This window comes from Gossypium arboreum, chromosome 10 (genome assembly GCF_025698485.1).
Source record: "Gossypium arboreum isolate Shixiya-1 chromosome 10, ASM2569848v2, whole genome shotgun sequence".
In the NCBI taxonomy this organism is placed as follows: domain Eukaryota; kingdom Viridiplantae; phylum Streptophyta; class Magnoliopsida; order Malvales; family Malvaceae; genus Gossypium; species Gossypium arboreum.
The window spans coordinates 123,521,931-123,593,844 of NC_069079.1; the positions used below are offsets into that span (position 1 = coordinate 123,521,931).

Genomic DNA, 71,914 nt, shown 5'->3' on the forward strand with positions numbered 1-71,914 from the left:
TATAACACAAGCAGTGTTGGCAATAAATGTATATACATGTACAACATCATGTCTTTTGTCTTACAATTCTGTATACTTTGAGAAACTGATAAAAACTATTGGACTGACATTCTACAAGATCCAACTTACATAAATGAAACAAGGTCAGAATAAAATTCTTTTTTTTTCAAAGGAAAGTTATTTTCAATTTCTATTCATTCCAACATTATATACATACATACCACATAACTAGACATAAAATGATTAAAAAAAACTATCAAATCAAAGTTGGATTGTATAAACTCAAAAGCGATCCAATCAATAGGTATGAAGTACAAAAAAGAAGAAAAAAAAACAGTTTGAGCATTTTGAATGCTTAGTTAGTCACTTACCTCACTTTACACTTAGACCTAAATATAGTAATACAATTTCATAAGGTTGGTTCAATTTTTTATCTATACAATTCATTTTAATTTATCGATTCCAAATACTTTGTAACATCATGTTATAAGCATATGACAGTTTAATTTCAATTTTTGAATGTTCCTGAAATTTTCCATTTTATTAAATTTAATTCCTAAAATCGAAATTACCATATTTTCCAAATTTGAGCTTTGATTTCTCTCAATTACATCCTTCAAAGACCCTCTACTATTTATAATTACAAAAATTCTTACAAATTTCAAAATATTTTTCAAAATTAACACTTTAGTCCTTATGTTCAAAACTAATAATCTTCATTTTATAAATTAGTCTTTTTTTTTCATATGTAAGCTTAGAATCTAACCATTAAACATCAAAACTTCAAAAATCATCAATGACAACTTTAAAAACTTAAACAATTTTGAAAAATAATAATCGGATTAGCAAAATCAAGCTTCTGTTATCTTAAAATATATAAAATTTACAAAAGACAGTCTTTTAATTCACTTACATACAAGGACCGAATAGCTTAAGACTTCTACAATGGTTTTCTAGGTTTTCCTTAGCTCATAAGGTGGAAGAAAATTAAAAGAATTAAAAGACGACAACTTAAGTTGCTTTTTATATCTTAATTAGTTTTTAATTAATCAAAATTAAGTTAATTAACCTATAAGCTTAATTAACATGTGATAGTGGATTACAATCCACATCCACACCGTTTAACTTAAATATAATGGTCCAACTTTCCAATTTGTCCTCCAATTAATTAAAATCCTTAAAATTAATTTTATTATTTTTCTAATTTAATTTTTATACCTTAATTAATTATCCGATTAATAATTTTAATAAACTAAAATTTAATTAGTTATAGATTTTTTTATTAAGTTTAAACTAAGGTTTTTGTATAGAATTATATTTAATTGCATTTTCATTCTTCATAAAACTAAATATATAAATTTTACTATTAACTTTTTAATTCCATCATTGACTCACGGGGATTATTCCAGCTAGGAAAAGTTAGAATTCCACATTTAATAGGAAGAAAAAAGAATTAAACATTTAATTTAATTTTAATGAAAAATATCTCTCTATATAAGAATATATAATTGTATAATAACATGTTATTGATAAAACCCCAAGATAAAGTAAAATTCTTTTCTTCTTTTGTTTTATTTACTTAACTCAGAAAATGTGTACTGATTGATTGATTAGCTTGAAACCATCCCTTAGTTCGTGGAAACTTAAAAACAAATAAAGTTATAGTTATACGTTGCAGTTTTAAAATCCATAAACAGTAGTTCAAAATCCCAAGTTAAAATCAAAAAGTTCAATTTCAGAAATTACATAAAAGTCCTCAAACATATCAGTTAAAATGATAAATTCAATTAAACCTTAAAACCAGAGTATATATAGCGGTGGTCACTGTCGAGCCCTCCACTGCACTGATCCATCTATTGCTGGGGATTACCTGACAAATAAAACAATAAAGGGGTGAGTTTTCGCAAACTTAGTGTGTACGCCCCTACAGTAAAGCATTCATGCAAACAGATAACAATCAAGCAGTCATAATCGAGCCTGAACTCCTAACATAATTAGTGTAGGCTTTAGCCCACTTAGAACAGTATTAGATACATTCGGGCCTTAGCCTATACAGATATACATGCATATCAAGCAGTACAGTGCATGCCCACCAACCCTGCACACCATCTCTGTCCACCCCTACACACCACGTGGGGATAAACTCAACCCACCCAGCCCTACACACCAAGTATGGGGATAAATCAACCCTACACACCATAAGGTACTGTGTAACGGCACATATCAATAATTACAGTGAAGCTGCCAGATAAACGGCTAAAGAGCCTTTCAGTCTTCCTTCTCTTCAATATCAAACCCCACCCAATGCAACATAAATAATGTCATGGCATGCTTTCAAATAGTAAACAGATTGTACGTACTATATTCAGATCAGATCAATATTTATACACATGCTAAGGATAACATGCTAGCATACATCTCAATATCATGTCACAGAATAGGGCCTAAGTAACGCTTACCGACCCCTTTAACAGGTCACAGTTGACTAGGGCGACCCGTGCAACCTTCCAAAACAAATCAAATTATTGGGCTCACACGCCCATGTGGCCTATCCGTGTGAGCCCACACGCCCGTGTGGCTCACACAGCCCAAATTGGCCTTGCCCGTATGGTTCACCAGTGTGGGCCCACACGCCCGTGTCTGTCGTGCTCGTGTGGCACGCGCACGACAGGCTTGTCGATCACACGGCCGTGTATCGCCACACGGCCTCCACATGGGCAGTCCACACTCCCGTGTGGTGTCGACAGTTTCTATTTTGGCTTTCGTCGAAACCTATTTTCTGTGCAATCGAAATACACACCTAGTTTCGATTGAAGCCTAACGCAATCCCGAACACTCCAGAACCTATTATTGTCAATCATAAGCCAAATTTTCAGTCTTTTGATTCGAACAGTTCAGAATAGACAAATCCCGAAACAAGAGATCTACTTACCTTCAACGAATAACGTCAATTACTCATTGTTTAAAACCCCGATTAGTGATTCACAGAACCTTGATTGTCCCCTAAATAGCAAATTAAATCCCTCTTAAACGATCTTCAAAAGAAACCATACAATTTAACAAAACCATACTTATCGAGCCGATGGAACCACTAGCAGTACGCCAAAACTAATCGAAAGAAAGAAAAACGGAGGAGAGGGGTAAAAGAAATAAAATTTCAATAGCAAGGGGTTTGGGAAAAGAAGAAAACGGTAGAAAGAGCCAAAAAGAAAAAGGAAAACAGGTTAGGCAAACATCTGATAAACCCTACCCTCCCTTTAGTGTTTTAGTCCAACTCAAACATCCGCGCAACTTATCAGTAAAATGATGCCACACTTACGACTCAAGCTTAAGATCTTAGGCATCATCTCTTGCCACTTAACCGCTAGACCAGCAGCCCCATTCTATTAAGCTCCTACCAATAAATTATTATAAGCTCAATAACCAAAAGTCAGGTTTTATTCAAATAAGAACCAAAACTTAGCCCAAGTTAAGGCTCGAACTTGGGACCTCCCAAACACACTCCAGAGCACATAACCTCTTAAACCACATATATATTATGCCAAAATGATTCAAAACAAAAGTCCTGATATTTTCATGCTCAACAATCACAAAAGCTGAAATTATAGAAATTTAGGGCGTTACAACTCGAGCCCGGCCCGACCCATTTTAAGTTTATAATACTTTATATTATATTATTTTTATATATTATGTAATTTAGAACATATTAAAAAAAGAAACTTATACTAAATATATAATTCTACTCCAATATAAATGTTAAAATAATGTTCAGATGACTATATAAAATTTTCAATAAATAAAAGCGTATAAAATTATTAATATTTATATTATTTTATTTTAATATTTAATGACTATTTCATGTCAACCCTTCAAACATACCCTTTGAAGCATTTTACACAACCTGCACAAAAACAATCCAAAAATATGCCATAACATAACATTTAATCAGCACCAATCAACCAAGTCAATATGCCTAATTTGACACCAAAGCTCTCCAATTCAACCTATTCAACTCAAGTTAACTTACCATGCCTATAACCAATTTATTAATCTCATTTCCTCTCTATTATTTCATACTCAACATGTCATCTTATAAGTTACATGAGACAAGGGTTAAACCAAACTATCATTCCCAAATTTCCATTCATTCCAACATTTAAAGCAACTAAAACACACAACACCTATGTACATGCCACATAACCAAACATAAAATGATTAAAAAAAAAGTATTGAATCAAATTTGGATTGTGTGAGCTTTGAGGCGATCTGATCAATAGGTTTCATAAGCGTATGAACTATAGAAAAAGAAAACAAAAACAGAGTAAGCATTTTGAATGCTTAGTAGGTCATGGACATAAAACATTAACTTACCTCACTTTACACTTATACACAATAAATTACTCAACTTGACAATTAGACCTAAACATAGTAATACAATTCCACAAGATTGGTTTAATTCTTAATCTATACAATAATTCATTTTAATTTATCTGTAACAGGCCCATTTTGCCTGGGGCCCAATAAGACACAAAATGCATCAAAAAATTACAAAGAAAAAACAAAAACAGTCCATTTATTGTCCAATTACAAGGCCCAAATGGCCCAAACCCGAATGGCCAAAAACCTAAAAAACCCTAGCCCAAAATCCCAAAAATTTTCAGAAAACAAAAAGAAAAACCCTAGATGCGCCGCACCTAAGTCTGACCGCCTCCACCTGTCTCCACCAGCTCTACCACTACCACCACCTGCTCCACCACCCAAGTTACACCTGCAAAGGACCAAAAAAGCAGAAGTGACAACATATGAAATAATAGATTAAAGTTTTGTAAATGGCTATATAAGCCATGTGAAACCAACGTTCAAAATGGAGGATTACTCTCTTAAATGCAACCAAAATAGATTCAAATATACAGTCAATAAAAAAGGCAGATTGAAAAAACAACAAAGTTCAAAAAAACGTGCTAAGGTTATTTTTCTTTTTATCTTCTTTATTTTTCTCCTTTTCAAAACTCTTTATATACATATATATAAAAAAAAGGTATAAAAAAGAAAACTTACCTTTTTTTTTCAATCGCCGAAAAAGGGAAATTTTTTATTTTTTGGGGCGCCATCGACAATGACCGGCGGTGGCGCGACTGCCGATGATCGAAGCGATGGCCGGACCAAAGGGCCTTGAGAGAAAGGGAAGAGAGTTTTTTCAATTTTTTTTTTTTTTGCTTTTGGAGGTTAAAATGAAATTTTTGTGAAAATTTTTAACCTTTATAAGCGCATAAAACGGCACCGTTTTGGTGCTAGTGCGTGTAGGCCAAAACGGCGTCGTTTTGAACCTTAACCTAAGACCCGACCCGCTCCAGTCTTAGGATCCACGTGTTTTTTTATGGAAGGGCTAATTGCACCTTTAGTCCTTCCGCTTTTTAATCATTTCGCAATTAGGTTTTTCTTTATTTTTAATTTTTACCCTATACTTTATTTCGATCACATTTTAGTCCTCATGGGAACGACGTTGTTTTGGAGAAGATTTTTAGTCCCTCCATGTTATTCGTGTAGCACCCCAAACCCGGCCCAGACGTTGTGACCGGATCCGGCATGCCACATCAAAAACGTAAAAAAAAAAAATTTCCATTCTAAGTCCAGAAAATCGTACTTGATGTTCAAAAGATTAATTCATTAAGGGTTAAAGTGAATGGAAGTTGTGCACCAGGTAGGAAACCGGAAAAGAGGTGGTGAGTCCATCGGACTGCTTAAGTACCAAGCTCCCTTCGGATCCAATCCTAGACATGCATACCGCCATTGCCACACCTTAACGTTATGGATATTTCTAGGAAACCGATTCGATTAAGTCATTTTTAGGAAAAGTGATTAATTTTGGAAAATACTTTCATTGCGGAAGCTTTGCTTGTTGTCGGGTTATTTTGAAATCAACTGTTGTTTTTGAAACGCGCCCTAAAGCTATCCAATTTCAATAGTTAAAATAAGTATTACCTATCTTAGTAATACATATTAAAAACCATCAAAAATAAATAAGCGGCCTTATTACATTTAAAAGCCCAAAACCTCAAACGTAATTAAAAGGATGTCTAGTTCACCAGAAGAAAGTCAAACTTTTAGAACGGGTGGCCACTCCGAATTCCTTCACAGCTCCAAGCCCACTATGGTTGGGGATTTCCTGCGTGGATAAAAATAAAAGGGATGAGTTTGGGGAAACTCAGTGTGTAAGGAAAACCCATTCAAAGCCCAAGTCAGCTCAAGCCTATTGGGCCTAAGCCCATTCAGTAATAGTGGTACTGGGCGAGCCCTTTTCAGATTACAATAAACCGGGCCTTAGCCCTTATTCAGATAATGAAGATGGCCTATAGGCCCATTTCAAAATACATGCAACATCAAGAAACATATGCAAGCCCATTTGGGTAATAGTGGTACTGGGCGAGCCCTTTTCAGATTATAATAAACCGGGCCTTAGCCCTTATTCAGATAACAAGATGGCCCATAGGCCCATTTCAAAATACATGCAACATCAATAACATATGCAAGCCCATTTGGGAGACTACTCAACCCACCAACCACTACACTCCACCCGTACCAGCCATACACTCCATGTGGGGAATAACTCAACCCACCCAAATTTCAACACTCCACAGATTGCACCTTGCTTTCGATTAACGATAAATTGAGGCAAAGCCTCCAAGACGTGGACAAGCCACTTTCAAGACTTCCTCCGTCAATATCCCAGTCCATGCATCGATAATAACAACATGGCATGCAAGAAATAACAACATCAAACATGCATTTAGGTCAATTTAACCCTAAGGGTATTTCGGTAATTTATCTCCTAGGGGTAAAATTGTAAATTTTCCACTTTTAAAGGTATTTCAGTAATTTATCTATTTTAGGGTTTTTCATGCATATTCCTACCTTTCACGTACTAACAGAATCACTACCGAGGGTTCTTACCGAATTGAGCCTGTTGGCCCATCATTCCAATTTTGGCCCATTAAGCCCAAAAATATTGAGGGCACAGAAATCATGCACTTTGCAGTCCAAACATTGCAACTTACCTAAAACATTAATCGATTTACCTCACGAGCATTCGCACACTCGCAAATCTACAAAATACGGTTTTCGCATTTCACTTTTCGACTTTTGCCGATCTAGACTAAGAAAGAGGGTGTTAGTTACACACTGCTTGCGACGATATCTTGTGAGATCCACACACGAACCGCCTACAATTGGATTATTAACACGTTAATCTAACTATTCAAATACAAACTACGTATTAACCCCTTACAATATTCGGCCAACCACACCTACAGATCATAGTAAGCTTATAAGAAATCAATAAGCAACTCATTAACAAATTTTTGTCAATGTTTACCACATAATCATAATTTCACTGCAAGCTGTCTTCCTGAGCAACAGTCACTAAATCATTTATAACTGGAGCTACGAAACTCCAAATCAAGTGCCGTTAATTTTTCCTGAAAATAGACTCATATATCTTCTATCCATAAAATTTTCAGAATTTTTGGTTTAGCCAATAAATACCAGATTTTTCTCAAAGTTTCCCATGTTTCACTGTTTGACTAATCTGACCACTCTTCATTACGAATCAAATTTCTCATTGTACAGAATTCAAAATATGTTCTTGTTTATTTCATTAGAAACTAGACTCAATAAGATTTAATTACATAATTTATTCAGCTTCTAATTCTTCTCCCACAATTTATGGTGATTTTCCAAAGTCACGTTACTGCTGCTGTCCCAAGCAGATTTATTACCAAATCACTCTTTCACACATACCTTGCATGCATGTTATTTAAACATGTATATCACCAATCAATCATCACATATCTATGATTTTACTTAAGTATAATCTCTATTTCATCATTTTAAAGCACAACATGTTAGCCGATTTTTCCTTTAGCATCTAAGGCACATGCATGCTCATTTGTTTGGCTCAACTTCACCTATCTTCCATTTTTCATCAAAAGAACATGAAACAACAACCATTTCCTTCATTTTAATTCATGACTAAATGCTCACAACACAACTAAAAATCAAAATATACTTCAAGAGTTAAGGTAGAATCAAGAAGAACTCATGAACCTCAAAATAGAAGCAAGGTACCAAGAACTTACCTTCAATTTTCCTCCTCCTAATGACCGAATACTCAAGAGCTTTCTCCTCTCCTTTCTCTTCTCTAACTTTCAGCTATGATGAACAAAGATGGACAAAACTTTGTTCTTTTCATCCCTTTTTATTTTAATAAAACTTCATATTTCATCCATTTAATTCTTTAATACAAAAGACATGAAATTCTTATCATGAAACATTTACCTAACCCATTATCATGAAACATTTACCTAACCCATTATCATGGAACATTTACCTAACCTATTATCATGAAACATTTACCTAACCTATTATCAATTTGTATCAATTTGTACCATAAATTATGGATATCAAGTGTACATTTTGTCTACAACAACATGATGGCTGGCCACTTCATGTAAAATGGGAGGTTTGTCATGCAAATCCTCCTATTTTGCACTCCTATTTATTTGGCCACTTCAATTTAGCCTATAGCATTTTCAAACATTTTCATATAGGTCCTATTTCATAATTTCACCCCCTTTTTCTTATGGAACAAAAATTAACTAAAATTGCCGGGTTCTATCTTAAGCTTGGGCTTTCTAGAGGCCCACTAACATAATTAAACCTATGCCAACATTCACAAGATTCCCGAAAATTGGGGCGTTACAATTCGCATGTTCGGATAAGTCCTCCCCTTTCTTTTTATTTTAGATTTGCCCCAAATTTCCTTTATATTTATTTATCTAAAAAATTTATATACATTGATTTTATTTTATCATTTATTTATTCATATCCTTTTATATAAATTTAAAACTTTAGTTTATTTATTTATTTATTTATTTATTTTATTATTATCTTATTATTATTAAAATCATCATCATTATTATTAATATTATTACTCTTAAATTGTTTGACACCATATTTATTTATGTAATATTAGGTCTTTAGTTTCAAATTTTTAGTTTGTTATTCTTATTATTTGATTATTTTATTTCTAGCTTGTTTATTTTATTTTATTTCCATTCCTCATATTCTCATTTACATTAACATACTTATTATCCTGTTTTGCACGCAAACACCGCACCAATTTTACATTTCATCGCAAAACCGCGTTACATTTTACGCGATGCATTTAAAGTTTCGTTTTTAAAATAAGCAATGCTCCATGTTTTTAAAATTCAAAAGATTGTTCCCTAACTTATGGGGTTTCGATTTTCTTAATAAATTCGAACAAACGAACGTTTTTTTTAAATAATCTGGGGAATTACGAAAAGATCGTATTCTAACTTACGGAATATAATTTCTTTCTAAAACCGAGATAAATAAATATCTTTTAAAATAAATTCTTCGACGTTTATTCGCGTATCGGGAATTTAAGACATTGTGTCCTAACTTACGGGACGTAATTCTTTTTCTCGATTAACGTGAAATATACCATTTTCTCAAAAACAAATTCAATTAAATAATATTTTAACAAAGGATCGTATTTTTAAAATCTTTTCAAATTCTCAATTCTCGACACTAAGACATTAATTAATCAATTAGGTGCCAATTTTGGGCGTTATGAGGGTGCTAATCCTTCCTCATACGTAATCGACTCCCGAACTCGTTTTTCTGAATTTCGTAGACCAAAATCATCATTTTAATAAGAACTTCTTATTAAAATGATCAAATTACGAGGTGATCCGATCACACCTCATAAAAAAAGGATTGGTGGTGACTCCCATGTTTGTTTTCGTTTTAAAAATCACAGTCAACCCCTTTTTCAAAAAAAAATGTTTCGACATTATCAATTCCAAATACTTTATAACATCCTATTATAAGAATATGACATATTAATTTTAAAATATTTCCTAATTTTTTTTATTTTATTCAATTTAGTCCCTAAAACCAAAATTACCATATTTTCCAAATTTGAGCCTCAATTTGAAAATCGACCTCAATTACATCCTTCAAAGACCCTCTATTGTCTATAATTACAGAAAATTCATACCAATTTCAAAATATTTTTCAAAACTAACACTTTAATCCTTATGTTCAAAACTAATAATTTTCACTTTACAAATTAGTCATGTTTCATATCTAAGTTTAGAATCTAACCATTAAACACCAAAAACTTCAAAAACTCATCAATGACAACTTTAAAAAACTTAAACAATTTTGAAAAATGCTACTAGAGTTAACTAAATCAAACATATACTATCTGAAAAATATAAAATTTATGAAAAATGGAATTTTAATTCATGCAAGGACCGGATAGCTTAAGACTTCATTAATGGTTTTCTAGGTTTTCCTTAGCTTAAAAGGTGGAAGAAAAAAAATGACAACTTTAAGTTGTTATTTATATCTTAATTAGTTTTTTAATTAATCAAAATTAAGTTAATTAACCTATAAGCTTAATTAACATGTGATAGTGGATTACAATCGACATCCACACCCAAATTTTCAATTGGTCCTCCAATTAATTAAAAATCCATAACAATTAATTTTTATCATTTTATAATTTAGTCATTATACCTTAATTAACTATCGATTAAAAAAATTAATAGACCAAATTTTAATTAGACTTTATACTAACCTCATTCATATTATAATAATATTTACGAACTCGCAAATCGAAAATAGAATTTCGGAACCACCGTTTTTGACACTACTAACTTTCGAGTTGTTGCACAACGTCTATGATTTCATTCTTCAAAGTTAAGGTTTATAACACCATAATAGTCTTACAATTTTCTATTTCTTTTTTTAATAATATTATTTTAATCTAAAAGATTATTCGAGCTAGGAAAAGTTAGAATTCTACATTTAATAGGAACAAATTTAAATTAATTTAATGAAAAAATCACTCATATATTCCCTTCTGTTATTTACTCACAAGATAAGAATTTATAAGAAATAATTGTATAATAACATGTTATTGATTAAACCATAAGATAAAGTAAAATTCCTTTCTTCTCTTGTTATATTTATTTGTTTGTTTACTCTTTAAAATTAATAATAAGACTTGATTTACTTTTATTCCTTTACTCCCACAATAACCTAGGGAAAAGTTAAAGCATTGAAAATTAAAATATATAATCTCATGTATACTTTATTTTTATTAAAATTTTCCACTATATTATCATTCCTTTCAATATTCATTTTCCTATGAAGGAGAATACGCTATTAATCTAAATGGTTTAATCATCTAATAAGTAATTCTTTTCTAATTTTTCGAGACTAATAATTAAATGAACAATCATTTATCCTTTTCTTAGAATTAAGGAAAACAGGCTTACTATTATTTGCCATTCTCACAAGCATTTTATGATTCTCATGAATTCCAACAATATAAATATTTGATTTATAAGCTTAGCTTCCATCAACCCATTTTGTTGTTATTTAATACACAAACAAGCAAGCAAAAACACAAAGATGAGCCTTCAACACTTTAGCCATCAACATCCACTGGTGTCTAATGAAAGCCATGGCCACGAAATTGAAAAGGTGAAATGCTCAAGATGTGGGGAGTCAGTGTCAGGTTCCAGCTTTGGTTGTGCGGAGTGTGGGTTTTATCTACACAAGCAGTGTGCTGAGGCTCCTACAGAGATGAATCACCCTTTCCATCGCGACCACAACCTTAATCTTCTTGCAAGGAATCCATACAACGCCGGTACAGGTACCTGCGATTTCTGTGAAAAACCCTGTGAGAATTTTGTTTATCATTGTTCTTGCAATTTAAACTTTCACATCAAATGTGCATTATTTTCTCATAGCATTGCTGAGAAAGAAAATACAGAGTTTCAAGACATTTCCCGTATAGATCCATCGATCAATACAGGAAATGTTACTGAAGAACTCAAAAAAGCTCAATGTTTTGCTTGTTGGAAGCCATTATTAGATTATGTATACTTTTCTCCTAATTGTGGCTTTTACTTGCATTCAAAATGTGTTGATCTACCAACAGAAATCAATCACCTCTTTCACCAAGAACGTCCTCTCTTTTTACAATTTAACAGTCAAAGACTCTCTTGCAAGATTTGTCAAAAACCCCAACGTCGGGGATTTGTTTATTGTTGTCCACCTTCCAAATTTGCCCTTCATATCCAATGTGCCACAATGCCTACCAAAATCAATCAACCTTTCCATCGCGAACACCCTCTTATTTTTCAATCTGTCGACGAATATCTTCCTTGTCAAATATGCCAAGAAACCACCAACCTTAATGATGTCGTGTATTTTTGTTCAATTTGCAAGTTTGTCCTTCATAGTAGGTGTGTGTCATCACCACCAACTATAGAAGATAAACTTCATCATGAACATCCATTTACCCTATTTCCAAGACAAGTCTCAGTTTGTGATGCTTGTGGCACTCTAGGGAATTATATTCCTTATATTTGTTCTACATGCGGTATTTTTGTCCATAAAAATTGCATTTCAGTGCCACGCGTCATCAAATTCTATCGGCATCAGCACCGCATTTCCCACACATATTTCCTGGACCAAAATGAATTTGAATCGTGGGAATGTAGATTTTGCTTGAAGGAGGTGAACGCAAAGCATGGGAGTTACTTTTGTTCTAAATGCAATTACATAGTCCATGTAAAGTGTGCAACAAATCACAGTCGTTTGTATTACGAGGTTGACTCTATAGAAACAGAAGAAGAGACGGACTCAAATGAACCTGTCGATTTGAGAGAAATTCATCCACATAACTCAATACTGAGTGGAGACATTAGGGATTTTAAACAATGCGACGGTTGCCTTCTACCCATCGATACTTCTTATTGTTATTGTTCACAGCTTCTACTACAGCGACAGCCGCCATTGCCGCCACGACAACCTCCACCGCAACGACAACCTCGACCGCAGCGACAGCCGCCACCGCTGCCTCGACAGCCTCCACTGCAGCGACAACCTCAACCGCAGCAACAGCCTCAACCGCCGCGACAGCTGCCACCGCCGCCGCGATAGCCTCCACCAATGCGACAACCTCCACAGCTGCAACAGCCGCCGCCACAGTGATAGCCTCAACCGCCGTGACAGCAGCCACCGTCGCCGTCGCTGTTGCAGTAGTCGTAGAGGCTGCCGCCATGGCATGTTTCTCTGTTTTCTCAAATTATTTAACTTATTTGTAATTTTTTTCTTTCAATTTATATATTTAGAGCAACTACGAAAACTACCTACAAAACCAACTCACTAAACCATGTATTGTTGGAACTAGATAATAAGTATCGATTATAGATATTGATCAGTTTTCTATACACTTACATATGTTCAAATATGTGTTAAAACAAAAATTTTCAATACTAATATTTTAAAAATAAATAACAAAAAATCCAAAGAATATAAAACAAGCAAATGCCAAACCTCAGGCTCTAATATACATTATGTTATTTTGCAACTATTAACAGCATCATAAATTAAAAGATAAAACTCATACAAAGAGAGCCATAATTGATAATTAGAATATAGACAAATTTTGAGGAAAAACATTCATAATGGGTTCACAAAGGAATACCATTGTCCATAAATTTCATCGTAGAAATTCATGTTTGTTTTACCTTCTAAACTCATATTTTAATTAATTAACAAATTAATATAATGAGAACTAAAACAATCACTTTTATTTACTTCAGGCTATATTTTAGTCATTTATTTTTGAAATGTTACGTTTTAATTACTTACGTTAACTTGTTGTAACATTTTAGTTACTGAGCCGTTAATTATCGTTAACGATGTAACGGTAAGCTAACATGGTACGTTAAATCATCATATTAAATAAAAAAATTTAGGTTAAATTATACAATTGGTCCCCATATTTTCTCATTTTGAGCAATTTAATTTTTTTTCTTTTACCTTTTTTTCTTTATTTTCCATTCTCTTCTACTCCCTCCTCTATTTTCCTCCCTTCTCCATCTCTTTTAATGTAGTTTTTCTGTGTTTTCCATTTGATAAAATTAATGGGAAAGAAGAAAAGAAAAAGAAAAAGAAAAAATAAATTGTTCAAAAAAATAAAAATATAGAGACTAATGGAAAGCATAGAAAAAGTACGTTGAAAAAGATGGAGAATGGAAAATAAAGAACAAAAAACAAAAAAATTAAAATACTTAAAAATAATAATAATATGGGGACCAATTGTATAATTTAACCTAAAACTTTTGTTTGAAATGATGATTTAATGTGACGTCTGCTTACCGTTACACCGTTAACAGCTCAGTTACTAAAAGGTTACAACATATTAACCTAAGTGACTAAAGCGTAACATTTCAAACATATATGATTAAAATGTATCGTGAGGTAAACAAAAGTGACTATTATGATAATTTATCCCAATAAGAAATACAAATATAATGTAAAGTAATACTTTTTCTGTTCCAATAAAAAAAAGTGTTGGTAGCCATGCTTTATTAGATATCAATCAATGACTAGAAATAGATAGGCAAAAGCAAAATTACGGCTACTTTTCTTCATTGGGTCTCAAACAAATTGAGTTGAAGTGATTAACAAGTGATTCTTCCCATTATTTTCAAGTCTCATATTATTGGTATTAAGTTTTACATCAATTAACTCTAAGTATATGGCTATGGTTTCCAAGTTTAAGGGAGATTCAATCCCAGTTCCGAGAGAGGGATATATTTACAAACAATTACAATTTATTTGGATACGGGTGATCCAAACCCTGCTCAATTTAAGCATTACTTTAGATCCCAAGATTAGGGTTATAAATAGAAAATTCTGATGTTCATATATCATAGTTATAGTTGTTGGACTTAAAGTTTAATTTACAAAAATTGAGCAAGAACATTGTAATAGCCCAATTTTACCCGGGCTTTAAATAAAATGAAATAGTCCCTTACAAGCCCAAAAACAACAAAAAACAGAAGCCCAAATCAAAAATAAAACCCTAAGACCTAGACAGCCCAAAACCTAAACAGAAAAAGAAAAAACCCTAGCCCCTAGCCTAAGCGTCGCACCCTACCAACGCCGCTCCCCCACGTCAGCCACCAACTGCTCTGCCACCACCGCCCAACTGCTCCTGCAGAGAAGTGAAGCACGCAAAGAAAAAAATAATAATAAGTAGCAATGAACAATGGTTGTAAATCGGGCTATAAAAGCCTCAAGAAAAATGTAATGTTTTTTATAGATTTTGAATACAAACACAGAAAATTGAATTAAAAAAATAGAGAAAAAATTAAAAAAAAAACATAGAGAATCAATCAAAAATTCATAAAGGTGGTTCTTTTGTTCTTTTTTTTTTTTATTTTCATTTTAAACGATTAAAAATGGTGTTTTTCATTTTGTGACTTTACTTGTTTTTATTTTAAAGAAACAAACGAAAAAGAAAAATGAAAAGCCGAAACCTTACCTTTTCGTTATGCCATCGTGAAAATGGGGGGCCGAGGTTACCATCTCCAATGAAAGATGGAGTTTTTGGACTAGGGGAGTCAAAAAGCCAAAGAAAATGGCCTTTTTGAAATTTCCGGCCACCGTGGACGGCGAAGCCGTCACCATTGACCGGCGGCCACCACAATGGCCGATGGCCGGACCCATGGCCAGATTAGAAACCCTAGCAGAGAAAAACAAATGTGCTTTGAAGTTTTTTTTTAAAACTTTGGCAGAAATGAGTTTTTTTTTTATTTTTTTGGCTTTTACAAGCAAAGGAAACGACGCCGTTTTGAAACTGTCAAAAAGGCCCCAAAACGATATCGTTTTAGACCAAACCCAGAATCCGACTCGAAGGATCGATGTGTTTTTAAATAAGGGTCTATTTACCCTTTCAATCCTTTCGTTTTTAAATTTTATTTTAATTCAGTCCCATTTCATTTTTTTAATTTTACCCTGAAATTTTAATTTTGTTTCACTTTTGCCCTTGTGAAATGATGCGTTTAGTGGGTCTAGGATTAATTTCCCAATTGGTCCTCCCACCTTTGTGCGCGTTTTATTTAGGCCTTTCAATCTGCCCCTTTATTTCTTTATTTTAAAATCCATCCCAAAATTTCGTCTAAATGGAAATTTAATCCTTGTTTATTTATTTTGAACCCTTCCTTTGACTATTATTTATTTTTATGGTTTCTGTTATATTTTATCATTTTATTTATCTATTTTATTATTATTTCCTTTAAAAATGGGTTTGTTATTCGTATACATGGTACATTCCTTTTGTTTATTTTTTTATTTTTTTATTATGGCTATTATTACTCTTTTTTTCTTTTTCATTTTTTTTTGCTTACTTATTTATTACCCTTTTTCATTAATTTTAAAATTATTTATTATTAATTATTTTCATAATTAGTATTATTATTATCATTATTGTCATTTTCATTATTATTATCATCCTATTATGCATTGTCTCTTTTATCACTATTTTATGCATTGAATTTAGATGCGTTCGTCAACTGATGTACCATTCCCGAATAAAATGCATATCAATTTAAAAGACGGTTTATTATTATTCAAAAAAGAAAATTTTCAAAATAAGGCAATGTTTCGTATTTGGAAATTCGAGAAGTCGTACCTTAACTTACTGGGTTTCGATTTTTCTCGTAGAACCTAAATAACTGAATATCCTTTTAAAATTAAAGTACATGAGTTTTAAATAAAAATAATTAAAGGCAAACTTATTCTCAAGAATACGAGTTGCCGTGTCCTAACTTAGGGGATATGACAATTTGTTACTTCGAGATAAGGAGGCGTTTTAACATTTTAATTTACTCGAGTAATTTTAATTGAAATTAACATTAATATAAAGAGAGATCGTATTTTAAATTCTTTTCGAGTTTTCAATTTTCGACACCAAGACATTAAGTAATCAATTAGTACCAATTTTGGGCGTAACGAGGGTGCTAACCCTTCCTCGTGCATAACCGACTCCCGAACCCATTTTCCTGAATTTTGTAGACCAAAATCATTGTTTTAGTAAATCAAAATTATTTAATTGCGAGGTGATCCGATCACACCTCATAAAAAAGGATTGGTGGCGACTCCCATTTCCATTTTTGGTTTTTTTTTTCAAATAAAAAGTCAACCAAAAAAATGATTTCGACAAACATAATCTATCGTTTATTTATATTGAAAAGGATAACTTAAATTTCAAAAAAGACATGCTAGGGGGATGACTCTTCAAAGTTTCGTTCACCGAGTAGTCTACCAATCCTCTAACAATTGAAGGTATCACTTGAGCAATGGTTGTAGGTAAGTGGCCTATATGACTCAATTGGTGGTTCGAGTCTACCCCACATGCTAATGAGCTCCATAATTATTACACGCCCTATACCGGTACCTTTACCTTGAGTATTGCAGGTCTACCAACCTAGAAGCTCTCGGTTCTATGAACCAAACCCATAGGAAAGCTACTAAAAGCATGCTACTAAAGAATAATCCTTGCGATTGTTGGGGAACAAACCAACTGCACAGTGGACAACATTTCGAAGAGTTCCCAAACCATTCACCCGACCCAATTGCAAGAACACCACATTACTTAATTTGATACTTTATGTTTCTTCTTTCCCAAGGAACACGGCAGTAAGCACTGTCTGGGACTGCAACGAAAGCAATTTCATGCCCCTATTTGCACAAATAAGCTCTAAGCTAATGTTATTTCAAATGAAATAAATATACATACATGCATGCATATTTAAATATATACTTAAAAAGGGATCCTTTACCTCATCCACTCCCATACCAATGACATTCTGGATTTTGAACTAGTTGAGGAAAGTGATACCAGAAATTGTGGATATAGTTCTGTCTAGCCATTAGATCATTCATGACCATATAAGTGTAACAACTCCATGGTCAAACAAAAAGATTGGTGGTGGATACTGAAGATTGGAAACAAGAGTGGTACATTATTAGCAGCGTAGTTAGAAACCATAGGCTTTTAAAGGGTGTCTTTGTTTGCTGCTGACTGTATGTAGTAGGTATCACCTAAATTTTAGTGTTAGACTGGGTACGTTAAACATTCAACATCGGTACTTAATTGAAAAAAAAAAGTTCAAGCACTAAATTGAACACTAAAATCAAACTCAAGTATCAAATACTATATTACCCCTGTCGTAACCATTTTTTTGAAAAAAACGGGAATCGACTTAAGTTTTGAAAATGAAAACGAATAAAAGAGTCGCCACCAATCTTTTTTGATGAGGTGTGATCGGGTCACCTCATAAAAGTGGTTGTTTTTAATAAATGGTTTGATTTATTTAAACAACGATTTTGGTCCATGTAAATCAAGAAAACAGGTTCGGGAGTCGGTTACGCACGAGGAAGGGTTAGCACCCTCGATACGCCCAAAATTGGTACCTAGTTGATTAATTAGCGTCTTAGTATCGAAGATTGAAAATTTGAAAGACTTTGAAATACAATCCCTCTTCGAATTGATGCTAAAAGATGACCGAATAAGTTAAAACGGATGTTTAGGACTCCTTCATTCCGAAGTAATAAAACGTCACGCCCAGTAAGTTAGGACACGACATTTCAAACTTTGAGAATGAGCTTGCCTTTATTTGAAATTCATGTATTTTGACCTTTTTAAAAGGATATTCGACTATTTAGTGTAAACGAGAAAAATCGAAACCCAGTAAGTTAAGGCACGATATCTCGAATTTCCAAATGCCGAATATTGTCTTTGTTAACAAAAATCTTATCTTAAGGTAACAAAATGTCATACCTGGTAAGTTATTTCGTTATTTAGGTTAAATGAGAAAAGTCGAAACCCAGTAAGTTAGGGCACGATTGTCTCGAATTACCAAATACGGGATATTTACTTTTACGAAAGAATTATTTTGGGTCGGGTAAAGGATGATATAACGCGAATTAGTAAAAACGAAAAGAAATAAATCATGATGTTAACAAGCGTAATAATGAATTAGTATAAATGACAAAATGAAAGAAATGAGCAAGCTATGTAACTTAAGAAGAGAATAACAGATAAAAATAATAAAGATGATGAAAATAAAATAAAAATAAATAAGGATAATAAGAATAAAAAAGAAACTTAATAGTAAACCGATAAATAAATAAGTAAAATATAAAATAGTAAAATAAAAATAATAATGTTGACAAAAAGGTAAAAATGTGTTAATAAAAAATAATATGCTAATAATGTGATAGTAATGATAATAATAATAGTAGTAAAAATAAGAATAATATAGTATTAATAAAGGTACAAAATGATAATAAGTAAAAATGCCAATGAAAATAAAAAAAATAGCAATAGTAGAATAGTAATGTTCATGCGTAAATATAAATATAGGTATAATACATAAAACATAAACATAGATATAAAGAGAAAAATAAAATTAGATAAAATAAATATAGATTAAAATATAATAGCAATAATAGCAATAATAATAAATATTGATAATAAATAATAATAAAAAGAATAAAAATAATAGTAATAAAAATAGTGCTAATAGTCATAATAGTGATAATAATAATAATAGCATGATAAATATAAGAATAGTAAAATAATGATGTTAATACCTAAACATAAATATAGATATAATACCTAAAATATAGTAATAACTAAGATACAAGTAGGTAAGAAAAATAAATATATAAATGAAAAATAAATAATAAGAAAACAAATATAGATGGAAGCATAATAATAGTAATAGTACAATAGTAATAAAAATAATAAAAAGGTAACAATAATATACTAAATAGTAAAGAAATAATAGTAACAGTAATTAAAATAATAATAATAATAATAATAATAATATATTAAATTAATCAATATAAAATTTAAAAGTAAATATATATATATATAAAATATACATAAGTAAATAAATAACGAAATGCCAATAATAATAAAAATAAACAAACCAAAGATTAAAAAAATAGATAGAGAAACATATAAAAAGGGTTAAAAATTGAAAATAAAATAAAACATATAAAATAATGATAATAATAATTACAAATAGTAAAACATAATAATAATAATAATAATAATAATAATAATAATAATAATAATAACAGCAAGAATAAAAATAGTAATGATAATAGAAGATAATAATAATACTATAATAAATAATAGATTAAATTAATTAATTTAATTAAAATATTAAAAAAGACTAAATCGAACCTAAAATAAAAGCTCAGGGCCAATTTGAAAATAAATAGAGAAGGAAAGGACTAAATCAAGCGCGCAAACAAAGAAGAGGGACTAGATAAGAAATTAAACCCCTTTTTTAGGCCCTTTTCGAAGCATCAATGGGTAAGGGTCTGATTGAAAACTAAATAAATTAAAAGGTAAAATTTATAAAAACGAAAATAACAAAAAGGACTTAATTGAAATATCCACAAAAGAGGAAGGACTCGATCCGAAATATCCCATCAAAGTAAAAACACGCGGATCCTCCAGCATATGGGTCGGGTCACACATGGGTTGTCCAAAACGGTGCCGTTTTGGCACCTGGACTTCCCCCAAAAACGGTGTCATTTTATTAACATATAAAAGTCCCATTTTTTCAAAAAAAGAAGAATCTTATTTTCTTTCTTTTCCAGAAAACCAATAGCAGCCCTTTCTCCCACCATTTTCTTCATTTTCATCTATGCTAGGGTTTCAAAGAAACCCATTTCGCTGCCGCCATGAAGCCACCGTAGGTGGTGGTCGGGGCTACGCGAAAGGGGTCTTTTGACCCTGATTTTGGAGCACCCGAAGGCGATATTCTCCTTAGCCCAAGAAGACCAAAAGAAGAAGGTCCCCTCCTTCTCCCTTTCGAGTCCATTTCCGACGACGGAGATGAACTCCAACGACGCGACCCTCGGGATCCTGGTAAGTTCCCTCTTCCCCTGTTCTTTATATTTTTATCCAAGAAAGAAGTAAAAAAAAGGAAAATAAATAACGAGAAAGGGGAAAAACCGAAAAAAAGCACAAGTAATAGGATTCCAAATCAACCTTTTGCTTTTTTATTCTTAATGCTCTGTGCTACCACTTTCTTTTAAAAAAACCTCCTTTTTAAAAAAAAATCGGTCCCCTTTCGTTCGATTTCCTTTTCTGACTTTATAGCCGATTACAAAAGAAATATTTTTTAATCTCTGCTATTGCTTGCTGTTTCTGCTCTGTTTTGCTTCTCTTTTGCGTGCTTTCTGCTCTCTGTTTGTTTTGCAGGTGATGGGATGATGGGACGGAGGCAGTGCAAGTGGAGGCAAGTGGCCCTAGGGTTTGCTGCTTCTGTTTTTTTTTTCTGCTGGTGGTTTGGGCTTGTTTGTAATCGGGTCTGGGTCTTTGGGGTTAGTTTTGGGCTTGGGTATATTGGGCTGATTTAGGCCTGGTCAAATTTGGACCGGTACAACCACTTTTCAGTTTTTTATAATAATTCCTAGGTTCTAAACTGAATTTATTTCAGTAAACAGGTTTCAATTTCATATTATGATTATCTTATGCTTAATTTTAATTATAGTAATACCATTTAATAGGTTTCAATTTCATACCATAATTATTTTATGCTTATCTGAACAATGGTAGTTAATTTGCGGTAACGAACGATCAATTTAAATAATTCACTTGTTGAACAAAGTAATGACAGTGGAGGGAACCGGGCAGCAAATAAAAACATTATCTGAAATTTCAAGCAAGCTAGCAGTGTTGGCAACCAAGAGAGGATCACTATCAAAAGAATATTTTTAAGAACTTGATGGGCCATTCCAGAAAGGAAATAGGCCTCCAAAAACAGGCGTATGCCGCTATAAGCGGCGAGCACACTGTATTCTTTAATAAAAGGCGAAAGAATAGTTCGCTCTGTGCTCACAGCACGACTCCATGCTTTTGCTAGGTTCATCTGCGCTTTTATTTATAAACCATGGTAGTAGAGTGGCATTGTCTGTCTCTAAGAAATGTGGGATTCTGCTCCTTTCTAAAGCTCTCTTAACTTCTTTTCTAGCTCTACTCTTCTGCCAAGTCACACACTTCTCCAACACATTTCTTCTTATTTTCCCCCTCTAATATAAATTTGCTTTTCACCATTGCTTTATACCGGTTCACCAGTCCAACAATTGTTTTAATAACATTAGTTTGAAACTAGATTATAACATGAACAAATCATTGAAAGATCAAACATATGTAATAACCCTCTGACTGAGTTCATAATAGTAACTTCAAACACATCTAAAATACTGAAATCAACATAAGGAAATGAGCAACGAGAATCTCTACATCAGTCAACAGCTTTTGCATATTTCTGAACATATCAGCGATGCATCAAGCATTTGTCATCATTTACAACACTTCTTCCTGCTCTTTTGGGTAAGGAACAGATCAGTAAGATCGGTCTTGGACTTTAGCGGTTGATGAAACCTTCTTTTTTGAAAAAACGAGGAGTCGACTTTTATTTTAAGAATGAAAACGAAAAAAAGGAGTCGCCACCAATCATTTTTGATAAAGTGTAATCGGGTCACCTCGAAAAGTAATTATTTTCAATAAACAGTTTGATTTATTAAAACAACAATTTTAGCCTATGAAATTTAGAAAGATGGGTTCGGGAGTTGGTTACGCACGAGGAAGGATTAGCACCCTCGATACGCCCAAAATCAGTACCTAGTTGATTAATTAATGTCTTAGTGTCGAAAATTGAGAACTTTGAAGAAATTTAAAATACGATCCTTTGTTAAAAAGTTATTTAACTGAAAATTTTTCGAGAAAATGACATATTTCATGTTAATCGAGAAAAAGAATTACATCACATAAGTTATGACGCAATGTCTTAAATCCTCGAAATGAGAATAAACCCCAAAAATTTTATTTATTTTGAAAGAAATTTGACTATTTTGGTTTTAGAAAGAAATCATATTCCGTAAGTTAGAACACGATCTTTTCTTAATTCCTGAGAATATTAAAAAATTTTAAAACGTTTCTTTGGTTAGAAACGACTTTTCGAATTTCAAAATACGAAATATTGCTTATTTAAAACAACATTTTTAATGTATCGGGTAAATGTAACACGAATTTGTAGTAAAAAATGTAAAAGTAGTAATGATAAACCACAGTACTAATATGCATAATGAATGATAATAAACGTGATAATATAAATGAGTAAGCTAAAAATTTAAAATTAAAAAACCTAATAGTAAACAAAGAAATAAATAAATATTATGTAAAACAGTTTTTTTAAAAAATAATATTGATAATAACGATAATAATATTAATAATAATACTACAAATAATAAATAATTTGAAGTTTGAAATTGTATAAAAGGATATAAATAAATAAACAATGATAAAAAGTAATGATAAAATATAGTGTATTTAAAGAATAATAATAAGTAAATAAATACAAAAAGAAATATGATAGTAATAGTAATAATATTAAATTAATTAATAATAAAATAATATGTAAATAAACACAAAAAGAAAATATAATTATAATAGTAATAATAATAATAATAATAATAATAATAATGATAATAGTAATAATAATAATAATGATAGTAATAATAATAGTAATAATAATTATATTATTAAATTAACTAATTTAATAATAAAATAGCAATAAATAAAAAAAGGACTAAATTGAACTTTTAAACAGCAATTTGAGGCAAATCAGAAATAAATAAAAAGGAAAAAGGACCAAGTTGCATGCACGAATAACAAAGAGGGACCAAAAGGGAACTTTTTCCTTCTCTTCCAAAACGCACAGCATAAGGGAAGACCAAATTGAAATCGAAATAAATAATGGGGTAAAAATTAAAAATAAGAAAAACTTGATTGCAAAACCATAAAAAGCGAAAGGATCAAAAGAGAAAATAACCCCTTTATGAAAAACGTGCGGATCCTAGGCCAAAGCGGGTCGGGTCGCATGGATTGAGCATAAAACGACGCCGTTTTGGAGTTTAAGGACCCAGGTTAAAACGACGTCGTTTTAGCCCTCTATTTAAGCAAATTTTTCAAAAAAAGAATTCATTTCAGCACCTGTTTTTAAAAAAAACCTTTCACCTTTTCTTTTTCTCTCTGCAGGGCCTGAGGGTCCAGTGGGAACTCTAGTTGCTAAACCTCCATTGTCTACCACTGTGCACGCGGCCGAACTCAAAAAAGGTAATTTTTTCTTTTTATTATTTTGATATATTTATATATATAAACTGTTTTTAAAGGAAATAAAGAAAATATAGGAGTATGTATATATATTCAAGGAGGAAAATAAAAAAGAAGAAATAAAATAAATAAATAAAAAAGAAATGAAAATAAAGACCTTAGCACGTTTTTATTTTCTTCCACTGCTTGCTGTTTTTTCTATTTGTTTGGTGTGTTTGAATCTATTTTTGAATTCGATAAACCCCCCCCCCAAAAAAAATAATTACATTGCTTTTAGGCTTTTATATAGCCTTTTACAATTTGTTTGCTTAATGATTTCTCTACTCTTTTTTGCAGGTGCAAGTGGACGGAGCCATGACAGTGGCGGTGCTGCAGGCGCGCCAGTGGCGGTGGACGTGACAAGGGCAGACCTAGGTGCGACGCACTTAGGATTTTCTTTTGTTTTTTTGTGTTTTATGATTTTGGGCTTAATTGGGCTACGAGTTAAGTTTTTAGGTTTGGTTTTGGGTCTTATGAATTGTTGGGTCAGGGTTTGAGATTGTATTAGTTTTAGACTAATGGTTTTTTATTGGGTTTAATTTGGGTCTTGGGTTTGGTTTGGATTGTTTGGTTTTGGGCCCGGTCAAAATTTGTGTCTTACAGCGGTGACTTCAGGAGCTCCAAACCCTCAAACATAAACCAAACAAAAGCCATGGAACCTCCTATCTTTTTTAAAACAACTTATAAACAAACGGGATAATAATGTTCACATCAGTCATTCCTACATTTACCACTTCCTCTTCCAAATCCTCGACTTGTTCGAGGTTGAAGTTATGGAGCATAGCTATTATAGAAATAGTCGAGATCAGTGTGACTGTCAGGTCGTCCATGATTGTATACGTAATGACTCCTTTTACAGAACCCTCCTTTGCAGTAGGTGATGATGTTGAAACCTTATTTGGTGGCAGGTGTAAAAATGTTGCAGGGATTCATTGACTCCAGAGCAAGAAGGGCAGGTAGTTGTTGGATCATGTGTGTAATACAAACAGCTCTCATCATACAGTCCATTATAACCATATGAACACTGGTAAAACTTGTGTTGTTGATGATTGAATGTTTGGCAACAAGACAGGAACATTGGCTGGCAAGCTTGAAGAATATTTAGGTTTCAACTACGTGTCCTTGTTTGTTGTTAGCAGAATGAATGAATCACTCAATTTTTCAACGCTCTCGTAAGGGTTTGCAAGACATACGACCATGCCCTCTTTTGCAAGCAACCTTATAACATACTGTCATAAGGTTGCTTCTGCATATAAGCTTCAAGCTCACAGTGGTGGTGGTGGAGGCCATGGATGGTATTAGTCGATATGAAATGGTGTGTATTGCAGTGAATCCCCGACCAGACACTGCTTTATAGAGGTTTCTTTTAGCAGAAATGATGCCTAGAGAGAATTGAAAAGGACACAAATGAACATTCACTAAGAGAACCCTCTAACTTTCCTGTAGTCATGTGATAAATAGCCAATAGTTTATGAATATTTTAATTATAATAAAAATAAATAGTTAAATTTCTATTCATTTATCAAAATTAAATAATCAATTATTAAGTTTTGCTACATGATGAGTCGCGTAAGAGCTTCATACGATAATTAGACTATTTCTCAATGGTTTAAGTGGTTGAAATAATTGGTCACTCAACTTATCGCAAAACTCATCAAAGAAAATAGCGATTCAATTTCATATTTCATAGCTAATGTTTTCCAATCGGATTATTATAATTATTGTAATAAATTCGAACTAGTATCAAAGATTGATTTTTGAATTTTATTATCCGTATCTACTATAATTTTACAGATAATGGAATAGATTTGGATATTCAAAGTTCAAACCGGTTATCATCTTTACTTTTTAAAGTTTTTTTCTTGCTAAATTTGTATGTTTAGCGGGAAAAATTATTTTATGGACCATCCCTATCACATTATTAATGGTCTCTTTCTAATTGTTTAATGAAATTTGCAAATTTTCAAGACATTCCAACATATTTTGAGAAAAAAGCTCTCTGCAGGGGACCCAGGAAAGAAGTGCATGTATATGTATGTGTATAATAAGCTTAACTACGTATAATGAACCCTAAAAGAGTATAATCAACAATATTGTGTCCATTTTGCACAAAGAATAAAAAAAGATCACGTCTCTTCATAATTACTCATTTCCCCTCTACATGCCAAAGTTCCTTAAACCTCCATTACCAATTCATATATGTACATGTATATGCATACACACATATAACCCAACAACGAAGGCAAAAACTAAAACATCATTTAACATGGTTCCTCCTGCAAGACATCCTCCTCCACTACCTATGAAACCACATTCAAACACAAGCCATGCACAATTACCTTCTGCATTTGATCCTCCGAAAATGGCCTATCCGGGAGAAACAGCGCCTGCAAATGCCGATTCACAAAAATGTTGCTGTAAGGAGAAAAGCTCCGCCACTACCATCTTACCTTGTTGCTTCATCTCACGAAACAGCTGTCGACCACTACCCAAGCATCGTAGACCCGGTGTTGTCAAAGCCGCAAGGCGCAATCCAGAAGCTAGAATCCTTACATTTCCTTAGGCAAAGCTTGCCCAAGTTGTATGTGTAGAACAAGCTTAAAGCTCCACTACCAGTTGCATCAAAAATGAATTCATCACTCAAATACATATAATATATACGCTAACATCAATGGCAAAAACTAAAACATCGTACTTAATAAATACTCATAATAAATCACATTATAAAATTACAAATTAACTTCATATTAACTAAAAACCCCAAAAAAGTTCTTTTTTTTTTCAATTTTGAGGTGAAGAAGATTGAGAAGGTGGCCAAACACTAACTTTTTCTTTCTCGTACTTAACGAACAAAGCCCCAACTGCAGCTACAAAATAAATCTGAATAAAGATAATTGCTGGCGTGTGATAACTTATCACGCTCTTACCCGTAGCCAATTCCACTAAAACCAAAGCCGTCAACCCGAGAATCGCGATCCTTCCGTTTATTCTCTCGCTATATGGGCTAAACCCGAAATCCACTTTCAACCCATTTGAAATCGCCTCTTTTAACGGCACCGGAGGGAGGTAGATGGAGGAGGAAGACGACGAAGTGGATACGGATCCGGATTTCTTTGATTTTCGGCGCTCCGCTTTCTTGCCGGCTCCGATTCGGTAACGGAGGCGGACTTGGGAGAGACGGGATTCGAATGGGTCGGAGTCGGCTGAGGTCTCCGAGGAGGGCGAGGAGTTGGGTTCCGTTGATGAGTCAGCGTCGGAGTCAGGAGTGGCACGTGGGATAATTGAAATTTGGGGTTTGCGTAAAGCGAGGAAGAGTGCGCGTGAGGTTGGGAATGAGGTTGTCGCCGTTAGTTTGAGAGATGAAGCTGGTGGAGGAAGCGCTGCCGACATTTTCGGTGGTTGTTTCTTTCTTCACTTCAATCCACTTCTCTGTGTCGGATAAGAAACGGAATCTCTGTTTGTTTGTTTTTTTAATTTTTGATAAAAAAATAATTTATTTAGGTTGTGGATTTTTCTATTTTTTTAAGTGGTGGAATTTTTTTTTGCCCCAATTATTTGCAATTTTTCTCATTGGAATTGCTGACCGCGGACAGACACTTCCAAGGAAATGTTCCGGTGGAATAATAATTTTATTTCGTTGTAGCATATAATTTTATCAATTCTCAATCCAATCCGATTCTGTTTAGATAATCATCCATCGAATCAATCTCGAATAGTCAATCGGATTGGGTTTTTGCAACTAAGGATAATTTAAAACCGGGAAAAGTTGATTAGCACAGAAGATGATAGAACAACTGCAGGAACGTAGTTCTTAATCACAACATTTCATAATATAAAGTCAAGCGGGAAAATACTTAGGAAAATTGCCTTTTAATAATATCAAAATTCATCGTCTGAGAAATTAACCGCAAGGTCCCAGTAATGGCCCACTCCAGCATCAGCCAAAACCTTTCTTGCAGCTGCTTCAGTGATGCACTCATGAACAGAAAATCTGCTGAAACTTGATTTAGCAACGCTACCTTGCCAGACTAACACACACTTGTTAGGGGGTTTCTCTTCATCTTCGTCTCCATCATCATCGTTGTCATTTACAGCCTCAGCCCAGTTTATTCGCCTAAGCATGAGCTTCCCGTACCTCTTGATGGACTTGCTTCCACCTTCCACAACTACAACGCTAATACCCTCGGAGATCACAGCACAACCGGTTAACCGGTTTTCTTGGGCATTAACATCAACTTTAAAGCGGGTCTTGGGATGTGAGAGGTCATTGATCCTGTAAACCGAAACAATGGTCTCCACCGTGTTTGGGTCATCGAAAAGCTTCCTCTCTTTCTTCTCGCGGCGCTCAGCAGGGGTAAGCTTGCGAGCGATGTTTCTATCCACATGAGCCTGTTCCCGCTCGGCAGCAGCACTACGGATTTCCATTTCAAGCTTAGTAGGATCTTGGGTAGCTTCAGATCCTAGAACTTTCATTAAATTGCTCAACTTCACTTTTGGCTTGGGAGGTTCTATTAGGCCCTGTCTAATCATCTCCTGTTTATCCTTTTCCCTTGCCAGCCGTCGCTGAGTGCGAAGTTTCTTTTGCTCCTTTTTTGTTAGCTTCAGGGGCTGAGGCGGAGGAGGAGCTGGCTCAGCAGGAGGCTCAATTGGTTTGGGATGCTCAATATAAATAGTAATCTTCTCCTTCTTCAGCTTATCTTTGGACATAACACCATCATCAGCGATGTCATCATAAGAACCAGAAACTAGAATAGGCAGATCCCTGAAAAACAACAATAAACATTCCACCAGACATACAAACAATGAGAGAAAATGAAATGACAGTTCTAACTTGTAATGTCCCCTTTAAATTTTTAAATGATGAAATTACATATAAGATTGGAAATAGATGCCAAGGCTTTTCAGCTTTAAAAATATGATGAAGTTGCATGCCTTGACTCAGCTTGAATATTATCAACAAAATCCACATAGCCTTACTAACATTGGTATCCAAACAAAATACTCATAAAGAATGAAAATGCAACCCAATATTTACAGCCAGCAGCAAGTAAAACAGCAGCGACTGCTACGAAGAACTGCATTTCAGCAATAAATAAATCTTCCTCACATATAACACCAGCTGGATGGATTATTTGGGTTTAGTTTGACAACATGTTGAATCAACAAATATCTCCTAAGTGATTTAATTAATTAGAGGTATGTGAGCTTAAAGGTGTACAATAATGAAAGTATCATCAACTTACCACCACTCTATTTCAGGAATTGGGTCTTTCAATTTCTCCTTTGTTATTCTTTCTGAAACCTCAATCAAATTTGGATTTATATCAGCCTTTGCCTTTGCCTTTGCCAACTGTGCTTGCTTTGCCTTTAGCTCTTTTGCTTTTGCTTCACCAAATTGACTCTGTAATGGATAGATAATAATCTCAAAACCAGACAAAAAACTGATGGAAGAATCAGAGAGAGAGAGAACACAATACCTTCAATTTGATGATCTCAGCATCTTTCGACCATTTCCCTTCCTCTACAAACTGAAAAGTCATCCTTTTTGGCCTAAGAAGCTTATCTTTATTGATTCCCATCCTCACATCAAAATGTGGATTTGATTCTGCATCCACCTCTACCTCAGGTTTAAGGATCTGGAATGCATCTTTCTTTTGCTTGTTAATATTGACCTGGAAAAATCAAATGGATCAGTTAAAGGCAGGCCCTGAAAGTAGCACACAATTGCACTGGAAGTAAGAACATAAGAAACATTGCACCAAGACCAGAAAATTGACAAACCTTGAGGGTGCTAAGATTACTTGGTTTGGTTGCATTTATGAGGTTACCATGTTCATCAATTTCTCTACCAAGTGCATCGACACGTAGAACAGGTGCCTTGGTGGGTTTCTGAGGAACCAGAGTATCTGCTTGCACCTGTCCAGGGAACAAGTTTATTAGAGGAGCAAACTGAGGGTCCTGGCGGAATCCCATCTTAGCAGCCAATTCTTGAGCACGTTTAACAGCTTCTAAGTTTGATATTGAAGCAAGACCAGGAACAGCAGCCACCCCACCAGCTGGTGGCTTCATAGAAGCTGCTGCTGCAGAGGTAGAAGGAAGCACTGACGAGCTTGATGGTCCACTTGCAATTGCTGTAGTCACTGATGAGACTGGTCCCTGAACTGTTACACTAGTCGCCACTGAACTGGAGCCTGTGCCTTTATTCAACTACATATAATAATACCAATACAACATGAATATTTCAACCTTCAAACCTTCAGGACCAAAAGCAAAAAGATTAAGAACTTACCAAAGGTATCTTCTTCAGTTTCTCTGCTAAATCTTTCTGCATTTGTAAAGCCTTTTTAGCTTTGGCTAAGGCATCAAGAGAGAGATTGCCACCACTTCTCCCAACAGCAGCAGAGCCATCTGTACTAGATCCAGGAACCTCATGAGATCCGGTAATACTATATGCTTTATTTTCAGCAGTAGAAACGGAAGATACCTTGGTAGACGGCGAGTGACCAGTCCTTGGTAATGATGCCAGAGCAGCACCCTGCAGGTATGGGAAAAGTAAATTCACATCAGCATAAACACTTACAAGTTCAGCAACATGCTAGAAAATTTAGCAAAGGGAACAAACTCCTATATAATATTTCAGATCTCATTCTAACAATTGATGCATTAGCTAATCTCTCAGCTGTCTAGGTATGCTTAAGTAAGCATACAGTAAAATCAACAACTGTGAAATATTACATCAACAATAGGGTCAAAGAAAGATCTCTAAGGAGAGAAGTTAATCAAATCCGTGACATTATAAAATCTACTTTCTACAAGCCTCAAATATGCTGCAAAAGTAAGAAGGAAACAACTATGCCTCCTCCAGCTATATAACCCTCTAAACAAGCAACTCAACGAAAGAAAAAGAAAAGAGAAAATTTGATAAACTTCTTCTACAATTTATGTACAAAGAACTAAATCACCACAACACGGAACAGAATTATACAATATCCACCTAGAATAGTCATTTGAAAAAACAAGGAAAAGATTTTTACCTGTAACTAATGTATAACATGAAGAGAATTCAAAGTTCAAACAGGCACAAAACCACATAAGTTCTAAGGAACCAGACCATGTTTTCTACTCAAAACACTACTTATATACAATTCCACATAAATTAAGTTCATAGGAACTTCAAAAGGATACAGATTACTAGGAAACAAAGAAATAAGGTTAATGCTCCATTAAAATAATTATTTTGCTACTTGGTTTTGTTGTATTTGCTTTTTATTTCCTAAAATTTACTTCAAATAAAAGAAAATGGAGAACAAAATAAAAATACTAATAATGAAGTTCTAAACTCAACAAGCTTAGTATATATGCAACTATAAACTTCATGCATTTAGCAATTTTTAATTACTTAAATTTCTTATATGGTTTTGCATTTAAATGGCATTTTATTGCTTTTTCGCTTCAGAGAGTAATAAAATAGATATCAAATTAAAGCAAAATTAGAAAGAATTACATTTTGAACTGGATCACCACCACTGGCAGCATTGGAGAACTCAATTTCTTCTTCTTTTGCTTTATCCCCAAATTTTCTTCTCTCTCTTTTTACCTCTCTATTTCCTTCAGTAACTTTGGCCCTCTTCTCTCCTCTCTCCTCACTCTCTTCCCTCTCTTTCCTCTTCTTCTTCGCTTCAGCTTCAGCTTCCTCGTAGGAATCCTCACGATGCTTCCTATCCCTCGAACCCTCCCTCTCGAAAGATCTCTCGCGTTCTTCACGGCGCGATGATGAAGATTTACGATCCGAACGACGGTGGGAATCGTGGCTGTGGTGGTGGTCAGAGTCGCGGTGGTGGCTGCGGTGGTGCTTGTCATGGTGGTCCCGGGACCGTTTGGTTGCGGGTTTCTCTTTGTCCATTCCAGGGATTAGGGATTTCAGAGAGGGTTTTGGCTGTCCCTCTCTTCGCTATTTTTTCTATTTCTACCGCTTTCGTTGGGAACTGTTCTAAAATAACGAAATCTGTGCGTGTCTTTAAGCCAAGCGGCGTCGTTTTAGTCAAACTGACTTCCCCGACTCGTTTTGAGCTGGGGTTGGTTTAAATTTTTCAACCTGAATCAATTCGACCCGCTTGTTTTATTATTTAAAATAATATTTAAAAAGTTCAGCAAATTAGTCGAGTTCAAGTTCGTGAACAAACCTGAAATTCCTTTTTTGAATTAAGCCTTAATCCTGCTTGGCCCAGCCCATTAATTTTTTTTTTAGATTATCTAAACATTTTGTAATTTGAGTAAACTGCAGTAGTAGTTATTAATACATGGTATCCACAAAGGTGGATAAGAAAAAAAAAAAAGAGACAGTGTCAAGAAAGGTTAGTGTAACTATTCTAGAGTTAAAAGTTGGAGAAGTAGGGGCTAAAAAAAAAAAGGGGTCGAACTTAATGTGTTAGGGTTTTGTATGTAGAGAGAAGTCCTTTTGCTATGTTGCACCTTAAGGTCTTTATAAGTAAGTGAGAGTTTCCGAATGGTCTCCTCTTTAAGGAGATCATATCCATTAATAGTGGATAGCTTAAAAAAGGGTCTTATTGAATGGTTAAGGATGGATAATCCCTCATTGGGGGTACAAGGCAAACGAGTGGTCGTTTACTGAATGGCCATCCAAACAGTACAAGGCAGAAGGTCGCTTGCGAGTGTCGCTTTGGCAGGTTATCATGTTGCCACATGTCATTAACGGAGTAGAGGTATAACAATACTCCTCCCAATCGAGAGGTAGGTTATAAAGTGACTTTGCCTCAAGACCATCCGTAAGTTATCCTCGAGACAACCGCAAACAACCCTCCGCATTGCACCATCTGAATGGTCACTTAGTGATCGACTACCTGCATGCCTTGTATCCCTAAATGCGAAATTGTCCATCATTAACCACCTGGTAGGACCCTCAAGGCATCTGCTATTAATGGATATGATCTTCTCAAAAGAGGACCACCTAGGAATCCTTACTTACATATAAATACCCCAAGGTGTAGCATAGTAGTGGCACTCTTCTCCACACATAAAACCCTAACACACTAAGTTCGGACCTTCTCTACTTAAGCCCCCTACTTTTTCAACTCTTGACCCTAGAATAGAAGAACCAACTTCCTCCTTCTTCACCTCTATAGATACCATTTATCGACAGTAGTCACCCAACTATGGATTTTTTTTCTTTTTTGGTCACCTAACTATGAAAAGTTATAAAATGGTCACCCAACTATTAGTATCTTTTTCTCTTGGTCACCCAATTATGAAAAGTTACAAAATGATTACTTAATTATTCAATATTGTCTTTTTTGGTCACCCAACTAACTAGGATTTTTGGGTGCTTCTATTTTTAAGTTAGCCAGCTAGTGACAAAAAAAAAACAAAAAAAACAAAATTAAATAGTTAGATGACCATTTTATAACAATTAAAAATGTAATTTTATTTGCTTCAAAATAAAAAATAAAACAATTAATCTAAATTCGAGTCGAAGTCAGAGTCAGAGTTAGAGTCAGAGTCAGAGTCAGGTCTCCTGTTAAATTTCGAATTTGGGGCAGATTTTTTTCTTTAAGAGTTGGGGTTGAGATGATTTATCAAGGTTCGAGGAGAGTAAAAATCTACCCTACCCCGTTATCATCACTACCCAACACTTATTGGTAAATCATTTCTCCTTATACTAGAATTGAATATGCACCCTAAGTAATCCTAATTCAAAATCCTATCTGAATATTTTTACTCATAGAACTAACATGGTCATGTGTTTGTCATGTTCTTCATAAATATTTATATAGAACTTCTTAATTATTCTTGATAAAGTAGTACCACTTTTTATGTTCATATACATAGAGTTTATTTTTATTTATTGCTTTAGACAATAAATAATCAATGAATTATGTTAAAAGGATTTAACTCATCTCTTGTATGCAATGGATCACACTAGTTTTCATAACATTATTGTTTAAAGTGGATTTTATTAGTGCATCACATAATAATAATAATAATAATAATAATTTGTTTTTATCCTTTTACTTTATAATTAAACTTTTTTATTAAAATTGGGTTCCCATTATTAATATCTAATAAAAGGTTTTAAGCTCATTTGTTTTGTACTAATACGTACCAAATCCCTTGGTAATCATTTAGGTGAAAGATATACCAAATTGTTATTAGATTTTTGACATATGTAATGGTAATTAATCCGTTAGAGTTTGTTTCTTTAATATAGTCAAGCTTTATGCTAATATGTCTAGATTTTTCGTTGTATGCTTTAAAGAAAACAACCGAATTTTGTAAGAACAATATGAGCGGTTATAATTGCTAAATGTGAAAACTAAAGAATATAACACAAAAGCAATTGATTATATAATTCAATTTCCACTCTACAGGGTATTGCCCAGAGATACAATCCACTATCTTTAATCTCATCTAAACAATGATTTAAGTCATACCATTTATCAATGTATCAACCTCATTTTTACACCTAAGATTTAGATATCTTTCCACTGAGTTTTCCTCTCAGAAAATTTAGATTATAAAACTAAGTGACACACTTGTTTTACTTACAAACATCACTCTCAAACACAAGTCCTAATAAACAAATTAAGTGTTAAAAACTCTTTGTTCATTATATCCATGTAAGTCTTGAAAATAAAGCTTTTTGTACTTGCTAACATAAAGATGAATCACAATCACAATCCCCACAAATATAGCCTCAAAATAGTATTGAGAGTATCCTAATAAAGGTTAGGATTATTTAAATATCTTTAAGATAAGTTTTCAAGTTAGTCGATCCAATCTCCTTAATACAAGGGATCTAATTCGACCCGATGCATAATTATTTAATGCTCCAAATGATCAATATTCAAATATGAGACAACATGCATCCACGAGATCAATAAGATCATGGCCCAACTATTTTGTTTAAAAAAATTATCAATTTCAAACAAGGCAAGTTATGAAACCTGAGTAATTACAAGTGCAAGTCTAACTTCAAAGAATTTTAGTATTATTTTCCTTTTAATTTTCAACAATTGATTTGTAATTATTTAAACTTCTCAAAAGCTTCATCTTTTGTTTTAATAAAAAGCATAGGTGAAATGAAAATAATCATTAATGAACATTATAAGTTTAACTTTTATCTCGACGTACATTCAATTTAACTGATCATTTTCTAATGGCCTTAGATACATTGCAGTTTTCATTAGGATCTATTCCGGTCTTCTACATTTTTCACATGTTTTGAATTGTCTTTTGTTGTCGCACACATAAATATTAACTCCAGAATCCGACCACCATTTGGAAGATTCTATTGTAGTAGCCATATGAGCTTCATTCTCCAAGCGAATTTGCATTTAGCTACCATTGCAATATGTTTCTTCATATATTGTTCAACATGATTGGTTGTGTTTGTACCTACAGAACCATAAGTAGTCTTTTTTTTTCTAAAAAAATTAATCTGCAATCTCTTATAAAATGCCATTTCTTTCTACAATAGAAACACATTTCATTAGTACTTCTTTCTTTAGTTCATTTGAATTATATCTTTCAAATTCAATGCTCTTTTTATCTTTCAATATCTTTTTTCACTAATAAAATTTCCATTCAAACAATAATGAGTGCATCTCGAGTGCGATTTTTAACCTTAATTTCACTTAATTTAAAGGTCAGAATTTGCAACTCAAGTACTTGATTTACAATAAATTTTATACCAGCAATGGTAAATTCAAAAGATCTCAATGTAAGAAACATTTTTATATATTTCTTCTTGTTTCTATAAGTGTTATCAAGTGCAATTCATGTTGCTTTCAATGAAATCATATTTCTATAGAGGTCATACAGTTGATAGGTACGGAAATTTAATACATATTTGCAACAAATGTGCTCCTCTTTTAGGCTTTTTTGCTTTTTTCATTTATTGTAGCTTTAGAATCTATTGGTATCTCTTTTGGAAATGTCTGGAGATTCAGATGAAAAACACAAAAAATCTTCAATGTAGATAATAAAGCCACCATATTGTCTTTTTGTCTTATGTAATTTGCCATATTAAACATATCTAACTTGACCACTTCTTGATTTTGGAAATGAACTTTCACTACCGAATTATATAAATTATAAAAAATATATTATTTATTCACTTTATAATCAATATTTGTTAATAATGTATGACTACTAACATTGCTAAATACTAACACTAAACATAAAGCTTCTGTGGTTAATCCTTCTAATGACAGGATGCCTTTATTTCTGAAAATCACAATAAAACAATTAATTATCAGCAATCATATCATAGTAAAAGTGTTGCCACCCTCATAATAAGGATAATATGACGAAACTCACAAAGCAAGCAAATATAGCCTTTCATGTAAAAAATGCTAAGTTTTCAATCTACTAATATTTTACTCAACTTTATTCTAACCTTCATCTTGTCAATACTTAGGTTTCATTTGGATTCTATCAAAACATTCGTGCACAACTTGTAAGACAATTTTCATTTCAAATTCATCATAATTTGATATTTGGATAAAGATACAATGATAGGTTTTATCAACCGAACTCTTATTTTTCAATTAGAGGTAAGAAAGTCCATTGGATTCAATAGGCCCTTTATTTGACAACCTTTATTTGACAATACTAACATTGATCATTTTATTTTTGTTACATGTGATTGTGATACCAATAGAATGTGTGAATGATAAAAATGTAATTGTTACGAAAATTACTTTACAATGTTAATGTTAATGTTATTTTATAAAATTGTCCTTATTAAATATAATATAGTGTTCATATATTTTAACGATTTTTATTCACAAATATTTGTATTAATTTAAAAGGTATGATTTTCTCATATTTTAATTAGATCATTGCATGAATGCGTTAAAAACAACTTGCATATTCCTCAAGATTGTGAAGATGTACAAATTTGCAAGCTTTTTTTCTCATTACATTTAGATATAAATTAAAGTGTATCCATATATTAGATATATGTATTAATATTATCTTAATACTAAAATTTGATATCAATTAAAAATATTTTAAAAGATAGTAAAGAAAATAAAGGTATTTGCCTAGTGATACAACTATGACTTGTTAAAAAGGGGAAAAATAAGGAAATTGAATATCCTGAACCAAAAAATAAGACACATTTGGAAGGGAAAGAATCAATGTGAGATTTTAAAGGGATCAAATTATGAGCGGTTGGTGAATGATTGACGTGGAGGAAAAAATTAATGGTGAGCCAATCATGAAGGCTAATGGAAAAGAGCCACAATCTACCACTGAAAAAGATCGATCCAAGGAGATAGGGGTAAGAGAAAGTAAGGGAAATGAGCCTTGGATCCCACCTAATTTTAATTTGGTCATTATTAGTTCTACTACCTTACCAGAATCGAATCATACAGCTGTGATCATTGAGGACGACAACACATTAGTGGGCCACTTTATTGCTTGTTCTTCAAAAGATCCCATGCATGCAATGAGGGGGGTTGGTACGTTTATGCATGAGATAACCAAGTGTGGTTTAAAGTGTGAAAAAACAAAGTCGTGCCAAATCTTTAGGACCATTGCTGTCTGAATAGATTGATCCAGTGTATTGTCAGCTAGATAATCCTAATAATGTTTCGAGATAATCCATGGTTGTCGTGATGTGTTGTTAGAAATAGATTGTTTGGAAGCACTGCATCACTGATGATACAACAATCGGATTCCTATGTAATTCATGCCATCTGAGACCTATTGCGTTAAGATTGAGATATTGGTATTAGGCATGTGCATCAATAATGCGATAGGATGGTCGATTACTTAGCAAAGGTTGTAGAAAGAATGGTTATTAACTTTTACGCTTGATCCCCATATCCTGATTTTGCTTTGAATGTGCTGTATGAGGATGTTATTAGATTATATTTTCTTAAATTAATTGCTATGTAATAGCAAAAGAAAATTACTTTGCAACAATAAATTGGAGCTGTAAAGGCTTGAGAACGAGAGAATAAGTAACATTTATGTATTTTTTTTTTAGGACGTATAAGTTAATACCCAAACATAAACAAAAGAAAGTTGATTTGTCTTAACATTTTTTTTTATTTACTTTCCATCACATGGGAAATTAACTCTCTCACCAATTATCAAGGGAGTAACTTTCCATTAAACTTCCAGCGGCAAGTTACCTTCCAAGGAAATAAAACAATTTGTGCATACTAAATATCCGTATTACGTTTTAACTAATTAAATTCCTTAAAATGATAATTTTCATCATACCAAATATTTTATCATCGTAAATATATTTAAATACATACTCATTATTTTAAATGTATAACGATCGTTTCATCATCAAGTTGTTTTTAATTTTATAATTCATCGAACTGACTTAAATATAGTAATACATTATGAAAGGTGATTATACGAGAGGTCCTTCTAGGACTGATAAAATTAGTCTTTCAAATGTTAAATAGATTAATTTAATCTTTATATTATTAAAAAATAATACCAAATTAAAATAAAGTTAATATTTACTATTTAAAAATATCATTACTCTTTAGCGAAGTTAAGATTTTTAAAGTTTTATAATATTATTAATAAAATATTTTCTTTAGAATTGAATCGTAATTATAAAAATAATTTTAAATTCATTTTTATACTATAAATATTAATTTTATTATAATTTAAATTTATTTAATTTTTTAATAATATAAAGAGTAAATTTATTTATTTAATTTGTTGTTATAACCCATTGTTAAAGAAGTAAATAACAACTTCAATGCCCAATAAATTTTTTTTGAACCTTTTATTATTAAAAAATTACATAATTAGCTTTAAGATAAAAAGAAAAGAAAAAGAAAAAAATCTGTTGGTCACAGCACGTCGCATCATCCTAGAATTCCACATTTAACGCCGTCGTTTTCTTACACTTCATCATTTGAACAAAAAGTACAATAACGATCGAAGAACACATTTTCCCCCATTTCCTGTCTCAGAACTCCAAAACCCTAAAATTTCCTCACAGAAAAAGTAGTAAATTGCTTAAACCTAATTGCATTGATCGACCTAGCGGTAAAGCTAGAAAATAAACGAAATGTCGTGGCTGAGAACGGCGGTGAACAAAGCGGTGGAGGTTGGGAACAATAATAACATCACGCGAAACATCAAAAACTATGCCGATACTGTTGTTCATCATGCTGGCCAGGCTGTCGCTGAAGGAGCCAAACTCTTTCAAGATCGCATTGTAATTTCTTTTTTTTTTCTTTTTGCCATTCATTTTTATAAATGTTATTTATTTGCAGTTTGAGGTTTTCATGTTGCAATTTCATGCTGAATGGTTTTTTAGCTTGAAAGGTTTGCAATGTTGATTTCTTTTTTAAAAATTGGAAATTTAGAGTTATTTTCATAAGAATTAATTTGTTATTATGAAGTTGCTAGATTATAGTTTTAGCGTTTTCATTTTGGTTTAAAATTGATTGTGTGTTTTGGTTGTTCAGTTAGAAGATACTGAAATGTATGTAATAATCTAGACAGGTTTTTTTTTTTTAAATTCTAAATCAACAAAATGCGATTAAAATCGAATTATAATTGGAGAAATGTGTCTCTTTGGCGGAATAAATTATTTTTCTATACACTAGCCACATCCATATACATATTTTACTGCATTTTTTTGTTTAATTTTAATTGGATTTGGCAATTTCCCGTTCAAGTAATATTGTTATGCTGTTATTTGATCTAATGTTAAATGTGGCTTGTGATGTTGTAAACTGATATTAAGTAAGAGCTTTGTGATTTAGTCAGATGTCACATCATAGTCAGCTGTCATTTCTGACTTGATTTAATGCGCTTCTAGATAGTTATTTACCTTGTTTACTTTTAGAAATTCTTTTTCCTGTTGTTGGCATCCTATAGTATTGTTATTGGACTTGCTTAAATTGCGTAGTTATGCAGGGGTCTCGCAGTATCAGAAGTGTAAGGCAAACTGTGAAAAGATTGGAGGAAGCAGCAATCTCTTGTAGGGGTTTTGAGAGAGCTATGCTGCTGAGAAGATGGTTGGTTGCACTCAAAGAAATTGAGAAGTTATCTGATGGCAGTCAAAAGAGCCTTGAGGAAGTTCTTGCTTCTGATGAAGCAAAGGACACCCCAAAAAGGCCGTCACTGGTGAGTTATTCCTTTTGTTAACAAACACCAAATTGAATGCAGTGAATTAAGTGTTACTTATTGAGTTGTAAATTAAATGTTTTTTTCAATGTCTGCTCAACAAGGGGATAGGTAGGTTCACTTTGGTTGCGTAGTCTGAGATCAAATTATATTGTGTTTCTTTCATGAGTTAGGTTAAATAGTTTAATATACCTTATTGTCATATCCTTAGATTTCCTTTTTATTTGTTGCATGAAGTGTATTTTTATTTGTTGCATTTTGAAACTAATGCTGTCGATTAATTGTTTGTGTGCCTGAAATAGGTTCAATTGCTGAACTAATGCTACATTTCGAATAAGTTTCTTGTGTCATGACTCTATCTTTTGATCATTTTTAATGATCGATAGGTTTTGTATTGTGACTCTGATATTGGGGATGCACCGATGAATTTTCAAGAGGTTTTCCTTCAAAGCCAGGCTTTGGAGTGCATAACAATATCTATGGTATGATTTGGTATCTTGGTCATTTGTTCCTATTTTCTTTTTAATCAGAATTCATCAAGATAATGTAGAATCTTGAATGTATCATAAACATTTTTAGGCATTTATTTCTATGCTTTGCTAGCATTGATATTGACTAATTTTTAGAGGATTAGGCATTAGATGAAGTTTCGGAAAAGTCAACATTTCAGGTGTGGTCATTCTGGATCTAAATCTTTCCCTGAAAAAAGAAAAAAACTAAAATAAACAATCCGGATAGTTATATTTTATCATGGGCCTGGTTAAGTTTTTGATATTTTTAATGATAACTGAGTAATGATTTTCCAAACAAAAACAAATGAATGCCGAATTCCTGCACTTCACGAGGGTTATAACAGCTTTACTGGAAATTGTTCTTAGTCTTTAGTTCCATGCAAGAACTGGAGCTTTAATCTTTAAATGTTCTCTAAGATCATTAAATCCTATCAAACACAGTAAGCTATGAAGCTCCTTCAATACCTGTTATGCCTTATGCTATCAAAATCATAAAAACAAAAAAATTTAGTGATACATTTACTGAGCTCAGTATGGCAATAAGTAGAAATTTTAATGATTGAATCATCTTTAAGGAAAATTATAAGAAAGCTCTTAGTTTGTTGTGTTCTATCAATATAAGTACATTTAAGTTATTTATAGACATGTTATCTTTTCTGCTGGAGTATCTTAGATGTCTTCATGTAAGATTGTATGTTTGATTTTCTGTAATTTTTATCAAGCCATGTTCAGAATTTGTGAGACCTTTTTGTCATTATTAGCTAACAAGTTAATATCATGAATGAAAGAGCTTACTATTTCCAAAGGCATGGACTTTTCTATTTAACTTTTATGCTTTTGGAATACCTGATCATTGAGGTTAACGCAGGTTAAATATTTTGTATGTTTCAGATTATTGAAGCTCCTAATGAGGAAGAGATTTCTCTGCTCCAGGAGATGTTTCGGTAAGTCCTCTCACTTTATCTCTATTGATTTATTATACGCTGGAATGCCAACGTTGAGGTTTTGCCATCACAGAGTTTAAAAGTGACTGTTTCTAACATATGCAGAATAATTTCATTTTCTGCCTTTTCTTGTATGTTTTGTTTGGTGAAGTGGGACAAATAATTTATTATTATGAACATTTAGCCTGAAACTTAAATAGGATTTTGGTAATTTCCTTTAATTAAATAATAATACCTGCAGGCTTTGCCTTACTGGAGGAAAAGAAGTTCACAATGCTGTAGTCAGCAGTATACAGGATCTAGCTTTTGCCTTTTCTAGCTACCAAGATGAAGTGCTGGTAACTTGTTGGAACCCATGCTACATTCTGAGTGCAATTTAGAAAGATTCAAAGTTTAATTTATTCCCTTCTTTTATTCCTCAAACATGGAAATTTATAGGTGAAACGGGAGGAACTGCTTCAGTTTGTGCAAAGTGCCATAACAGGGTTGAAAACCAGTGCAGATCTTTTAAGGTAGTTCAAAACAAAATACTTCCATTTCCTGTCCTTCAGCCCATGTTATAATGCCTACACTTCCCTGTTATGTTTTCCCTACTTTGGCTTTGGGTTCTCGGTTCATGTTTCTGACAATGCCAACATCTTGTATGTTTCTGGACTATTTTACCCTGGCCCTTCATTTTTCCTAAAATACCCATGTCCAACACCCATATCCAATGTCTATCTGGATTTGGGTACGGAGGTAAGATTCTCCAACTGTATAATAAATACTGAAAAAATTTGAGCTTACCTGTGATGGATGATACCCATATTCAACGCTCTTGAGTGGGTGACATAGCTTTTGGCAGTGTCTAATTGAATTTTTCTTTAATAATTATAGTGTAATTTTCCCTCTTAGAATGAGTTTTAACTTCTAATATCTAGCTAAGATATTTCTGTTAGACATGAATAAAAGTTAATTTTGATCATATTTTCATGTGCCCAGTTTGCATCTATGTTGGCATAAATCTACCTGCTTATCCTATTTTAACAGAGGAGGAATCAGTATCATATTTTTTGGCTCATGTTGTGTAGCTACCATATTTTCCAGAAATTTTAGATATTGAAATTTGAGGTTTTTGATTGCTACACTTACTTAAGCAAGAGAAATTAATATTTTGTATCTTATCATCTCCAATGACAGATCGGATATTGAAGCTTCTGATTTGAAGAAAAAACTCAATAAGTTGAGCACACCAAAAGAAGGTCATGATAATGCATCAGAAAAGACTGCTAAAGTGACTATCGAGGTGAGCAATGAGTTTAATTTGAGCTATGGTAAACTTTGCTTATCTATTTTGCGGAAGTTTGGAATTTATAGTGTATTGTATTGTATGTTAAGTAGAAAATCTGGTCTAATGTCAGGGAAATGATTTTCAAAATTCCTGTTAGTTTTCAATCTGGACAAATCAAATTGCTAGTATAACATTATACTGGTTTAATTTGCTTGTTTATCTTGCAGTTGCTTGAGGCTAATTATTCTTTTTGCTTCATTGTTGCTCTTGCATACGGTTCTTTAAAGTATCAGTTGTGGAATAATCTGTTTGCACTTGATAAAGCTGCAAAAGAATGTGGCAGAAACTCTTGGATTTCTTATTGGAATAAGTGTTATTTGATATTGCTTTGCCACAGAATGATATGTTCTGGGTGTTTCCCAGACTGCTCTCTCTCTCTCTCTCTCACAAAAAACCAGCTTAGACTCATAGTGGAGTGACGCGTGAGCTTTTAAATATTATTTTTTTATTTCAGTAATATTTATAAATTTTTGACATATTATGGATAGCCAAGATTACAAGATACCGTTAGTGTTTAGATCTAGGGCTAAGATACCGTTAGTGTTCTAATCATTGTTTACTGATTACCCCTGCAAATTGTCTTTATATGGATTGCTTTTTGTCTCATTTGCTCTCATTTTGGTGCATCTTGATAACTCATATACCAAACAAAAAACCAGCTTAGACTCATAGTTGAGTGACACATGAGCTTTTAAATATTATTTTTTATTTCAGTAACATTTATAAATTATTGATATATTATGGATAGCTAAGATTATAAGATACCGTTAGGGTTTAGATCTAGGGCTAAGATTATTAGTTATCTTTAGGGTTTAAATCTAGGGCTATTAGAAATTTATTTGCTAGAAAGAATATTATAAACAAGTTGTAAAATATTTATTAGTCAGAGTATCATTATTCATATTGTTTTCTTTGAATTAATAGAGAGAAACATGAGGTTTTCCACGGCCCCACGTTTTCTAGAGTTCCATATTCTTTCTTACTCGATTGTTCAGCCCTAATTCCATTGGTTTACTGTTGTTTCCCCCTAAACCACATTAATTTTGGTATCATAGCCTAATTAGTTCCTAGGGTTTATATTAGGGTTTACTCTTAAGGTAGGTTGATACACTTGTGGTCAACGAAGAGGAAATCAATGTCAAGAAACATAATTGAATGCAGTGAAACTTGTGGTTGAAGAATCGTCATGTGCAATTTATGCTTGGTTGCGACAGGAACAAGTGGGAACCCATATGGAGATTCTGGAAGGTGCCCACATCTAGTTTGACATACCAGAAGGTAGTTTCCTTGATAAATCTGATCTTGGTGAGGAAGAAAACCCCATTCATGATTATCGACTACAAGTTGTGTAGTAGGAGGATTGTTGGTACCTGCCCTTGAATTAAATGAGGGTGGAATTAAATTTGAAGTTGCTGATGTTCTTGACAAGATGCATCTTGAAGATCGAGAGCATGATATGCTAGAACCTAGAGCTCTATATGATATCTAATTCTACAAGCTCTTGTCAACAGTTTGAAATCAAGTTGACAGGGCCTACTCCTCCCCAAAGAAAATTTAAAAAGTCCTGATTTTTTTTGAAGCTACTCATGTTTCTAATTTACTAGCTGATTATACTTATTTAGTGATCTTTACTGTGGCTACAAGCTCTTGTCAACAGTTTGAAATCAAGTTGACAAGGCCTACTCCTCCCCAAAGAAAAATTAAAAAGTCCTGAATTTTTTTGAAGCTACTAATGTTTCTAATTTACTAGCTGATTATACTTATTTAGTGATCTTTACTGTGGCTACGTTTCCACTTAAACAGATATGAGCTTCTCAATACATTTCCCCTGGAGGAAAATATGACATCTGACCACCTTATCTTTGTGGTAGGCTCTGAGAGAGGCACTTGCAGATATACGAAACTGTTCCACATTGGAAAAGATTTTACTGAAAAAGAAGTCTCTAAACAACGGAGACTCTCCTGAGATTCATGCTCAAAAGGTATATATTTCTTGATATTTGGTTGTTTCCTGATTAGGTTACTATGCACGAATATGTATATGCAACCTGCTTTCTGTTAAAGTTTGCTTCATCTAGCTAAAATATTTAATTTAGGGGTTTATCATCTTTTTGCAGTTGAAGCTAAAAAAATAGAAGATGGGTATCTGTTTTAGCAAATGCAGCATTTCTTGGGGCGTCTGTTTGTAACTTGCTACTTTATATTGTTTCTTTGAGCAGGTTGATAAGTTGAAGATCTTATCCGAATCTCTTGCAAGTTCCTGTGCAAAAGCTGAGAAACGCATATCAGATCACAGGTTTGCCAAGGATCTTTTAGAGTTGTTCTGAGTAACTTTTGATTTTATCAATGCTGTTACTTTAGAATAGCAGCTGCATTTATATGTGATATATTGTTTTATGTTTAAGGGTTAGTGAGGCCTGGCTGATTCTTTTTTTAAAAGTCTCTCATTAGGTACTATAAGAAAATTTGCAGTTATTGATGTTCAGTTTGAAATTGTACAATTTACTTTGACCTTTTCTAGATATCTCCTACTTGAAAACTTCCAAGAAAGTATGAAGATTATTATGAAAACATGGGTTGAAACTTTAACAGTGACCAGAATTCATGGTTGCTTTAAGAGGATGTCTGCTTAAGTCTTTGGTGTGACTTATATCTCCTATGTCTTATGTATGACCTTTGACCTAAATTTCCTTCTCAATCTTATTATTAATGATGCAAAAGGTAGCCCTGGGCCATGCTAATTGGCAAAAATTGTTTGAATCCCATCTTTGGTGATTGCTTGGGGGTGCTTGCCTGGAATATTTCTACTTCTGCTTAATATTTGGATTTTGGATGAAATTCTTGAAGACTGAGCACTGAAGCAACATATAAAGCAATCTGAAGCTCTTTATAACTGATTCTGCTTTGAATTATCTAAATATCTTCCTGAAATATGTTATTGTTGCATACTGGTCATTGGTTTTATTATTGCCAGACTTCAGAAGGAGGAGGCCCTGACTGTTCGTGTAGCCAAAGCAAATGAAGCTGAAGGAAAAGAGAAGGTTGTCTACTTGCACTGATGTGTTCTCTTTTTCTGCACTGCTAGATAAAAAGGAAAATCTTATTATCTTGCAATTTAGGTTGGAGTACAATATTTGATTTCAGGAAGTTGTCTGGAACTTGATAGCTAGTTGTTTTCTTATTGTCTATAATCAAATGTGATGTCAAAATCATGATCTAGTTTAGGTAGATCTGCTGCGGAGGATTTTGTACACTTCCTAATCAAAGGCTGATGACATGGGAGGTTTAATATGGAACATGTCAAATTATTTACTGGATGATATCATCTAAAATTGGCATTCAAAGGATTATTTCCATATTTTCATGATTTCATGCATCATGGTACTGCATAGCAGTGATAATTCTGTTATTAGATGTCATTATATGCTGTTCAAAACGTCTCCTAGGGGACATTGGTATTGGTTAGAAGATGAGCCTCGATTTGGTGGTCTTATTTTTGCATCTTGAGGATGTGGGTTTATGGGATGGGAGAGGGCTAGCTCCATTTGTATAGCTTAAGCATTAAGGCCAAATGCATGTCCATATATATAAAAAGAATTATTTATGTTGTAGAAATTAAGGATGTTCCATTCTTTAAGGTTTATTTGTCTGTTTTTGCCTAGGATTTCATTAGCATCATAAACTATCTTTTCACTGAAACAATGAAAACCATGCAGATCTGGGCAAACCAGCTTGTGAGTTTTGGCGTATTAACTTGTTTTAGATGAAAAATCTGACATTTTCTTCCAATGAACGATATCCAGGAAATAGTAGCTGAGATTTCAGTGCTTGAGAAACAAAGAGATGAACTTGAAGCAGAGCTTAAAAAGGTTATTCTACTGCACTCTGTTTTCTAGTTGTTGCTTACACATTGGAAAATTTATAAAAATCTCCTGCAACGTGCTTTTACATGTTTGTTTCTCTTTACCTTCATATATAGTGAATTGTTCCCTCTTTTTACTTTAATAATTTTTTGTTTCTTTTATTTATACTTATTCATGTTGCTGGAGGTGACTGTATACTTTACTGAAGCAGATCTTTTGTATATTTTTTTTCTTTGTGGGTGATTGGTGAAGTTCACAAGTTACTAAAGCTTTGCAAATAGATTGCTATGGCATATATAAGAATGATTTGTCCATACAGTTTATTTCATTATTCTACTTAAGTCCATTTTAAATTATAATTGGCTCCACTTGATTGGTAATGAGTGGTTATTATTTCCAATTATGAAGTAGTGAAGCTCCCATACAACCATGCAAGCCACGCGGCTTTGAAAACTTTACGTTTTGTGTTCATGCCATAGAAATTTCTATCTGTTTATTAACTTCCTTTAGTGTAAAAAGGTGGATTCTGGGTTATGGCCTTTACGATTTTGGTGGAATGTGCGTAGGTTAATATATCGTTGGCTGCTGCTAATGCACGTCTACGTGATGTCCGGGAAGAAAGAGATCAGTTTAACGAAGCTAACAATCAGATTGTTTCCCATTTGAAAACAAAGGTGTGCATGTGGGTGTTTTTACCTAATTTCTATATTAATCATGTAAAGCTAAAATTTATATAAATTACTCCATCTTGATAATTTTACGTCCTGTCTCATGGTTTGAAATTCAAATATCTAATAACTCTTTTTGGCATGTTAACAGGAAGATGAATTGTCAAATTCCATTTCTGCTTGTAGAGCAGAAGCTGAAGTTCTCCATACATGGATTAATTTCTTGGAAGATACTTGGCTTATCCAGTCCACATATGCAGAAACTAAGAACAAGCAAATCAAGTATGTAATCCAACACTCTTCTTCTGTTAGGACAATATCTTTCTAATTATCCTCCTCCATTGATCCTGTTTTTCGAACTCCTTGCATCGAAGAAAGAGAATATTATGAAGTCTGTTCTTAATTCTATTAATTTAATACTTAATACTGGATTCTTTTAATTTTTTGGTTGATACTTGTTTGCATTTTCCAGTGAGGAATTGGAGCAACATGAGGATTTCTTTGTGGACTTGGCCTTTAATCTTCTCTCTGATTACAAGGTATTCAATGCATTCTGACTGATGAAACACTTTGTGAACTTAAGTTGTGGTTAATTCCCACCTTTGCTCCTTTTCTCTTTCTCTCTCATGCATTGTTCTGGGAATCTTTATACTCTTTTGCAGAAAGAGCTGACCCCTCCCATTAGTCGTATTGGTAAATTTGTAGAGAACCTGAAGAAGTTAAATGAGAGGTAATCTGTATCGTTTGAGATAAATAATTCTGGCCTACTTATTTTTACTGCAATTTCTAAATCTTTATCCCTGAAAAGACAGATCAGAGAAGGCTTCTGGTCCAAGTGATGAGGATGCCAAAGAATTAAACCCAAGGAAACATCTTGAGGAGGAATATTTGGATTATGAAGCCAAGGTACACTCAGTCCCCGCTGCTGCATATTTTCTCCCTCCCTTTTTTCCTTCTCTCGTTTATTTTCTTTTAGAGGTTTTTTTTTTTTTTTTTTGCAACGATGAAACCACATATTGCTTCATTAATTATTATTCACTAGTTTTATTCACTTTTTGTTTAAATCCCTGTCTTTTTTCCTCTTACCATTGTCGAGTTCCTTGTTTCAGATTATAACTACCTTCAGTGTGGTGGATAACATGAAAGATCAGTTTTGTAAGCACGAGACACTTTCAAGGTTAGATATATACATATTGCATACAAACTCATCCTTTCCAATTTCTCTGTGTACTCCTATCCTTGTGTTTTCATGGTTCCCTCTAAATGGGGTTTGTGAATCCATTTTCCGGTCTTCTATCCAGGAAAGGTGACCCTAAGGTTAAAGAATTATTCAATGACATTGAAAAGTTAAGAGTGGAATTTGAAGCTATTGAAAGGCCAACTTTGGAAATTGAGACTCCAAAGATTGATACTCCTAACGAGAATATGCAGATGGTTCTGGAATCGACGCAACCTAAACCTGATAATACAAAGGCAAAGGCTGAAGCACAACCATTGCTGGATCCTGCAGCAGAATTAGCAAAGCTGGAGTCAGAGTTTGGGAAGGGTAGCCAAGACTACTCGACCGAGGAGATAGGTGATTGGGAGTTTGATGAACTTGAAAGGGAACTGAGAACTGGTGATACTGTGCCAGGCAAATAGGTCAGGTAATTTAACCTTGTGGAAACTCGGTCAAAATTATCTTATATATTATAATAGGCAAGCCCTTGTGCTAGTATGACATGTATTGATATATGTATAACCTGCATTCTAGAATCAAGGTTTTCACTGTTACCTCTGTAACATTGGATCAGGTCTCAATTTATTCATTCTTATGTAAATACCTGTAATCCTGGAATTCGTAGAAAACATGAATCTGTATCAGGGTTCATCTCTTCACAGTTTACTGTATTATTTCTCAAGCGTTGAAGAATTCGTAGGTCTGATAGGGTGTGATAGGGTTGGGTTAGATGTGAAAGGTTCAACTTTCTTTTTGAGTTATTTGGTATGAGTCTTGGATTTGGCATGCAACTGTATAAGCTTTCTCATATTATTTAGAAGCTCATACTCTTGCCTGAATCTATCTCGATCACGAATTCTTTTAAGAAAAGCAGCACAGCCACAAAACACAAAACATCGCATTGTTTGAAAGTGTGATATTTGTCACTAGGAAAAGGAAAAGAGGTAAAAAGAAAGATGAATGAACTGAGAGCCTTTGGGTGGGGGGGGGGGGGGGAGGTTTCCAAATAGTGAAATAGTGAACCCCAATGAAAAAAGAAAAAAGAAATAGCTGTAACGAAAAAAAGGGTTTCCTGATATAGAAATTTGGAATTTGTCTTATCTTTAGCATAACACCATCATTTTGCAGGGGGGCTCCATTGCTTTTCAACAGAACCTAGTGGGATGGGAGAGATTGAGAATTTTCCAACCCCCACTATTTCTTCCAAAAGATTCTTTTCTAGCAACTGTGCTGTTTTCTGTTTTTTACTCTGCTTTTGCTGATGGCAGTGTTGGCCGGATAACCGGCAAACGATGCCCCTCTTCCGGTCCACTTTGAAGAAAAAAAAAGAGGTTAAAAAGTCGAATATATTATGTCAAACGCATATCCATATCCAGGAACTCAGACAATAGGATCCGAAATTGTTTTTAACTTTTGGTTTATGATTGCTTTATTTAGGTCTAGTAACCCATTGCCTTGTTAAAGACACAAGGTGTTAAGCAAGGTAGGGTTTATCATAATTATGCCCCATATCAACTTAGCAATTCCCTTATTGTTGCTTGTTTTGGACACACATTTTTTCTTTACCCGCTAAGGGGGAAAATGATAGGGGAAAATGGTTTCAATAATAGAGATATATGAAGAAAATGGACAAGGTACGGTTTATCATAATTATGTCCAGTAGCTAAGATTTTACAAAATTCACCAGGACCGGCTTAAGATTTTTGCTATTTCGTATAATAATAAAAGCTAGTTTCTAATAATTTTATTTAATTTGGATGCCTAACTCAACTTAGGTTGGGTTTGAGTAGGGAAGGTAAAGACATCCTAGTCCATAAACAACTTTAATTACTGTGTTATTTAGTTAATGGGCGGCAATTAATTATTCAAGGAAATGATATTTTTTTAGAATTAACCTTTGAATCGAAAGGACTAAATCACTTTTTTATAAAAGGACTAAATCAAAAGATTTGGAAAGTGTACCATGTCCAAAGGTCGGTTTACTTAATTCTTTGAATAAATAATTTTTTGGTTAAGTTGTGTTATTAATCTTTGTATCATGTATGAGTTGTGGATTTAGCTTTACTTTAGTTTGATCTGCTTTTCAAAATTTGAAACTTTAGCCCCAAGTAAACAGTAACTGTTAAATTTATTATGTTAGTTCTAAGATCATATGCAACAAATATATAATTACATGTAATTTTATGTTAGCTTCTTGTTTTCATAAGTTAAAAAAAAGCTAGTTAATGGATTTAATTATTGTTGTTTGCATTAAGATTGAAGCTTTAAAATTTAAAAAATATCAAGATTAAAAATGATCAAATTGAAGAACATGACTAACAACATAATTTAACGGAATGAATTTAACAACTATTGTTAAGGTTAGGACTAAAATTTTAAAATTTGAAAAGTAAAGGGACTAAAATTGATCAATTTAAAAAGTATAACGATTAAAATTAATCAAATTAAAATATAAGGATTAAATCCACAACAAAAAATTGACTTGTCTTTTAATATTTTAATGTCATTTAAAATAGTAAAGCAGAATTTTTAAAACCGATCCAGATCAGGTTTCAAACATTGAAGAATACGAAGTTCAGCCAAAATCAGTAGCTGAAATGTAATTTTCCTATTTCTGATTCTTGATAAATTATAATTTGAAACCACCTTCCTCTACCCACACAAACACTAGTACATTCAAGATGAAGTCCAAAAATATCAACACTTAATCAAAAATCAAGTCATACCCAAGAAAAAGGTTTGCCCTTTGTTATGATACTTATTATTATCGGCCTAAAACTCGAATGGGACTTGAATGGGTTCGGGTCAAATGTTATCGAGCTCGCAGACTGAACTTGCACGATAATGGGTATTCACAGGATATTCTCTTGTGATGTCACACATGAAATCGCGCATGGAACTACATAAACACGTGTTAATTCTAGAGTGCGTGTTGATATGCGTGTAACCTACTTAGTATGGCATATCAGTGAATGAGTACCTATATCATATAAATAGAGAAGCTTCACCATCTATGAGAGAGAGAAAAATACTCAACAACCTAAACATCACCATTATCAAATTACAAGTACTAATACATAAGTTAAAAATACCATCATCACATATACATCGAACATCAACCATCACACAAACTGATACATAAGGACCAAATTAAATTACAAATTAAATGGAGGAAAGGATCCCATTGAACAAACAACATAAGTAAGTGGGTTAAAATAAAAAAAAATAAAAAAAGTGGGGTGGAAGAGAGTGTATTAAAAGGGAAGACAAAGCTTAAAACCAAAACCCAAAGAAAAGAAATAAAAATAGGAAGGGTCCTCGAGTTTCACAGGATATATATTCCCCATCCACCATCAACTGTCGGATCATCTGTTCCTTTCTTTCTTGATGTCAACAACTCATCCAGTACTCTTTCATTGTCTTCCCCTTTTTTATAAAAATATATTATCCTTTTTTTATCCGTAAAAAAATAAAATACGATTGCAGATGTTAATTTTATTTATCGTTTTCCGAAACTCGAGTTGAAAAAACAAACCCTGGAATCCAGTAAAAAGTAGTGAAAACATGTTAATAAAAAGTGGTTGTTTAGCTTTTCTTTCTTCTTTAATCACATTATTTTATTTTACTAATAATAATAAAAAAGTTAACTTTACTTATATTTTTCTTGAACAAGCCATGCAAGCATTTATGGTGATGAATGATGCTGGAAACCTGGTTTTGAAACTTGGGCTGCTTTCAATTTAGAACCTTTTTGGCTTGAAGTTCTCACACATTATCTATTTGTTCTTGAAGGCCAATTTAGAAGTTTAATAAGAGGGTTGCAAGGGAAAATTTAGAAATTCTTTTAGTAGGGATTGAAATTTAATTATAATTTTTATAGATTAAAATATAAGTTTATTATGTATTAATTTATAATTTTATCATTTTGAAGGGATTGAATAGATTTTTTTTCATTTTAGGGTGCTAAATATTAAATTATAGTTTTTTATTTATAAGAGGACTGAATTAAAAAATTTCATAGACAAAGTGTAATTTCACTATGTTTTAATTTTTAGTTTCTCTATTTATAAGAGTTCTGTTTGCCCCCTCATATTTACCTCGGGAGGGCTAGAATTGAATTATTAAAATTTAGAGTGATCAAAGTAAAATTTCATCATATATTAACTTAATGAATTCATTATTTAACAAAATTAAATAGAAATCTTTTCATTTTTAAGGGTTATAGTACAATTTCACCATTACTTTTATCACTCATGAAAGGACTAAAAGGCAATTTTTCATTTTTCTTAGAGTTCCATGTCGTTGTCTGCCTCCTTTATTCACCCCTGGGAGCTATATTATTCAAGTTTGAGCCTTGAATAAACACGAATATATTCATGTTAAAGTAGACAAAAAATTGAGGGAAAATGAAAAAGATTGGGGTGAGTGAAAGAATTAGGAAAATGTCAAACAAATACTTTGGTCCCTAGTCCTCTAATCAAACCATTTCTTTTATATTATCATATTAAAAAGAACAAACATTAGTGTAAGGGTTGGTCCCCCAACTGGAATAACTTCCATATATAATTGTCCCTATTTTTTTATATTTGGAACCATATGAAATAGTTTACAAAATAATATATTTCTTTCAAAATTATTTTATAAATCCTTCCCACCACATCATTTATGGTTCTTTTCTAATTATTTATTACTATTTTATTAATTTTTTCATGTCATTAACATATAATTTTGATAATTTTTTACCTTGAACCCTGAACCCAATCTCGAACCTTGAATTCCAAATTCGAATTAGGTTTAAGGTTCGGATTCAAGATTTAGGATTTAAGGTCATAATTTTGAGTTTGAAGTTTAGGATTTGAGATTTAGGGTTTTGGATAAAAAATAATCAAAATTATGTGTCAATAATATGAAAAAAATATTAAAATATCATTAAATAATTGAAAAGAGACTATAAATGATGTGATGAAAGAGAATAAATTGTATGAAACTGTGATTCCATATCATCCTTTATCACTTTCCAATAGGAGAATGACAAATTAAACAATCTAATTAAAAATACTAAAAATTAGAAGGAAAAATTTGATTTGTCATTCCCTCATTAAAAAAAACATGACGTGAAATCACAGTTTCATACAATCTTTTCTCGTGATGAAAAGTATCCATAAAATAATTTTTATTTCCTTACCCCATATTTAATTTAATTCTTTTACTGAAAATTAGTCGTACCAAGCGGTTATTTTTCTTGCTTATAAAAAGTGGAATGAGTTCTCTTTCTTTCCAAACCCTCAAAAAAACTTTGCATTAAAAAAAATATACGGCAATGAGCTTCATTGAGAATGAAGAAGATGATGAATATATTGACATGGAAATCACTTCATTTTCCAATTATTTCACAAATTCAAGGAATTCAAGGGAATTTGAATTCCAAATGTCTTCAATTTCCATTGAAAAGGAACCCACAAGTTCCCCAGCTGATGAACTTTTTTACAACGGGAAGCTTCTTCCCCTTCATCTTCCTCCACATCTGCTTCAATTTTCGGGTTCGGGTTATGGTGACTTCAACAATTGTGTGGCTGAAGAAGTGTATGGCACACCATTAACCACTACTGTTACGACACCGACTTCGACGAGCACTCCGTTTGAATCCTGCAATATCTCGCCTTGTGACTCGTGTTATGTTAGTAGAGAGCTGAACCAGGATGAGTACTCGTCGATGTCGTTGTTCTACGAGTACTCGACCGAGACGGAAGTTAGTCGATGTTTCGATGAGAACCCGAAGAAGTCTTGGACTAAAAAACTCAAGCTCAGCTCAAAGTTGAAGGCTTCGAGAGCTTACCTCAAAGCCTTGTTTGGAAAATCAGGTTGCACGGATGAATCATCCGCCGCGGCTAAAGATGGCAATCAAACTACGGTTTCGAAACCGAAAAAGCGAAATAATGCTGACAAAGGGAAGTTAGTTGACAATAGCGACGGTAATGGTAATAGTAATCGTCATAGGAGATCGTTCTCGATGGCGGCTACGAAAGGTTATTCTTTGACGAACAAGTCTTCCACTTCTTCATCATCATCATCATCATCGTCTTCTTCTTCTTCAAACTCGAATGGCTCAAACGGGTTTCCCTACCTGCAGTTTCTTAAACGAAGCAGCAGCGTTAATACGGAAATCGAGAATCCAATCCAAGGAGCCATTGCACATTGCAAACGATCTCAAGCTCAAAAGATGATGGCCTCAACTAAGATTGTAGGTGAAGTTGGATATTATTCTTTGTCAGCTTCTAACATTCCTGTTTTTGAAGAACAAGACAGGCCAGATCATTGCAGGGGCTAAAAAAAACGTTATTCGGATTCGAGTATGTATTAAATACGAATGTTTTTTAAGAAAAATGAAGAATCGGAATAACGTGAAAGATAAAAATAGTAGAATGTAGATTTTTGTTATTATTTTCTATTTTGGTAGGGGGCATGCTTTTGAAGTAGAACAAGGTTTGATGCAAAATTGTCTTGTAATATGTTAGATCATAAAGTTTCTATGGAAGTTTCTTTCAAGACGATGGAGTGAATTTCTTTAAAATGTACCAAAATGATGTTTGCTAATACTTTTTTTTAATTACAAAATTCGAATTCAATGTTTTACTTTAAAAATATCGAACTCTTTATCACTCAACTCAACTGACATCAATAATTATATATCTCGATGTTTACATTAAACTTTGTGCAACCATCACTTACTATATTTGACTAAGAAACTTGAACAAAACTTTAAGCTTCTCATAATCCAACTACTTGAAATTAAGTTAATTTTGTATCGGTACCGTTCGTACAGTTACATTTCGAACAAAAAAACTATATTACTTAAAATATCATTAAATAAAAGTTTAATAATGTTATGTTATTCAAATGTGAATTTTTTTTTCCATAAAATTATGTTATTTATGTATATAAATACATTAAAAAAATGCAATCCTGTGCTACAACTTTTGCATCAGCTAAACATGGGTCCAGGATTTCAGGGTGTATCCACAAATCCCAGATTGTGTATATAATAAGTTCCTCAGTTTCAAAAAGTTTTGACATTAAATGACACAATCACATTCAAAATGCCATCAAATTTTCATATGCACTCATTTTTCTTTTATATAAAGCGACCTTACATTTTTTTTTTGATATTTTCTGAAGTATTGGTTTCAATATTTATCTTTTCTATACATTCAAGCATATATTAGTTGAAATTTATGATCATTATTTATTAAAATGTTAAATTTGAACCCGAACCTTGAATCTTAAATCCTGAGTTCAAGGTTTTAAATTTTGGGTTTCAAGTTTTGGGTTTAGAGTTTATGGTTCGAGGTTCAAGTATTGAGTTTGGGGTTTTGAGTTTATGGTTTATAGTTTAGTGTTTGAGATTCAAAATTCAGGTTTCAGATTCTGAGTTTAAGGTTCAGAGATTGGGATTTTGTGTTCTGGGTTCTTGATAAAAATTTACCAAGATTACGTGTTAATGACATAGAAAAAAATGCTGAAATTTCATTAAATAATTGAGAAAGGACCATGGATGATGTGGTGAAAAGAGTCCATAAAATAATTTCTCCATTTTATTAGATTTTTTAGTATTTTTAAAATAAAAAAATACTCATGTGGCCAATTTAAAACCGCATGAAAGCCACGTAAGAAAAAAAAATTGACTTTCACTCTACTTCTCTAAAATAGTACTGAAAATCTTTACAATCTCATATTCAGAATCGAAAACCTTACAATCACATATCCACCAATTTTTTTTTACTTAAATAGACTTTTCATCCATGTAATGTTAGTCCTACGACAGTGTATTGAACTTGAATTATTAAACTAAAAGAGTAAAAGGAATAAATTTTCAAAATAAAAAATAAAAAGATTAAATTTTAAATGTGTAATGACTCGTTTTTTTTAGGGTTGATCAGAACAGTGGTTTCTGGGCCACCAAATCCGAACGAGTAGGTTGGTAAATATTATATTTAATATTTACGAGTTAATTATGATTTTAAAAATATTTTTGATATTGTGATTTTTGTTTTATAAGCGATTTATTAAGTTCAAGTGATATGACCCTAAGGTCAAGTGGGTTTAGAAAATGAGGTATCGGGACCTTGTTTCTATAAACCGAGTTGTAAATATTTTTATAAATATTTACATAGTGGCAATAAGATGGTATTAAAGTTTCGTTGAAAAATTTTATCGTTTTGATAGTTAATTAAACAAAAAGGACTAAATTGTGTAAAGTGCAAAAGTTGTGTTCTATAACCTAAAGGTATTAAATAGATATAGAACTTAAAAGTAGAAGTCCTTATTTGGTAATTAGCCCATTAAAGAGATAGTGGGATATGATGGCTTGGCATTTGGTGTAATAAATAAAGTGTATAAAGGTTAATATTGTAAATTGGTTAAAAATAATAATAATATGAATATAATAAAAGAATCAATGTGTCATCTTTTTCATTCTCTTTTTACCAGCCGAATATGAAGGCTTGAGAAGCAATGGAAGAAGCTTCCAACTTTCAGCTAATGCATGGTAGGCATTTCTAGTCTCGTTTTTAATTATTTTTATATTTTCGGGATCGTTGTTGCTTAATCTATCTAATGAGGGGACTATTTTGCAAAACCATTGAATAGTTTGATATTTGCCATTGATGAGTATAATAGGGCTTTGAAGTTTAATGGAAGAATATGAGTCCTTGTTGATAGTTAAACACTTTTTGTTAAGTGAATTTTTGTGAAATTGACAATTAAGGGCTAAATTGATAAATGTGAAAACATTGTGGTTAAAATGTCAAATAAATGAAATGTGTGGGCTGCTAGAGACACTAGTGATATTCGTCTATAGTATAATTTTACTCAATTTCATGAATTTGCATTTTTATGATATAGGGACTAAATTGTAAAGAAGTTGAAATATTAGGGGCAAAACTATAATTTTTCCATAAAGTGAATTATGGACTGTTTTGATACCATGAACATTTGGCTAAGCTTAATTATGGTTAAAAATGGTTAATTTGCATGTTTTGAGCTCAGGGACTAAAATGAATAAAAGTAAAACTTTAGGGATAATTTTGTAAAAATGACAAAAATGATCAAATTGTATGAAATGAGGTGTTTTAATGTCTAAATTAATATACTGAATGAAATTATTAATTTAGATCAAGATTGGGTGGAAAATCGAGAAAAATGAGAAAATTACCAAAATGCCCCTGAACTTTGGTATCTCTACAATTTAGCCAGGTAAGTTTGTATGCAATAAGCATTGTTAAATTGATGTTTCTAATGCTTTAATATTGTATAAATTGTATATACGTCAATATTTTAATGTCTGACGACATATCGACAAAATGTGGCACTTAGTGTGCGGGGCAATCAAATATGGTACTCAGTGTACGAAATATTGGGAATGACACTTAGTGTGCAAAATATAGAATGATTCAAAGGGAAATTATAAATTGTGATTGAATGATTAAATAGAGTAAAGTGAACAGGTATACATGCTATATTATATGAATTGTTTATGAGATGACTTTATAATGGTGATATTTGGGCTTTGAGCCTAGCAAGCTTTAAGCTGGTGAATAATATTATCGGGTTTAAAACCTAGCAGGCTAAATGCCGGTGATTTGATAAAAGTTTAAGACTATGAGACCTTGTGTTAAATCGGCAATTGAATTTGTTCAATGCATTAAGTTGGCCAGGTATGTGATATATTCTTATGCATATTAGATCGATTGGAATTGAATCATGAGTGTGAAATGAGAAGCATAGGTAAAAATGCCTATGTCATATATGTGAGTAAGGGCAAAACCATCGTAAATTATCGATAAGGGTGGACTATGTGCGGAATCATCTTATAATTGCTAATTTGAACGGTTGTATGCGAATCATTGAGCATGATGTATTGTATTGAGATTATGCTTGAGTGAAATTATAGATATGTGATGAAATTGATTGGTGATATACATGTTTAAATAATGTGAATGCAAAGAATGTGTGAAAGAGTAAATTTGTAATAAATCTACTTGGGACAGCAGCAGTAACATAATTTTGGAAAATCACAATAAATTGTTGGAGTTGAATTAGAAGCTGAATAAATTATGTAATTAAAGCTTAATGAGTCTAGTTTCTTATAAAAGAAACCGTGTAAGCAAAAGAATTGCTGATAATGAGATATTTGAAGTGGCGTGGGATAGAGTCAAATAACTTCAAGGTCCCCTGTTCTGTTTTTAGAAAATCATTATAATTTGTACAAAAATGGTTATAAGATAAAATTTATATGCTTAGACTCCTTAATGAGTCTAGTTTCAAAATAAATCAAATTGAACATATTTTGAATTCTGTACAATGAGAAATTTGATTCGTAGTGAAGAGTGGTCAGATTAGTCAAACAGTGAAATAGGGGAAACTTTAAGAAAAATCTGGTATTTATTGGCCAAACCTAAAATTCTGAAAATTTTATGGATGGAATATATATGAGTCTATTTTGAGGGAAAATTAACGGCAATTGATTTGGAGTTTTGTAGCTCCATCTATAAATAATTTAGTTATTATTGCTCAGGAAGACAACTTGTAGTGAATTTGTGATTATGTTGTAAACATTGATAAAACTTGTTAATGAGTTGCTTATTGTTTTCTTATGAACTTACTAAGCGTAAAGCTTACTCCCCTTTTCTTTCCCATATTCCCTAGGGTTGTCAGGTTAGCTCGGGTTGGAGGCCATCAGAGATATTATCACATTGTCAAGTCTACGCTATCGGTGTAAGTAAATCTTAGTGTTTCGAGTCTATGACATGTATAGTGTTGTAAAGTTGAGTAAGTAAATAATACAAGACTAAGATATTGGTAAATATTTAATAATGCCTCATGAATATTTTGGGCCTTGTAAGCCCGATTAAAGGATAATATACGTGTGTATGAAAAGTTTAAAATTGATCAAAAATTTTTACGGTATGGTTTTATATAAATGGATGAGTTTAAATTTGGTAGCACCTCGAACCCTGTTCCGGCGAGGGATACGGGCGAAGTGTGTTACAAAATGGGCGGAGAATTTAAAGATCGAGAGCATAATTAGACTCTTAAAAAATATATAGATAAATCTTAGGTTTCACTTCCCATAAATTGTAAAGACCGCCATCATGTAAAATATTTGACCTGAATTATCATTAACCGAATTAATTAAAATTTTAAAATATTTAGTAGTTAATTAAAATTTTAAAAATATGTATACTTAAATAATACTAAGATCTATGCAACTTAACAAGAAAATGTCTCTAAAATAATAACAAAATTAACAATAAAATAAGTGTTATACAATATCCAAATAATAACAACAAAATAGTAACAATATAATAGTGAAATGGTAGTAAGATAGGGAGAAAACAACAAGAAAATATATTAAAATAACAGAAAAAATAGCAGATTTTTTTTTTTTGCATTTAGCGAATTCGGGCCGAACTGGGCTTAGGTGAAAAATGTCTTACTTAAGGCCTGACCCGTTTTTAAAATGAGCCTTATTTTTTTTGTCTAAGCTCATTTTTTGGGCCTATACTTTTGCTCAAACTCTCTTATTTTTCGAGTAGGTCTTTAGGTCGAGACAGGTGACACGACCTATGAGCATGTCTATTTTGATTTGAATTAATTGATAATCGAAATTTAACAAAAATGAATCACACTCTAATTGAATTAATTTTAATAATTAATTAATTAATTAAACGATTTTAATTATATTTTAACCGATCGAAATTTTCACACTCTTTTTAGCAATGATTTCTCTCAAGCTGAAGCATATAAAATAATTCAAAAAGGCAGTCAATAAATTAGGCAAAGCTAAGCTAATTCTTAATTCAGTTCCAACCAATCATCAGATAATAAAACTAATATTGAGTGATTTAAAAAAGGCTTAAAATGTTTTTGCCTCTTTGGATTAATTAAGAGACACTAGTGAGAATTAAACAAATATTGAAAATTACAGCATATGTTGTTCTTCTAGAGACTTAAAAACTAATATATAATAATAATAAAAGAAAAAGACAATGAAGAATAAAAAATGGGAAGTGAAAAATCTTCAAAGTGCAGACAAAACAGCCTTTCAGGTGGTCTGCTTTTCTGTTTTCTTAGTGGGTTTTATCAAACCTTAAACTAATGTAAAAATATAAAGGCAAATTTTGATGCTGTTAAGCACTAAGGGATGTTTGTTTGACAAATATGTAATATTAAACATTTTTTTTAAAAATATTTGTCACATATTTTGAACATGAATATACAAATATAGCTTTTAAAGATTCTTTATATTTATAATTTTTAAATATATTAAAAAATTATATGTTACGTTTTAGTCATTTACGTTATTGTTTTGTTACGAAGTGATTACTCTACTGTTAAGCTTCATTACCTCCTTAATAAGAGTCCTACGTGGTAGTCCAAATGAGTTTTAAATGCCAACTTAGATGTCTTACGTAGTAGTGTCGTTAGAGAGGTAACGAAGTTTAATGGTAGAGTGACCATTTCGTAATAAAATGATAACATAAGTGACTAAAATATAACATTTCAAATATAAGTGACTACAATATAATCTGAGGCAAAAAAATGACTATTTTTATAGTTTACACTTAAATTTTATTAATATAATTACACATGTAAATTGTTAAATCAATTTGATATTTCTATTATATTGATCCACAAAATTTGATGTAGAAGCCCAAAATTTGCCCACAAAACCCAAACCCATTTACAATCCAAAATCTACCTAGCCCACCACCCCAAATTACCCGGGCCCGAATACAAATGACCCAAGACCCATTACAATCAAACCCAATTACCTAAAATTAAACCCAATACCCACCAAACCTTAAAACCCAAGCCCAATATTTGACAAGCCCAACTCTAGACTTAGGGTTTTAGAATAACTGAAACCCTAAGCAGCCCACTCGCCCTCTGCCCCCAACCACTCCACTGGCCACCAGCCACCTGCCCATTGCCGGAAATCGCCCCAGTTCTCCTCTCCCCTCTCCCCTTTTCCTTTTTTTTTCTTTTTGTTACTGCAAATGAGAATTTTAAAAATTTTGGCCCTTATATAGCCTCCCAAAACGACGTCGTTTTGGAGGCTGCCCTTTAGCCCCAAAACGACTTCGTTTTGCCATAGCCCAACCCGATCCGACCAGTTCTGGCCTAGGATCCGCGTGTTTTTTAACGGAAGGGCTATTTGCGCGTTTAGCCCTTCCGCATTTTTATTATTTTACAATCAAGTCTGTTGCTATTTTTTAATTTGGCCCGACAATTTGCTTCGATTTCTGATTTAGTCCCTTGAATGCTGCGCGTTTTGGGAAAAGTGGGGTTATTGCATTTTTGACCCTCTACATTTGCACGCGCATTCAAATAGATCCTCTGGTTTATCTTTTATTTTAAAATTCACCCAAAACTTTGTTATTAGTTCAATTTTAGTCCTTTCTTATTTGTTTTTGTTTCTTTATTAAATATTATATTTATTTTTGCATTCCAATATTATTATTATTATTATTATTATTATTATTATTATTAAAATGTTTTATTACGTATGTATATATTTAGGTAGTATTATTATTAGTTGTTTTATTTCTAACAATGCATATATTATGTACATTTTTATACTATATATTGCTTTTATATGTATTATGTGTATATATTTTTTAGTATTATGTTTTTATATACTATTATGTATATATTTTAATATTATTAGTTATATACCCTTTGTACTATTGTATGTATATCTCTATATTGTATATTTCTAACACCATTATTATTTATATATATATGTGTATGTATTTACATGGAATATGAATAGTTTTTTTATATATTTATCATTTCAATATATATTATATATTTTATATGTTATGTATGTGTTTTAATGTTATTAGCTACATAGGTTTCTTATACTATTCCATGAATACATTTTTATATCATCTTATGTATATATATTTTCAAATACTATGTTATATATATATATATAATATAAATTTTAATACCATATTATGTACGTATTATTACTATTTTTATCCTTATTATATTTACTGTTAATACTAGTACATACATTTTATTATATGAGTATGTATATACTTTTACATATAGTATTATTTTCATATATCATTGTATTTATTATTATACCTATTATTTTCACTATTATCACTAATTATTTTATTTCAATATTATTATGTATATATTTTCATATATGTCATGTACATACATTTTTCAATATTTATTTTACATATATATGTATATATTACGTATATATTTTAACATTACTAGTTATATTTTTACTATCTTAGATATATATTTCAAACACTATATAGTATATCCCTACACTATTACTATTTATATATATACAAATATATATATATTTTATGTACCTATACTTTTCATACTATATTATATATCTATCCTTTCAATATCATATTGTATATATTTTCAATACTATATTACATAGATTTTTTCCTATTATGTATGTCATGTATATATACGTTTTAATGTTTTTGTATTATCTTATATATATATATATATATATATATATATATTTTAATAACTGCATGATGTATGTTTTTTTTGTAACACCGTATTTGTAACGACGTAAAAAATTTTTTAGTTTCGCTTGGTCACTAATTGTGGCGATTTATTAAACATTTGAAAACCAAATTTCGATTTTATTAGCAAAGGGAGTCGCCACCGATCCTTTTTTATAGGTGTGATCGGACACCTAATAAAATTATTTTAAAACAAAAAGAAGGCCAAATTTAGGTCTACGTGAAAGTTCAGAGAAAATTGGGGTTCGAGTCGATTCTGTGAGAGGAAGGTATTAGCACCCTCGCGACGCCCAAAATTGGTATCTCATAAACATGTGTTGACTTTATTTTCAAAAATACGAGTTCAATATAATATTTAATCGTGATTCGATTGAAAAATAAGAATTTTTAGTTTTCGATTTTTTTTTAGAAAGGGTGTCCCGTTTTTTAACACAAGCCGACAAATTTCACCCAACATAGCGATGAAATCGATGGCTTAATATTAAATCGGTACATTGCCTTATTTTTGAAATTAATTAAAACATGAGAAAAAATATTCCTAAAGTGAGAAATTAAAATAGATAAAGAACGCAAAAAAATGATATCATTAATGAAAATATTAACATGAAATACTAGAATATTAGAATAACAATAATAATGATATTTACAAAATAAAAACAAATCATGTACTAATAATAAAATAGGAAAAATGATATATTTGGTAATAATAATATAAAATAATAATATGTACATAAAAATACATATATATATATGCATATAATAAAAGTATGTAATAATAATAATAATAATATCTACAATAAAAGAAAATATTAGGAAACGTACATAAAAATTTACAACAATAATATAAAATAATGATATGTACAAAAAATATATATATATATACATACATATGTACATAAAATATACACTAATATAATAATAGATATAATAATACTAGCAATAGTAATAATTTGTAATAATAATATATACACAATATGGTATTTAAAATATATATATATATATATGTATATATAATAGTATTTAAGAATATATACATAAGAAATATATAACTAATGGCATTAAAAATATATACATAATATATATAAAATACCTAAAAAAAAAAGAAGGGGAAAGAAGAGAGAAGGAGGGGAAAGGAAATCCGGCCAAGGGGGGGTCAGTCAGCGTCGATCGTCGGTCGTCGCCATCGTCGACCACCGCCCACGGTGGCGGAAAAGGTAAAATTTTTAACAATATATATATATATAAAGAAAGAAAAAAACAACACAAAAAAAAAAAAAAAGATTCGAAAGAAGAGGAAAAAGAAAAGATGCAACCTTTTTATTGATGTTTTTTTTGTGTTCAAAATTTGAAGGGATTTTTGTGTTTTTTTTTTTCAATCTTTGTAAAAATCCCCCCTCTACATGATTTTTGAATGACTTTTTATAGCCACCTTTTACATGATTTTCTATTATTTCTTTTTCTATTTTGTAGGTGGTGGTGGTAGACAATGGATATCAAAAATGGGAGGAAAAATGGGACAAGTGGGAAAGTGGCTAGGTGGCTAGGGTTTCTTGGTTTTTTTTTGGGGGGGGTTAGGTTTTTTTTTTTGGGTTAGGTTTTTTTTTTGGTTAGGTTTTTTCTTTGGGAGGGCTTAATGGGCTTTTGAATTGGGTTTAATATTTGGGTTTTGTAATGGGTTTGGGTAGATGTAAATGGGTCATGGGTTAAGGGTTTTAGTGGGTTTAGAGGTTTGGTTGGGTTTTGATATAATCGGGCCCGGGCAATTTGGGCTTCTACAGCTGCCCCTCTTTGCTCATTGTCGTGCAACGATAATAGAGCAAAGACTTTCAAGGAAGACCAAACTTGTCCGGTCTTGCTAGGTCTTGACTTGCTTTGAAACTCTTCTTGTTTAGTTAGTCCCTTTTCAGTCCACCGCATCTTGTAGCTTTGGTTCAATCCACTGCAAATTCGGAGATATGTCTTGTAGCTTCAATCTGCTCCAATGTAACTTCAAGGATATGAGATTTGTGGCTTCGATCCGCTTCATTGTAACTCGTAAAGATAAGATCTACAACTTCAATATGCTCTTCTATCGCTTCAAGTGAGATAAGGTTTTGGTCTTCTCTCTGCGACTCGGAAAGGCAAGATCGATGCCTCGATCAACTCCATCTGCAACTTTAAGGAGACAGAATCTGACGTCTTCAATCAGCTTCAATCTTTATTCTCTACTCGGTATGTGATCCTGAGTTCAACTCATTTTTTGCAATATGAATTGACTCTCTAAAAACAGACATTAAAAACAGAAATTGAAAATAGCTCAGCACGCGTGAGCCAAGGCTCAACTCACCTCTCGCAATATAAGTTGATTTTTGAAACTTAACTTGAAAAGCGATTTTGAAAATACCTCGATATGTGACTGGAGGTTCAACTCACCTCTCGCAATATGAGTTGATTTTTGAAAAAGTAATTAAAAGACTCAACTCAACTCTCGCAGAATTAAAAGCTCAACTCACCTCTCGCAATATGAGTTGAATTTTTTGAAAAAAAACAGAATTGAAAATAGCTCAAAGACGTGAGCCAAGGGTCAACTCACTTCTCAATATGAGTTGATTTTGAAATGTAATTTGAAAACAGATTTTGAAAATACCTCGACATGTGACTCGAGGCTCAACTCACATCTTGCAATGTGAGTTGATTTTTTGAAAAATATAAATTGAAAAAATACCTCAGTGTGTGATCTCAAGCTCAACTCACCTCTCGCAATATGAGTTGATTTTTTGAAAGACGAATTGAAAATAGCTCAGTAGCGTGAGCCAAGGCTCAACTCACCGTCGCAATATAAGTTGATTTTTGAAAACGAAATTGAAAATACCTCAACGTGTCTTGAGGCTCAACTCATTTCTCGCAATATGAGTTGAATTTTGAAAAGAAATTGAAAATGGAAATTGAAAATACCTCGGCGTGTGATCTGAGGCTCAACTCACCTCTCGCAATATGAGTTGATTTTTGAAAAATATAAATTGAAGTAAAAAAAAATACCTCAGTGTGTGATCTGAAGCTCAACTCACCTCTCGCAATATGAGTTGATTTTTTTGAAAGACAGAAATTGAAAAACGGAAATTGAAAATACCTCGACGTGTGATCTGAGGCTCAACTCAACTCTCGCAATATGAGTTGATTTTTTTGAAAGACAGAAATTGAAAATAGCTCAGCGCGTGAGCCAAGGCTCAACTCACCTCTCACAATATGAGTCGATTTTTTTTTTGGAAAGTCAGAAATTGAAAAACGGAAATTGAAAATACCTCGGCGTGTGACCTGAGGCTCAACTCGCCGCTTCATAATCTGAGTTGACTTTTTGACAACAGAATTGAAATTACCTCGGCGTGTCACGAGGCTCAACTCACCTCTCGCAATATGAGTTGATTTTTTTGAAAGGCAGAAATTGAAAAACGGAAATTGAAAATACCTCGGCGTGTGACCTGAGGCTCAACTCGCCACTCGTAATACGAGTTGATTTTTTTGACAACAGAAATTGAAATTACCTCAGCGTGTCCTGAGGCTCAACTCACCTCTCGCAATATGAGTTGATTTTTTTTTGAAAGACAGAAATTGAAAAACGGAAATTGAAAATACCTCGGCGTGTGACCTGAGGCTCAACTCGCCTCTCGCAATACGAGTTGATTCTTTCAAAAACATAATAATGAAAACAGAAATTGAAAATACCTCGACGTGACCTGAGGCTCAACTCACCTCTCGCAATATGAGCTGATTCTTTCAAAAACATAATAATGAAGACAGAATTTGAAAATATCTCGGCGTGACCTGAGGCTCAACTCACCTCTCGCAATATGAGCTGATTTTGAAAAAGTAGAAATTAAAAGGTTCAACCCACCTCTCGCAATATGAGTTGATTCTTGACAAACAGAAATTGAGATTACCTCATCGTGTCCTGAGGCTCAACTCACCTCTCGCAATATGAGTTGAAATTAAAACACAAAAATTGAAAATACCTCAGCGTGCCTCGAGGCTCAACTCGCCACTAGCAATATGAGTTGATTTTGAAAAACAAAAATTAAAAGGCTTAACTCACCTCTCGCAATATGAGTCAATTTAAAACTAAAAATACCCCAGCGTGCCCCGAGGCTCAACTCACTTATTGCAATATGAGTTGATTTTGAAAACAACAATTAAAAATACCTCAACGTGTCTTGAGGCTCAACTCATCTCTCGCAATATGAGTTGATTTTCCTTGAAAAGCATGAATTAAAACATCAAAATACCAAAACACATCCATTGGTAGAATTCGGTGTCTTTTCCTTTGATTCAAGTCGACTCTCATTCAAGATTTCTTGCTCGTTGGAGTACTGTATATGCCATGTATGATGTTATCATGATGTGCACATGTTTGTCTTAAATGCTTTTATGCCTACATGATTATGCAGTGCTCCTTAAGCATGTTTGTCGTATGTCCATTTAGCCACGATTTTGAGGATCCGTGTTCATTGCTTTGATTCTCGACTTTCTCTTGAGCCTTATACTGTCTTCAAGCTTCACGAGTAACCGACGTTTCTCGAGATATCACTCTTCCGCCTCGATTGATCTTTGTTCTTACTTTGAGACTCTTGTGCTTATCAAATTTTCATCCGGTAATGCTTAACATTTCTTTTGTTTAGAGTATGTCATTTCACCATTTATCATGTAAATAAACACATAATGAGATGCATGAAAAGGTCGATAGAAACAAAATGATATTTCATATTCATCTATTTCAAATGTGGCAAACAAAGCAAGTTAACCAATGAGAGTAAAAATGTCAAAAGAAAGAAAGGATCGTATTCAACGGATACAAATACTCTAGATATTCAACACATGAACTCTTCCTCGTTCCTCAATCAAAAATCTTTTCGAGCGCGGCTTCTTGCGTAGAAGATTTCGAGCTTTCAGAAATGCTTCAAATACTGTAGCCTCACTGCTTGACCTATCGTTCGACCGCCAAGTTTGTTTCATTAGGACGCCCTCTCGGGTTTTCATCCTAATCTTTTTGTATTAATCAAGACGCCCTTTTCGGGTTTTCGCCTTGATCCCTTTTTTTTTTTTTAAGATGCCCTTTTCGAGTTTTCATCTTAAGCATAATATTTCTTCACAGCATCTGAGTTCACTGGATTCGACAACTCTTTCCCATCCATCTCGGTAAGGATCAAAGCTCCTCCTGAGAATGCCTTCTTTATGACGTACGGTCCTTCCCAGTTTGGTGCCCATTTCCCTCGCAGATCTTTTTGTATTGGGAGAATTTTTCTCAGCACGAGTTCTCCTTCATGGAATTCTCTTGGTCGTACCTTTTTGTCATGGGCTGCTATTATTCTTTTTTTGTACATCTGCCCGTGACAAATTGCCCTGAGACGCTTTTCTTCAATAAGGTTCAGCTGATCATATCGAGCTTGTACCCATTCTGCTTCTTCTAACTTTGATTCCATTAAGACTCGTAGAGAAGGGATCTCAACCTCGATAGGTAGCACAGCTTCCATTCCATAAACTAGAGAGAAAGGAGTTGCTCCCGTAGATGTTCGTACAGATGTGCAATATGCAAACAAAGCAAATGGAAGCTTCTCGTGCCAATCTTTAAATGTCTCAGTCATTTTCCTAATGATCCTCTTAATATTTTTATTGGCTGCTTCAACAGCCCCGTTCATCTTTGGGCGATAGGGCGAGGAGTTATGATGCTTTATTTGGAATTGCTCGCATACTTCCTTCATCATCTTGTTATTCAGATTCATGGCGTTATCTGAAATGATTCTTTCAGGCAAACCATATCAACAAATGATTTCCTTCTTCAAAAACCTGCAAACTGCAGTCTTGGTCACATTGGCAAACGAAGAAGCTTCTATCCATTTTGTGAAGTAATCAATGACCACAAAAATGAATCGATGTCCATTAGAAGCTTTCGGGAAAATAAGCCCTATGACATCCATGCTCCACATAGAAAAAGGCCACGGAGAAGTCATGACGTGAAGGGGCGAAAGGGCTGCATGACTTTTATCGCCGTAGATTTGACATTTGTGGTATTTTCTGGCAAAACTAATGCAGTCGCTTTCCATCGTCAACCAGTAGTAACCGAGTCTCATAATTTTTCCGCCATACTGAAACCATTGGCATGTGTCCCATGATTCCTTCATGGACATCTTCAAGTATCTTTCGGCTTCAACATCATCCACACATCTCAAAAGTACTTGATCCTTTCCTCTTTATACAGATATCCCCATCAAGAACAAATCCATTGCCATTCTTCCGATTGTTCTTTTGTCGTTCTCATTCGCTTGTTCGGGATAGCTTTGATTCTTGATATATTCTAAGATATCATGGAACTATGGCCGTCCGTCGCCTCTTTCTCAATGCTACAACAAAGTGCGGGGACCTCATATATGCTCATTTTGAGGGCATTATTTCGCTTCTTTACTTGCTTTGAACATTGAAGCCAAGGTGGCGATGCATCACCAATTGGTTTTCTTCTCGGGAAGTAATGAAAAGTTATTTCTTTGAATTCTTTGATCAATTCACTACTAAATCATCATGACTTAATCAATTTCGAGTCTCTCACTTCCCAATCTCCGTGGATTTGGTAAATCACCAAAGTTGAGTCTCCGTATACCTCTAAAGTTTTGACGTTTCGTTCAATAGCTGCACGAAGTCCCATGATACATGCCTCATATTCCGCTATGTTATTAGTACAGAAGAAGTTCAACCTGGCAGTGAGTGGGTAATGGTTCCCTTTTGGTGATACTAAGACTGCTCCAACCCCGTGTCCCAATGCTTTTGATGCACCATCAAAGCTCACCTTCCATGACTTCTCTTTTGGTGACTCGCATTCTTTTTCTGTAATGCACATCAAATCTTCGTCCGGGAATTCAAATCTCAATGACTCATATTCATCCATTGTTCGGGTCACCAAAAAGTCAGCTATTGCGCTTCCTTTTATTGACTTTTGACTCACATAGACGATGTCGTACTCTGATAGTAAGATCTGCCACCGTGCCATTCTTCCTGAGAGTGCAAGTAATTCTATCATGTACTTTATTGGGTCTAGCTTTGAAATTAACCATGTCGTATGATACAACATGTATTGCCTGAGTCTCCGAGCTACCCAAACCAGAGCGCAACAATATTTTTCAATGGATGAATACTTTGCCTCATATTTAGTGAACTTTTTACTGAGGTAGTAGATCGCCTTTTCTTTTTTTCCTGACTCGTCATGTTGCCCCAGTACGCAACCCATTGAATTTTCGAACACTGTCAGATACAAAATTAATGGTCTTCCCGGAGTTAGCGGTACTAGTACTGGAGGACTAGACAAATACTGTTTTATCTTGTTAAAAGCCACTTGGCATTCCTCGTTCCATTCTCCGGGATTATGTTTTCGAAGGAGTCGAAAGATTGGGTCGCATTGGTCGGTAAGTTGAGCGATAAATCGGGCGATGTAGTTTAATCTCCCTAAAAATCTTCTGACTTCCTTTTGCGTGCGTGGAGGTGGTAACTCTTGAATGGCTTTTATTTTATCTGGATCAACTTCAATACCTCTCTCGCTGACAATGAAACCAAGCAATTTTCCTGAGGTAGCTCCAAACGTACATTTGGCCGGATTGAGCTTTAGTTGGAACTTTCTCAGTCTGTCGAACTTCTTCAGGTTCACTACATGCTCTTCTTCCCCTCGGGATTTAGCAATCATATCGTCGACATAGACCTCTATTTCTTTATACATCATATCATGGAATAACGTTACCATAGCCCTCTGATATGTTGCCCCTGCATTCTTTAACCCAAAAGGCATCACCTTGTAGCAAAATGTTCCCTACATCGTTATAAAGGTAGTTTTCTCCATATCTTCCGGGGCTATTTTGATCTGATTGTACCCCAAGAATCTATCCATGAAGGAAAACAATGAATGTTTTGCCGTGTTATCTACCAACGTATCAATGTGTGGTAAGGGAAAATTATCTTTAGGACTTGCTCGATTCAGGTCACGGTAATCCACGCACATTCGTACTTTGCCATCTTTCTTTGGTACCGGGACTACTTAGCCACCCATTCTGGATATTTGGAGGCTTGTAGGAAGCCAGCATCAAATTGCTTCTTGACTTTCTCTTTTATTTTCAACAGCATTTCGGGTCTCATCCGTCTTAATTTTTGCTGGATAGGCTTGCATTCTGGCTTTAATGGGAGCTTGTGGACCACTAAATCTTCATCTAGCCCTGGCATATCCTGGTATGACCATGTGAAAACATCTTTGTACTCACAGAGCAAAGCGATCAAATTATGCCTAGTGCTCTCTGAAATAGAAGTCCCAATCTTCACTTCTTGTTTCCTTTCTTCAGTGCCCAAGTTTATTGTTTCCACAGATTCTTCATGAGGCAAAATCTGTTTATCCTCTTGTTCCACCATTATTAACAATTCAGGAGACGAGACATAGTCTTCAGCATTTTCTTCGGCTTCGAATTCTCCTAAACAAACAGTCTTTTCAAAATCGATTTCAGGACTCGTAACGGGTTTGTTCATGCCATTGAT

General features: G+C 33.0%; 5 protein-coding genes, 3 long non-coding RNA genes and 1 other non-coding gene across 13 annotated transcripts; 5 read left to right on the plus strand and 4 right to left on the minus strand.

Moving 5' to 3' along the window:
* Positions 1 to 5,925: 5,925 nt before the first annotated feature.
* On the minus strand, positions 5,926 to 8,477 carry LOC128281374 (uncharacterized). The gene is made up of 2 exons (XR_008271579.1): positions 8,136 to 8,477; positions 5,926 to 6,166 (listed from the first exon to the last, which is right to left on the minus strand). It is a non-coding gene; the product is annotated as an uncharacterized LOC128281374 (long non-coding RNA).
* Positions 8,478 to 11,429: 2,952 nt separating this feature from the next.
* On the plus strand, positions 11,430 to 13,337 carry LOC128282447 (uncharacterized). 2 transcript variants are annotated; one of them, XM_053020636.1, is made up of 2 exons: positions 11,430 to 11,752; positions 12,515 to 13,337. In XM_053020636.1, the coding sequence occupies exons 1-2, from the start codon at positions 11,509 to 11,511 to the stop codon at positions 13,045 to 13,047; spliced, it is 777 nt and encodes a 258-aa protein (XP_052876596.1). In that variant the 5' UTR covers positions 11,430 to 11,508; the 3' UTR covers positions 13,048 to 13,337. The 2 variants fall into 2 exon arrangements, with proteins under 2 accessions (XP_052876596.1, XP_052876597.1); XM_053020637.1 differs by having other exon boundaries at positions 12,877 to 13,255.
* Positions 13,338 to 20,453: 7,116 nt separating this feature from the next.
* Positions 20,454 to 21,429, plus strand: LOC108482040 (uncharacterized). Its single transcript, XR_001870811.2, has 2 exons — positions 20,454 to 20,851; positions 21,188 to 21,429. It is a non-coding gene; the product is annotated as an uncharacterized LOC108482040 (long non-coding RNA).
* A 291-nt stretch (positions 21,430 to 21,720) lies between these two features.
* On the minus strand, positions 21,721 to 21,836 carry LOC128283221 (U5 spliceosomal RNA). Its single transcript, XR_008273563.1, has one exon. It is a non-coding gene; the product is annotated as a U5 spliceosomal RNA (small nuclear RNA).
* Positions 21,837 to 26,221: 4,385 nt separating this feature from the next.
* On the minus strand, positions 26,222 to 27,762 carry LOC108483154 (uncharacterized). Its single transcript, XM_017786383.2, has one exon. It carries the CDS (start codon positions 27,530 to 27,532, stop codon positions 26,924 to 26,926), a length of 609 nt encoding a protein of 202 aa, XP_017641872.1. The 5' UTR covers positions 27,533 to 27,762; the 3' UTR covers positions 26,222 to 26,923.
* Positions 27,763 to 27,891: 129 nt separating this feature from the next.
* LOC108483153 (protein RDM16-like) lies at positions 27,892 to 32,251 on the minus strand. Of its 2 annotated transcripts, XM_053019854.1 has the most exons (7): positions 31,647 to 31,734; positions 30,627 to 30,677; positions 30,432 to 30,550; positions 29,924 to 30,349; positions 29,620 to 29,814; positions 29,386 to 29,543; positions 27,892 to 28,904 (listed from the first exon to the last, which is right to left on the minus strand). In XM_053019854.1, the coding sequence occupies exons 3-7, from the start codon at positions 30,471 to 30,473 to the stop codon at positions 28,022 to 28,024; spliced, it is 1,704 nt and encodes a 567-aa protein (XP_052875814.1). In that variant the 5' UTR covers positions 30,474 to 30,550; positions 30,627 to 30,677; positions 31,647 to 31,734; the 3' UTR covers positions 27,892 to 28,021. The 2 variants fall into 2 exon arrangements, with proteins under 2 accessions (XP_052875814.1, XP_017641871.1); XM_017786382.2 differs by having other exon boundaries at positions 30,432 to 30,677; positions 31,647 to 32,251.
* A 6,711-nt stretch (positions 32,252 to 38,962) lies between these two features.
* Positions 38,963 to 49,441, plus strand: LOC108483392 (uncharacterized). 2 transcript variants are annotated; one of them, XM_017786767.2, is made up of 18 exons: positions 38,963 to 39,359; positions 40,067 to 40,276; positions 40,663 to 40,758; positions 41,680 to 41,732; positions 41,974 to 42,070; positions 42,171 to 42,244; positions 42,912 to 43,017; positions 44,934 to 45,044; positions 45,282 to 45,358; positions 46,037 to 46,103; positions 46,866 to 46,931; positions 47,492 to 47,599; positions 47,745 to 47,875; positions 48,066 to 48,132; positions 48,256 to 48,323; positions 48,406 to 48,499; positions 48,703 to 48,770; positions 48,895 to 49,441. In XM_017786767.2, exons 1-18 carry the CDS (start codon positions 39,210 to 39,212, stop codon positions 49,232 to 49,234), a joined length of 1,983 nt encoding a protein of 660 aa, XP_017642256.1. In that variant the 5' UTR covers positions 38,963 to 39,209; the 3' UTR covers positions 49,235 to 49,441. The 2 variants fall into 2 exon arrangements, with proteins under 2 accessions (XP_017642256.1, XP_017642257.1); XM_017786768.2 differs by having other exon boundaries at positions 39,230 to 39,359; positions 40,059 to 40,276.
* Positions 49,442 to 54,069: 4,628 nt separating this feature from the next.
* On the plus strand, positions 54,070 to 55,393 carry LOC108482153 (probable membrane-associated kinase regulator 4). The gene has a single exon (XM_017785267.2). It carries the CDS (start codon positions 54,133 to 54,135, stop codon positions 55,138 to 55,140), a length of 1,008 nt encoding a protein of 335 aa, XP_017640756.1. The 5' UTR covers positions 54,070 to 54,132; the 3' UTR covers positions 55,141 to 55,393.
* A 1,889-nt stretch (positions 55,394 to 57,282) lies between these two features.
* Positions 57,283 to 59,766, plus strand: LOC128281551 (uncharacterized). Of its 2 annotated transcripts, XR_008271780.1 has the most exons (3): positions 57,286 to 57,357; positions 57,983 to 58,064; positions 59,517 to 59,766. It is a non-coding gene; the product is annotated as an uncharacterized LOC128281551 (long non-coding RNA). The 2 variants fall into 2 exon arrangements; XR_008271779.1 differs by lacking the exon at positions 57,983 to 58,064 and having other exon boundaries at positions 57,283 to 57,357.
* Positions 59,767 to 71,914: the final 12,148 nt, after the last annotated feature.

Coding starts and splice junctions, on each gene's coding strand:
- LOC108483154 (XM_017786383.2), bottom strand. CDS start 27,532: ATGTCGGCAGCGCTTCCTCCACCAGCTTCATCTCTCAAACTAACGGCG.
- LOC108483153 (XM_017786382.2), bottom strand. CDS start 32,045: ATGGACAAAGAGAAACCCGCAACCAAACGGTCCCGGGACCACCATGAC. Junction 30,678..31,646: donor GTGGTGATCCAGTTCAAAAT/GTAATTCTTTCT, acceptor CCATACCTGCAG/GGTGCTGCTCTGGCATCATT. Junction 29,544..29,619: donor CTGAGATCATCAAATTGAAG/GTATTGTGTTCT, acceptor TATCCATTACAG/AGTCAATTTGGTGAAGCAAA.
- LOC128282447 (XM_053020636.1), top strand. CDS start 11,509: ATGAGCCTTCAACACTTTAGCCATCAACATCCACTGGTGTCTAATGAA. Junction 11,753..12,514: donor TCCATACAACGCCGGTACAG/GTACCTGCGATT, acceptor ATTGCATTTCAG/TGCCACGCGTCATCAAATTC.
- LOC108483392 (XM_017786767.2), top strand. CDS start 39,210: ATGTCGTGGCTGAGAACGGCGGTGAACAAAGCGGTGGAGGTTGGGAAC. Junction 40,277..40,662: donor CCCCAAAAAGGCCGTCACTG/GTGAGTTATTCC, acceptor AATGATCGATAG/GTTTTGTATTGTGACTCTGA. Junction 42,245..42,911: donor ACCAGTGCAGATCTTTTAAG/GTAGTTCAAAAC, acceptor CTCCAATGACAG/ATCGGATATTGAAGCTTCTG.
- LOC108482153 (XM_017785267.2), top strand. CDS start 54,133: ATGAGCTTCATTGAGAATGAAGAAGATGATGAATATATTGACATGGAA.